The sequence below is a fragment of the Corapipo altera genome, unplaced genomic scaffold, assembly GCF_003945725.1.
Source record: "Corapipo altera isolate COAL_440 unplaced genomic scaffold, ASM394572v1 60935, whole genome shotgun sequence".
Taxonomy (NCBI): Eukaryota; Metazoa; Chordata; class Aves; order Passeriformes; family Pipridae; genus Corapipo; species Corapipo altera.
This window is the reverse complement of record NW_020885003.1, coordinates 446,047-517,759: the sequence shown is the minus strand read 5'-3', so window position 1 is coordinate 517,759 and position 71,713 is coordinate 446,047. Positions and strand designations below refer to the sequence as shown.

General features: G+C 39.1%; 3 protein-coding genes across 10 annotated transcripts in view; 2 read left to right on the top strand and 1 right to left on the bottom strand.

Annotated features, from left to right (window-relative positions):
- The window catches only part of APC (APC, WNT signaling pathway regulator), a 96,919-nt gene extending 67,532 nt beyond the window's left edge, over window positions 1-29,387 (top strand). For 5 of the 7 annotated variants that reach the window (XM_027667222.1, XM_027667223.1, XM_027667227.1 and 2 more), the window contains 9 exons: window positions 3,517-3,621; window positions 7,329-7,451; window positions 9,969-10,347; window positions 11,533-11,628; window positions 12,495-12,634; window positions 13,978-14,055; window positions 15,290-15,406; window positions 16,071-16,285; window positions 16,714-29,387. In XM_027667222.1, the coding sequence (XP_027523023.1) occupies window positions 3,517-3,621; window positions 7,329-7,451; window positions 9,969-10,347; window positions 11,533-11,628; window positions 12,495-12,634; window positions 13,978-14,055; window positions 15,290-15,406; window positions 16,071-16,285; window positions 16,714-23,263 (7,803 nt within the window). In that variant the 3' untranslated portion in view covers window positions 23,264-29,387. The remainder of the gene's footprint in view (window positions 1-3,516; window positions 3,622-7,328; window positions 7,452-9,968; window positions 10,348-11,532; window positions 11,629-12,494; window positions 12,635-13,977; window positions 14,056-15,289; window positions 15,407-16,070; window positions 16,286-16,713) is intronic. The other 2 variants (XM_027667228.1, XM_027667226.1) reach the window with 1 other exon arrangement.
- Window positions 29,388-37,368: 7,981 nt separating this feature from the next.
- On the top strand, window positions 37,369-42,163 carry SRP19 (signal recognition particle 19). 2 transcript variants are annotated; one of them, XM_027667230.1, is made up of 5 exons: window positions 37,369-37,488; window positions 38,740-38,815; window positions 39,794-39,865; window positions 40,674-40,785; window positions 41,831-42,163. In XM_027667230.1, exons 1-5 carry the CDS (start codon window positions 37,445-37,447, stop codon window positions 41,962-41,964), a joined length of 438 nt encoding a protein of 145 aa, XP_027523031.1. In that variant the 5' UTR covers window positions 37,369-37,444; the 3' UTR covers window positions 41,965-42,163. The 2 variants fall into 2 exon arrangements, with proteins under 2 accessions (XP_027523031.1, XP_027523030.1); XM_027667229.1 differs by having other exon boundaries at window positions 37,406-37,503.
- A 3,920-nt stretch (window positions 42,164-46,083) lies between these two features.
- REEP5 (receptor accessory protein 5) lies at window positions 46,084-65,569 on the bottom strand. The gene is made up of 5 exons (XM_027667219.1): window positions 65,357-65,569; window positions 65,192-65,285; window positions 55,102-55,240; window positions 50,036-50,204; window positions 46,084-48,626 (listed from the first exon to the last, which is right to left on the bottom strand). Exons 1-5 carry the CDS (start codon window positions 65,472-65,474, stop codon window positions 48,577-48,579), a joined length of 570 nt encoding a protein of 189 aa, XP_027523020.1. The 5' UTR covers window positions 65,475-65,569; the 3' UTR covers window positions 46,084-48,576.
- Between the last annotated feature and the right edge of the window lie 6,144 nt (window positions 65,570-71,713).

Sequence of the window (71,713 nt, the reverse complement as noted above, 5' to 3'; positions counted from 1 at the left end):
TCAGTTTATTTTTTCTTTGACTCAGCTGTAGCAAAGTATTTCAAATATATGCTTTCTTAATTTTACTTGTTGCATTGTTCTTTTTCTTATTATGTTACTTAACACATGTATGTATATTGTGTTTAATATGAAGTAATGGCAAAATAAGCATTTTCTGGTATCTAGAAAATAATAGGGTATCTGTAGTTTTCAACACACAGAAAAAGAAAAGGGTAGTTGAATACTGGGGGAAAAAAACAGTGTTTTATGCCTAAAATGGTCTTCTGACCTACTGAATGTACAGTGGACCGCTTTGGCAACTCATGTTGACAGAGTATTAGGTAAAACTATTTATAATCGGTTTTCTTAGCAAAAATAATCAAGGCCTACTGTGCTTGCAAATGTCATAATTAGCTAGAGTTTATAAATTTTCTACTTGTAAATACATGGAAGTTAATAACTGACGAGTGATAGTTATTGTTGACTTCAGAAATATTTAGAAAATTGTGGCAAAGACAGAGGGAGCGGCTCCTTATTCCTGTAGTACACAATATATTCACATGCAGTCTCCCACCATTTTTCTGCAAGAGCAAACAAATGTAATCTGTTAAACTGACTTGGTGGTGTGATGCCAGCCTTCAGAAATAGCAGGGGTTATAAACCCAGCTTATGCCTTCTCAAAAGTCAAGCTCTGAAACAGGTGGTGCTGTTTTACCCAGGGACCTATGTGCCATTCTCCACCTGCTATGCCTCATGTAGAGGTTACAGAGCCTGCTGCTCTGTAAATGCTCTGGATCTTTGCTGGTGTAGTTGGTAGGTTCTGTATTTTCATCCACAGGTCCTGTGTTGAAAGGTACTGTGAAAAGGTGACAAACTTTACGATGGTTATACTATCTTTCTAACCACTAATTGGCAGTCTATCAGATGAATATTTATTTACGGAAATGCTAGATCTGTACAAAAATCTGTTGTCATTATCCATATGTGTGGATACGTAATATTTTCATATAAATATATTTACTTAAACATACATTAATATATCTATAATAAATATCTATAAAAAATACTCAGTTTTCAATTAATAGCCTACTGTCTGCTACCTGTGTTGTCATTAACTCCTTTGAGCCAGTCTGCATGAAGAGAACAGCCTACTTTAAGTTAGTTCAGTAACTGAAGTGGTAAGAACTCTTTCACTGTGAACTTGCAGATCTCATGTTCAAGTGCATCTGTTAACTCATGTGACCTTAATGTGTGTGCATGTCATGAGCACGTATTGCACTTAAAGTTAGAGAACCCTGCTAGTAACTGCTAGAAATCACTTTCTGAATTAATTTACATGTTTTGTAGACTACTTTTTGTAATGGTGTATTTTTGAGAGTACTTGGGGGGAATGGGAAGCCAGCTCATTCACAAATAGCTTTTAGTAAATGAAATGTATGTGAGTAGGACGAGAAAGAGAGTGTCAAGGAGAGCAGAAACTTTTCTTGTCAGTGAATGAAATACCTGTGTGTATGTGCTGCAGATGCAGCAGAACTATTTAATACATGTACCCTCATCAACATACATATACCCTCATCAACACCCCAAAAAAATTACCCCAACCCCAGGGTTGTTTTTGGAAGAGTACTGTTATCCCCCTTTAGGTGACCCAGTGGGTAGAGCCCAGCTAATGAACCATTCAGCTTTTTACCTCTAGACATGTTTAATACTGCTTTTTACATGGGATTGAAAATGTCACCTCATGACTGGAAAATTCTGTCCTGAGTTATACTGGAGGCTTAGATCTAGTTTTTGTCAAACTCATAATTACACTTCATTCAAGATTGAAAATGTTGTGAGACAGGGATTCAGCCTATACTGTATTGTATTCAGCACATAGTACAACAAGGCCTGATCTTGGCTGGGACCTCCCCTCTAGTACTGGGAATCAAAGTTCTGTAGTTACTGTATGAGCACCAGTAGCAATATCATTTCTTACACAGTGACAAGGGATGGTGACCTTTAAAATTACAGATGAGATTTAAAAGAATAGTAGCTTATTGGGGGTTACTTGTTTTCCATAACTGAACATATAATGTTAAGAAATGTTCTACTCATAATTTTTTCCAATTTTCTCATTACTTCATGTAATATTATTGTGTTCTTTGACCTGCCTTATTCCTTGAGTTAAACTGTATAGATTTAATTTTTAAGTTATCGCTTCACATGTATTATAGTTAATTACTGGTTTCTGAAGTTCTGTTCAACATTACATATTTTCTGGGTTTGAGACTCTATAGGAACAAAACAGAGTTATTTATGCCAGTGATACTGTATGAGTTTGATCACTGGGTAACTGAAGATGTTTCAGTGTATGTACCTTGAAGAGCGGTATGTTTCTGCTAAAAGTCAAAGACAAATATCCTCTAATCAAGGTAAGGCAGACAATGCTCTATAGGCTGTTCTGCTAAAGACCGTTGCAGAGTCACATAGAAACTTCATGTAATATACCAAGTGTAGCTAAACAAGTTATTTGAGATTGTTTTGTCTGTTAAGGTAATAGCCTCTTAGTCTATAAAATGAGATTTGGCAACAAGACTAATACTTGAAAAATAATCCTGCTTTCAGTTTCAGTCTTCAACCAGTCTTCAATGTTCCATGGACATTCATGTCTTTCTGAAAATCTAAAATGTTTTAAACACATTAATAGATAATGTTGGATACTTCACATACTTTATAAGTGCTCAATTATTCATAGAATCATAGAATCAACTGGGTTGGAAAAGACCTCTGAGATAAGTCCAACCCATGGTTACTAGACCATGGCACTAAGTGCCACATTCTGTTTACTTCATTAGGAAACTATATTTAAAAGCCTGATTTTCTCTTTTGATCTCATGATCCTTGTCAGTAGCAGGGAAACCCAGGTTAATTTTCATGTAGATGTATAAAACTCCAGTTTGCTGAAGGAACTGAAACCTGTCTGTACCAGCTTAGCACATCAGTTAAATTTATTTTGACAGAATATTAGATGGGTCAGTATCAGGCTATATAAATTTTATTTCTGTCACAGTGGTAATTCCTGCACTATTTGTCCTTGGCATTTAGAAGGATTCTTACAGTACAGATATCGTTCTGTTCAAGCAGAAATTACTTGTCTTTGAATGCGAAGCTTAATTGAGCTGTGCTACCGTAGTCCCCAGTAAATGCAGGGATCATGTGGCAGAGCAGAGCAGACAGTTGTTTGCTCCAGTTCTGTTACATTTCCGATAGGGATGTGAGCACAGCTGGTGGAAAATGGTGCTCCTGTGTGTCACAGCGAATCCTTTGTCTTGCAGGGCTGTAATCCTCAGAGGACGGGCTCCACTTTCATCTTGCAGCCTTTCAAAGACGCTCAGTCTCGGCTGTTAATTTTTGAGGCTCAGGCTTGTGAAATGCAAAGTGCTTTTGGATGGCTTTGTGAGAGTGTAGGAGAGATGCTTTCACAGGCCAGAAAGCTTTGAATGATAAAGTGCACTTCATTTCAGTATGTAATTTCCTAAACTCTTGTATCTGCAGAGAGCACCTCAAAGCAAGCACGATGCAGGTTCCCATGATACGGAGAGACAGAATGAAGGTCAGGGAGCAGCAGAAATCAACGCAGCAGCTAGCAATACTGGTCAGGTAAATAGAGTATTTTGTGTGGGTTTAATGTAATCAAATATTTGAGGTATGTGTTGCTTAATGTGTTGGAATTACCTTACTATGTATGCCTACTCCTTTAAAAAATATGTGTATTTTCCTTTTTTCCATCTCTGTGTGGGAAATTTCTTGTATTTACTGGAAGGAAATTTTTTAATAAGGTAAAGTATAAATATTCAATAATGCAGGGAGTGTTTTTTCTTTGTTTAAATGATTAATGAGCCTAATGCTTTGAAGGAGATAACAAGAATGGCTATGGAGAATGTATTTTATTGTAGGTGAATTTTAATATTGAAAGTGTGATTTAATTATGGAAAATTGTTTAAATTTTCACTTTAGAATTTACCACTGAAATATCAGTGATTTTTAAAAAAAGAGAAGAACCAAATGGCAGGTTTATCATTAATGCTTCTTTAATACTGTTTTATCTAAAGCTTTGAAACCATAGTATCAATGAGATAATCTCCTGGAAATAGGCTGCAGGTTATTTAAATGCTTCTAAATAATCTTTCATTGCTTTCCTTTTATTAGAGAAATACATTAGTGGAATATTTTGAGGTGTACATTAAATTCTTGTCTTTTAAAAACAATATTCATCAATATTTATGACTTCTTTCTTTGGCTAAAAATACTTTTATTTATTTACCATGGTCATTCCCCTCATGATTTTCAGCTGTAACTGAGACATTCCCACTAGTAATTTGGGTTCTTAAAACTTCACAATATAGATTTAATAACTGAATTCATATGTAAAATATTTTTGCTAATCTAAGGAAGTGGAATTATGTAAATATTTCTGAAAGTATCTTGTAAAGAAGATTTGTCAGAAAGAACTGTGGTTTGGCTAGAATATTTCACTTCATTAAACAGTAAGCACAGCCTGTGATTTTGCTTTTGAAATACATTTGATCACCGTTTGGAATTAAATTCTATCATCCATATCTTATTGAGGCTCTGACTCTTAATTCTTATGACAGCTTTATTGTTTGGGAAGAAAAGAGTTCAGTGCTGCTTTGGGGCTGAAAGCATAATGTATTTAAATAATTGATGCATTGTTGGTGTACCATCCATATTCAGAGGATGAATTAGGAGTATTTCTGGACAGTGTATTTTACAGAGAAGGAAGGAAGAAGGGATTGTCATATCTTGGCAGACTTATGCAAGTGGAAGATTCATTCATACTTCACTTGAGACCTTATGTTGAGGATTTGTAAAATTCTGACTTTTGCCTTATAAAAATGTGTAAAACATGCATATTCCTTCCTCCTGGAGGTGGATAGAGCCAGGACACTCTATCTGTGTTAAAACAGCCATCTGGGGATTACTTGCTTTCAGTGCAAGTCCAGACAGAGAAAGGTTTAATGGATTGGGTGTAACATTTATTTCTGATAAACCAGCTCAGTATACTTCGAGCAGTCAGTATTCAATGGAGTGAAAAAAAAAAGTTTCAGCCAAATCGTTTGGTTCTAACTGGTAGCCAGTGTTAATTGAAACACTGCCAATTGAATCCAGGATTTTTCAGAATTCAGGTATATCCTTTTCTGCACCATCTTTCAGCTGTCTTCTCTTTTCCGTTACACTCATTACCTTTATGCCTAACTAAAATTATTTTCAAACCTTTGTTTTGCGAGATTCATAAAGGAATTGATTCCAGTTGTCCATCTTGTTAAGAAAATATGTCACAAACCAGGTAAAATTGCCAAATTGACAGGGTAGATAGCAAGCCTGGTAAAACAATGAGTTAAAGACCGAAAAGTATGAAAGGAGAAAACAAGATGAAGTAGAGAGGAGAGGATTTTGAAAGAGAAGGGTCCACACAGGAAAGGTTAGCGCAACATTTCCTTGTTATTTCCCATTTTCTTACATGAATGGCCACACCTTCCATTAGTTCTTTCACATTAGTTTTTAGGTGCCAATAAGAAATGCAGTTACACTTCATTGGGCATCCTCGCATCCTCCTCTGAGTAGCAAGGCCGCATGATGGCTCTGAAAGAATTAGTTGTCTGAATTGAAGTTGATACAGTTTGAGGGAAACAATAGAATAATTAGGCTATTTCTGTCTACACCGTGGTGCATTTTAGAAGGTAGTGCTCCAAACCTATGTCATTTTTATGATCTTGGATCATGCTAAGCTCAATAATGGAGAATTCTGGCATGTACATTTATTTTGAACCTGTAATCTTCTGAATGTAGTTTGAGGTCACGGTGATACAAAGGGATTGCTCTGTGTAAAAATCTGGGAATTCATTCCCATATTCTTAGCACTGCACGTTATTTAAGTGAATAATTGAGAAAATCCAATGTGATTTTCATTCTAAGCTTTCAGATTTTGATTTTTTCCTACAGTCAACAGAGAAAATAAAGGCTTGTTTACATAGGAAATATATATTGGAATAAATTGTGTGAATTTAAATAATTCCAGTTATACTTATGTAGCATAATACTACTGGAACCTGCATCAAATCTTCTGCATTCAAATGGGAGAGTGAAATGAGTATAATAATGTGTGTTTTCATTCTCCACTATAACTAGATTCTTTTCTGTCTATACAAACACTGCATTAAGTTATTCTTACCTTTTATTTATAGTCTCTTTCAACTTCACATTTAAGATGTTGAACAGTATGAACAGCCAATACTCAGAAGGGAATGTTCTTCTTTATGGTGCGCATAGAAAACACAGAAATTATTTCAAAGTGTCTTCCGTGGAGTTTTCTTCTGTGTTTTTGTGGGGTTTTTTTGAAAAAAAAAGTAATATTCATAGATCATATAGTTTGAAAACATTGTTTTGCACATAAGGGCAATAATTTCATAAACAGATCTTAGCTTTTTTAGAAGATCAAAGAAAGACTGGTGACTACCTGAGTAAAACACTGTTCTGATGCTAAATACTAAAAGTGTTCCCTAAACAAATATGTTTCTGAATTCCCCAAAGCAAATGAGAAGGGAGTGACATAGCAAGGGAAACTTCAGAGACAGGAAGCAGAGAAAGAGAAAGAAATAAAACAACAGCAAATAAAAGAAAAATAAAGATAATTAGTGGAAAAGATGGTGGGGAAAGGAAAAATGCAAATACACAAAACATATTAAGAGGGGACAAAGATGCTGATATATGAGTCTTGCTAATACATGTAGGAGCATACTGTTTACAATAATTTCTAGGACAATGGCATCAAGTAGTGTCAGCATTATTTTATAGTTTTTCATTAAGAAATTACTCAACCACTCACAATTTGCTTTTGATATTTACAAATTCAAACAGGGTCACTCCTTGTCCAGATGATTCTCTTGGTACTAGACAGTTCTTGCATATCCGGTTTTGTTCTGAAAAAGTACGGACCTATACACTACATAATAAGACATAAAAATTGAGGCTGTTTTTTTTCACTCTGTAAAAATTATTATTCAGGTTTGTTGCGAAGTCCACTCCTCACACATGGTGAAAATAGTAATTATAAATCAGTTCCATTAAAAGTACAATTCTATTGAGGCTAACTCTCAGGAAAAGTGGTTAATAAAAACAGATTTAACAGTGACTTCTTAAGTTATGTTGGGACAGAGAGGACCCAACTCAACAGAAGTTGACGTTTCATTACTGTCAGTGCAATTCATCCAGTGCTGAAACTGAATTAGGCGATTGTTTTTTTCCTCAGACTTTGTTTTATACTGAGTTGTTGTTTGAATTTGTAGGGTTCTGCTGCTCGAATGGACCACGAGACAGCCAGTGTTATGAGCTCTAGTAGTAACTATTCTGTTCCTCGCAGACTGACAAGTCATCTGGGTACCAAGGTAACCGAAGATTACAAACCACAGGTCGCTAATGCTACATTTTTACTAATACAATAACCTCATTGTTTCTGCTAGTAGTACTAATATTTAGCTGAAGGAGCTATACATACATAGTAATTTTATTAAGTTAAAATTTTAGGATACTTTTCAAATATATGCACAGAATTTTATTTTTTTTTTAACTTGTTGATGATCAATTAAGAGTTGTTACAGTAAGGAACAAATGATTCCTAGAAGTTACTGGAATATCTAAAAAACTTGTGATGCTGATTTATAGTCAGTGATGAAAATGAACCTTTTTCAGAGCACTTCTTCAAATACTTTTGCAGAGTACAAATCCACAAAAAAAATGCAGTTGCTGAGAAATAAAATGGACAAAAAAAATTACGTAAGCTCTTCACAGTGTCTGTCCACAAAAGCCTGCAGTCAGAAGTATATGAGGGGAAGAAAAAGGCAAATTCATGAACGACTAGATCTCATACTGCCTCTGGAATCAGCAGCAGTGTGGATACTATGGATGGTGTGCTGAGCCCAGTCTTCTAGGAAGCCAGACCTATTATCTTGACATAGTATTAATTACTTTGGACCTTAAAAAAAGCATTATAATGTTGTGATTTCAGTCCTGCATGTCCCAAATGGAGGCGATATCAGCTCATCTGTCTGCGAGTATTTTCACTGCAAACTGTAGGACTCCCCAAAGCTACAAACAGTGGGAAAGCCTTGAAGGCAGGGAGTGGGATTCAGTGTGGAAGGATACAGGCAAAGAAATGAGTTGAACAGTGTGCTGTAGGATAGGGAATGTTTAATATTAATGTCTGAGAAGAAGGGAAAGTGATTGAGATTCTAGAAAGAAGAATGGTTTTACAGATGCAGAAAGATGAGTCTGTAGGCACTGTGTTTATACAGAGACAGACAAACAGATTTTAGTTTTTCCTATAAAGTGTTTGTTGCACCTGGAAGCCTGATGTTCGTGACTTCTTCAGCTTTATTCTCGGTCAAAAACTTTTACCTTCCAAATGCAATTAACAATACATTGTAGCTGTCAGTTAAAATATCTGCCAAGATAGTTGCATAAAGCAGATTAAATTCACTCTCCTGTAAGAATCAAAGCGGTTTGTTTTAATGCTATATTTGATTTTTCCCAGACCAGGAAGATAGGGTCTCCAAATTGGGATACTACACTGTCACAAAATTGGCTCCTATTTCAGTGGGTTTTGCATGTGATCATACAGTTTCACAGATTCTGAGATTTCTGTTACCTCAGCAATCCTATAGTGTTTAGAGAAATACATGCTGCTTAGTCTACCTGCTGCTATTCATTTTTTTATAACTTGTGTACTCATCTTTAGGCACATTTGAATTGTCACTGAAGATACCAAATAAAATCATTCACGGGTAGGGTAACTAGTGCAAATGTCTTGTTTTTAGTAGAAAACTTAGGCTAATGGTCCAAAGTCTCAGTTCTTCCTTAATTAGTGTATTCTAAAGAAACATACATGCTGCAACTTCACAATTCCCTTTGACAGTTTCTTTATGTTGTGCTTTGGCTTTGAATGTTCCTGTTTATCTTGACTTTAGGAGTTTGGAGTTTCTAGGTAGTATCTAAGATAATTTTCTACATCCTGTTATTCTACTAAAAGTTGACTAGAACAATCAAATGCATTTCTTGATTGAAAGCTCTTACTGAAGAGTGAGAATACAAACTAAATAGTGCCTTGACCACAATATTATGTGACAGCCAAGGGAATCACTCAAAAATTGCTATTTTTAATGAGAAATTTGGTTACTCCAAGTTAAATGGGTAATGCTGGATTTTCATGGGTTAATTTATTTGGACAAATGCTCAGTATTTTATATACATTAAATAAGCATTTGTTTGCTTTATTGGTTTTTAATCCCTGTAGATTCAAAAGTATTAATTTAACTCTTAAGTGTTGCATTTGTTGTAAATAATCTGGTCCATATCAAGTCAGTCTCCTAACAAAAAATTATCAGTTAGTTTGAAGTATTTTAAAGGAAAACTTTAAATACAGTGGATGTCAGATTTTTTTAACAAAATGTAAACTAAAAATTTCTGTAATAATTCATATCCTTTGTCTACAGTAATTGTATTTAATACCACATAGCATAGTTTTTCACCAAAGAACATCTTTATAATAATGTGTGATTCATACAGAACATAGTTTTTTAAAGACAAATTTAATTTTAAAGAAATTTTGGTTTTCCCAAACTGAAACACTTTCATTAGTATTTTTGTTTAATCTTTTAGTACAATGGAAATCTGGAAGTTTTTGCTATTGGTTTTGTAGATTAATACAGTTACACACAACTACCACTCACTTCCAGCCACTTAACCACTAAGTGAAATTTATTAAGCTTATGAATGCTGAAGTAGTAATAGAGTTTAGTTCTTTTTAAATAGCACAATTTTTTCCACCATTAAATATGATTTTTTTGCTCATATGTACCATTCAAACTTCATTTTAATTTAATGTGTGTTTTTAAAACGTAACTGTATTTTTTAAATCATTTGACCTGCAGGTGGAAATGGTGTATTCATTGTTATCAATGCTTGGTACTCATGATAAAGATGACATGTCAAGAACATTGCTAGCAATGTCTAGCTCCCAGGACAGCTGCATAGCCATGCGTCAGTCTGGATGTCTTCCTCTCCTCATCCAGCTTTTACATGGCAACGATAAAGACTCTGTCTTGTTAGGAAACTCTCGTGGTAGTAAAGAGGCCCGTGCCAGAGCCAGTGCTGCACTGCATAACATCATTCACTCTCAGCCTGATGATAAGCGAGGCAGACGGGAAATCCGTGTGCTCCATCTTTTGGAGCAGATCCGTGCTTACTGTGAAACGTGTTGGGAATGGCAGGAGGCGCATGAACAAGGCATGGACCAGGACAAAAACCCAAGTAGGTTCTGCAGAACGTATAAAAACGTTTCAAGGATATATTGAAAAGAGTGAATTTACAGAAAGTACAACTTTAATCTGACTTCTTGTTGAATATATGCAAGTTTTATTATAATATATGTGTGTGAAGGTATGTTTTTTTTAAGTGGAATTAGTGTTAGGAAATAGTATGTATTACAGATATAATACCCTATTTATACACTTTTTATTTAAATCATAGACCTTGGTGTGCTTTCAAGGTAGTAATTCTAGTAGTTTATATTTGTAATCTGTAAATTAATACTTAATATGTACTCATTTAGTTTTACATTTTAATGGATAAACAATCCCAAATTGCTTTCGATGCAGATGTATTCAGGAGATAACACATTCCATTTGAGAGAGGGGCAGAGAGCACAAATTAAATAATTTCAATCTATTCAATATAATATTAGCCATTATTTATAATGTTGTGTGTAAGAAATAGTTAGGTTAAAAAATATGAAAAGCATGACATTGTAAATGGATAAGATTTTTCTCAGGGAACAGTTGGGATTAAAAAAAAAAAAGATTTAACCTTCTGGATTGCTCAGCTGCTTCTCTGAATTGAGGACATTCCGTTGGTGTCCATGGCAGATGTAGTACTGAAGTCAGGGGCTGCTTCCTGTATGCTGGAGTTCACCACAAGGACAGTTTAGCAGGAGTGGGACTCAGAACAAGATGTATCAATACCATTTCTGCATTACCTAGAATCTATCTCACAAAAACTTGAACTTAAAAACTTCTAGGTTATGAAACAAGGTGTTCAATTAACCATTCATAATGTCATATAACACCCAGAAAAACAGCTTCAGATTATGTGGCATATTATTTAATGCCACCAGAATATTTAACCATATTGATTTGCTTCATGAAGATTATTAGTTTTTAAGAGTAACAAGGTAATATTTTTGTACTGCAAGTTATATTTCTTACTCCACACATGTATCAGGATTCTCCCTGATTTGTGTTTCAACATCAAATACAGTATGCACTTTTCTTAGTATCATTCTTAACTAAATGTCTGTTCGTGGATTACTAGGAAGATACAAACCCTGAATAAAACTGCAGTTGATTTGTTTTTAAGATCAGATTCGCTTTAGAAAACTTACTATTAGATAAAATCACCTAGGAAATACTAACTAGGAAATACCTGTTTCTGAATCAGTGCCTGCTCCAGTCGATCATCAGATTTGTCCTGCAGTGTGTGTTCTGATGAAACTCTCATTTGATGAAGAACACAGGCATGCAATGAATGAGCTTGGTAAGATCAGATGTATTTCTCTGACTTCCTTTGAGAAGCTTCCTGGAAACTCTTAACATTCCTTGTGTTCCTCACTGGATATATGGCTTTATTTTTTTTTCTAGTAGTTTAAAGACATAATCAGGTCATTTGTGTCAGATGTAAGTGACAAATGCAGTTTAAATTAACCGCACCATTTCGTAATGGATAAATTATTATGCCAGTTACTGGGTTCTCTGGTATGAACTATGAATTTTTGAGGACTAGTATTATTATGGAAGTACTTGCAATTTTAGAAGTATTGGACTCATAATGGAGACTACTTCCCAGGGTGGGAGGTTTTTTGTCGGTGTTTTGGTGAGGTTTTTTTGTCCTGCATTGCTTCCTGCTTGACAACCTGAAGTTTTTAGTCCATTCTGAGTAAGTTTTGTGCATGCAATTTTCCTTAATTTGCCACTTATCATTATCAAGGAAAATGCTGTATGAATTCTTCTCAGAAAATAATATGCAGTGATAATAATTAAATGGATAATCTTTCAGATTTACTAGATAGACTTATATGTATCTGGTGCAAGTCTGTCAGGATTTTGGCTGGGTGGAATTAAAAGATGAGTGTGCTTCTTGCTTCTCATAATTCCTTCTGCTTCCATTTTGCCCTGAAATCCCAGTGTCATGCTGCCTTATCTTTTAGCTGCTGCTAAGTACAGGATTCAAGATCCAGAGGCAGCATTTAACAATTTATATACCTTTTTGAGCATTGTGGGTTTCAGATGTTTGAGATTTGTTCTGTACCTAAAAATGCAGTTTGTTCCTTGGTGTGTATGAACTGTACTTAAGATACTAGAGTAGAGATATTATTCCTTCTCTTAATTTTTTTTTTTCCAAAGGAGGTTTGCAGGCCATTGCTGAACTGTTGCAAGTGGATTGTGAAATGTATGGACTCACAAATGATCACTATAGTGTTACCTTGAGGAGGTATGCTGGAATGGCTCTGACAAACTTGACTTTTGGAGATGTGGCAAACAAGGTAAGGGCAGAATTGTAAACATGCAATAATTTCAGTTCACAGTTATGTTTGAATTACAGTTCTCAACGCAGGTAATAAATCTCCAGGACAGGATACTGAGTTTGAGCTCAAGGCAGAAGTTAAAAATACTTCTGTCATTCCATCTTGTTCCTGACAGCACCACAAACTGAATGTTGTATCACTCAAGTATAGTATTGGCTCTCATATAAAATTAAATAACTTTCAATTTGTCACTGAGAATAAGGATTTTATCTATTGGCTTGACTTTTCTATGAGCACTAGGTTAATATGACACCTAATTATTTCAGTGACTGCTTTTTTCTGAGGATATTGAACTAAAACTGCTAATTGAGTCAGATTTGCTAAAGTTGTCAGTTATTTAACAATGCTATAACTTCTGGTGAAATTTTTCAAACCTCTTCAGGCTGGAGCTTGCTTTTAAATATTTGGAGCATTTCTGGCTCATGCTGGGCACCACTTCATCTCCAGTTTCTGACAAGGACCTGTCTTTCAAAAGATAGAAAGATCCAATAAATCCTTGCCCTAGGTTTTGCTAAGCTATGGATCTTAAAATAACTTCATACTGAGAAGACTTATCTTTCTGCTCTAGAATGAAGATATTTCAGGAGTGAATGGAAGTAACAGGCTTCAGAGAACTTGGGTTTTGTTCCAAGTTTTAGACAAAAGTAAAGCATAAATCCTTGCTGCAAATTGCCTCATAAATATTGGCTCTTTACATCATCCAGTCACTAATTGCTACAGGCTACTGGGTTTATAGCATAAACTGAACTACTCTGAGTTGTAAATGCACACATTGTCCATCTGAGTAGTAGTACACTTCAGGTGCATATTGCTTGGAATAATTTTGTGAATTATCAGAAATTATTTCAAAGCCTTGCAGCTTCTTAGTTGTTACATTATGCTTAAAAAGTCATTCTTCAAATGTCAGAAATGTTGTTATGTCAGTTTTAAATACTCATTTTTCAAACTATGTTTATTTCAAAAGAAAAACTGTGACTGTGAGACTTGCTAGGCAGTAAGTATCTTATCTGGTGCATAGTAAAGAAGGCTTCTAAGGTAGTAAAGTTGCAGATCATGTCCTAGACCTGTGGTAAAAAATACAAGAATTTAGCACAATTTTATCACTTACGTATTGAAACTGATAGTTACATTAATTTTTAGTAGTTGTAAAACAAATATTTATTGTTGGCAACATCTCTTAGGAAGCTATTATTAAACTTCAGCTATAATTTGCTTAAAATATCAAAACATTGTGCAGAAGCAAGCCACCTAACCTGTCATTTAATACTGTTCACTTTCTTTTTTCTTCCAATTCGTAACAGGCTACGTTATGTTCCATGAAGGGCTGCATGAGAGCTCTTGTAGCCCAACTGAAATCTGAAAGTGAAGACTTACAGCAGGTAAAATTCTTTTGAGATTAAATACTTCTTTTGTTGTCTTGTTTGCTTTAACAATGATGCAACGTTTGTACTCATTTCATCAATTATGACGCACATTCTCCTTGTAAAAATCCTTACCTGTGTGGTCATGTTCTGGGGATTTTTTGGGTTTTGATTTTTTTATTGTAACATATAGGCTATAAAACTTACATTTTATGACCCTGATCTGTTAGTGGAAGTCCACTTTTAAAGTGGACTTTTTTTTACACTTTTAAAGGTAAGTTTGAGAGATCTTAATGCGTTCAGTGTGATACCTGAGCGTCTATTCTAATAGTTCCTGCTGCGTAAAGAAAACAGCTTGAAAATAAAGTCTTTAGGAAGTGCTTAGGGTGATCCTGAAAGTTGAGAGCACAGCAGTGTTCTTCATTGGTGTGGCACTTGTTTTAAGCCATTAAATATTAAATTATAATCAGTTTTAATTAATGCATATTGTAAACAAACTGGAATAGCTCTTTTAAAGGAAGCCCTTTTTTCCTTGCAGTCTGAGTGAATTATCAGATAAAAAGACCAATTTTAAGTAAAATTGACTTTACTTCTTAAAACACTGTTAACAAAAAATTCACTACAGGAGGAACTGACTAGTTAAGATTGAGAAAAATATTAGAATTACGATAAAAGTTATTGGTAAACTTTGATATTGGTATACTCTGGTATCCCTAGGCCAGGTCTTCTGGACTGACCTGCCTCAGTCCAAAGGGTGCAGATTTTATTCTGCTTACAAAAGGCACAGTGTATTTTAAAAAGACTTCAAAGAGCTTTATAAACATCAATCAAAGTAATCATACCATCTGTGAGACAGGAAGATGTTATTGTTCTATTTTCCAAGCAGAAAATACTATATAAATCTCCACTGAGATTACATAACTCTTATACAGACATAAGAGTAGAGAACAAATCTGAATTTTTTGGACAAGATTTTCAACTCATGTGGAGAGCAGGAAACCTGATTTCAGATCTCTGTTTTAGGTACCCACACACAAAAGCCAGTACCTCTGATCAAACTTCATACTGAAATGTTATAACAGTCTAGCAGACAACACAGCAGAAAGCAGATTTTAGCGAAGTTTGGTTCAGTAGCTTAACATGGCTACTGTTAATTAGTCCTAGCATTTAAAAAGTCCCAGGAGAAAAGTCTGATAGCCTGCTAAAGAAGTAGCTATCTTGAGATGCATTATTTTTCTTTCACATTTTGCAGGTCATTGCAAGTGTGTTGAGGAATTTGTCCTGGCGAGCAGATGTGAATAGTAAAAAGACACTCAGAGAAGTTGGAAGTGTGAAAGCATTGATGGAATGTGCTTTAGAAGTTAAGAAGGTATCCTCTATAAGTGATTGAGATAAATTTCTGAGAGATTGTATGTATTTTACACAAAACACAAATGCTGTCCTTCTTTTGATGAAAATGATTGGTCAAACATTTGATGTGGTTCAGGTAACTTGTTTTGAAGAAGAGCAGATTTGAGTTGATGTAGCAGCAGACCACAATGTAGCAATGGCATCTCAAAACTACTGCTGTTGATTTAATTTTACTTATGAGGGTTGACAGCTTTTGCTTTTCAGTTTCATGAGCTGTTCTGTTGAATAGCCTTTTTTATAATTTTGCCATTTAATAAAACCTCTTTTGAGTTAGTGAATAGATAACTGCCACTTCTGTAATTTTCTATATAGATTTTTGGTATCTGGAAGGAATTATATTCCATCCCAGAGTCTCCTGCCAGCTAGTCTTCAAGCCATTTCTATCATTGCAGCAGCAAAGAAGTATTGTGACACATATTTCTGAAACCTCTGGGGCAGAAAATATCAAAAACACAGCTGAAGGAAGGAACAAATTGAACAAAAAACTAGAAATCTACTTTACCACCCCAGAAAGCAGAAATTAGAACACACACAGCTCCTTGAAGCTAACTTAATGTATTTCTGAGAGCTTGTGGTCAACAGCTGAAAACTTCCCTCATTCTGTCATTTTGCTGTTTTCCTAGGAATCCACCCTGAAAAGTGTTCTGAGTGCCTTATGGAATCTGTCAGCACACTGTACTGGAAACAAAGCTGATATTTGTGCTGTCGATGGTGCTCTTGCATTTCTGGTCGGCACACTGACATACCGGAGCCAAACAAACACTTTAGCCATCATAGAAAGTGGAGGAGGAATATTAAGAAATGTTTCTAGCTTAATTGCTACTAATGAGGACCACAGGTAGGTATACTTCTGAAATTCTTCAGTGGTTCCACATGTGTATTTAATAGACATAGTTTCTATGACCGAGCCTTAATATGAATGCATGTATTAAGCATAGTAATTAAGCACAGTTAATTTTTAATACACTTAATAAGGCAGGCATTTCACTTACATAACAGGAATATGCAAACAGATTAATAGCTGCTGCTTGTTAATGATGAATGTACTAAAATAATGTACTAAAAGCTAACTATTCATGTTTGTAATAGAATTTGGTTAGCACTCAGATGAAAGCTAGTGGAAATATGAGGTAAATCTACACTGGAGAATTCATGATTATCCTTTCTAAGGGCAAGACTCACCTCTAGAATAATAGGTTTTTGTTTTGTCTCTTATCCTTTTGAAATGCCACTTACGGATGTTTGTTTTCAATTACTCAACACTAGGCAAATCTTGCGGGAGAACAGCTGCTTACAAACCTTGTTACAACACTTGAAGTCACACAGTTTGACAATAGTTAGTAATGCATGTGGGACCCTGTGGAATCTTTCTGCACGAAATGCAAAGGATCAGGAGGCGCTGTGGGACATGGGAGCCGTCAGCATGCTAAAAAATCTCATCCACTCAAAACACAAAATGATAGCCATGGGTAGTGCTGCAGCCCTGAGAAACCTCATGGCAAACAGGCCAGCCAAATATAAGGATGCCAACATTATGTCTCCAGGATCAAGCTTGCCATCTCTTCATGTCAGAAAACAAAAGGCACTGGAAGCAGAATTAGATGCTCAGCATTTATCAGAGACTTTTGACAACATTGATAATTTAAGCCCAAAAGCTTCTCACCGTAATAAGCAGAGACATAAGCAAAATATATACAGCGAGTATGTCCTGGATGCCAGTCGTGATGATGATGGTGTGTGCAGATCAGAGAGTTTTAATGCTGGTAATATGACTGTGCTTTCACCATATGTAAATACTGCAGTATTGCCTGGCTCCTCCTCTTCCAGTAGAGGAAACACAGAAAGTTCTCGTTCTGAGAAAGACCGAAGTGTTGACAGGGATCGAGCGGTAGGTTTAAATACCTATCATCCTGCTGCAGAGAGTACTGGAAACTCCTCTAAGAGATTAGGAATGCAGATTTCTACTGCTGCAGGTCAGATTGCCAAAGTTATGGAAGAAGTAACAAGCATGCACATTCCACAAGAAGACAGAAGTTCTGGTTCCACTTCTGAAATGCACAGTTTGACTGAAGACAGAAATGACCCAAGGAGATCAACCACTGCCCATACTCACTCAAATACATACTTCCCTAAGTCTGAGAATTCAAACAGGACATGTCCTGTGCCTTACACAAAAATGGAATACAAAAGAGCTTCGAATGATAGTTTAAATAGTGTCAGCAGCAGTGATGGCTATGGCAAAAGAGGCCAAATGAAACCTTCCATTGAATCCTTCTCTGAAGATGATGAAAGTAAATTCTGTAGTTATGGGCAATATCCTGCTGACTTGGCACACAAGATTCATAGTGCAAATCATATGGATGACAATGATGGAGAACTAGACACTCCTATTAATTATAGTCTTAAATACTCAGATGAACAGTTAAATTCTGGAAGGCAAAGCCCCTCTCAGAATGAAAGGTGGGCAAGGCCTAAGCATGTAATAGATGAGGAAATGAAACAAAATGAACAACGACAGTCAAGAAGCCAAAATGCAACCTATCCCGTGTATGCTGAAAGTGGAGATGATAAACACATGAAATATCAGTCACCTTTTGGACAGCAGGAGTGTGTTTCTTCCTTTAGATCAAGAGGATCCAGTGGTTCAGATCAGAACAGAGTAGGCCCAGCTCTTGGAATGAATCAGAAAGTGAACCAGTCCTTGTGCCAGGTTGATGACTATGATGATGACAAGCCAACCAACTATAGTGAACGTTACTCTGAGGAGGAACAACATGAAGAGGAAGACAGACCAACTAATTATAGCATAAAGTACAATGAAGAGGAGCATCATGTTGATCAACCTATTGATTATAGTTTAAAATACTCAACAGAAGTTCCACCGCCTTCTCAGAAGCCATCTTTTACTTTTCCAAAGACTTCTGTGCAACTCACTAAAACTGACCATATTCCCTCAAGCAGTGGGAGCACATCAGCTCCCTCAACTGGTTCAAAGAGACAGACCCAGCTGCACCCAAATTCTGCACAGAGCAGAAGTGGTCATGCACAGAAGACCTCCTGTAAGACTCCCTCTATTAACCAGGAAACTATACAAACTTACTGCGTGGAAGATACCCCAATATGCTTTTCAAGATGTAGCTCTTTGTCATCTTTATCGTCAGCTGAAGATGAAATAGGGCGGGATCAATCTGCACGTGGCACAGATGCAAATAACACACTACAGATCGCAGAACTAAAGGAAAACAGTGGGGCTCTTCCTACAGAAGGTGCAGTAAGTGAAATCACATCTACATCACAACACATCAGGACAAAATCAAGTAGACTTCAAACTTCTAGCTTGTCTCCTTCTGATTCTTCTAGACATAAAGCTGTTGAATTTTCTTCAGGTGCCAAATCTCCCTCAAAGAGTGGTGCACAAACTCCTAAAAGCCCGCCAGAACATTATGTACAGGAAACACCACTCATGTTCAGTAGATGTACCTCTGTAAGCTCCCTGGATAGTTTTGAAAGCCGTTCAATTGCCAGCTCAGTTCAAAGTGAGCCTTGCAGTGGAATAGTAAGTGGTATTATAAGTCCCAGTGACCTTCCAGACAGCCCTGGACAAACAATGCCTCCAAGCAGAAGTAAAACACCACCACCTGCTCAAGGGGTTCAAGTAAAAAGAGATGTACCTAAGGGAAAAGTACACAGTACAGAGAAGAGAGAGCCTGGTCCTAGACAGGCAGCTGTAAATGCAGCTGTTCAGAGAGTTCAGGTACTGCCAGATGCTGATACACTCTTACATTTTGCCACAGAAAGCACACCGGATGGGTTTTCCTGCTCTTCCAGCCTGAGTGCTCTGAGCTTAGATGAGCCATTTATACAGAAAGATGCAGAGTTGAGAATAATGCCTCCAGTTCATGAAAATGACCATGGAAATGAGACAGAACCTGAACAGTCAGATGATACAAAGGATAATGAAGAGAAGAAATCAGAGAAGCCCGCTGAAGCAGAAAAAGACATTCTGGATGATTCTGATGATGATATTGAAATACTGGAAGCATGTATTATTTCTGCAATGCCAACAAAGTCTTCACGTAAAGCCAAAAAGCCTTCTCAAGCATCTGCTCCAAAAATACCTCCTCCTGTAGCCAGAAAGCCCAGCCAGTTGCCAGTTTACAAACTTTTGCCTTCACAAAGCAGACTGCAATCGCAAAAGCATGTGAGTTTTACACCAGGAGATGATATGCCACGGGTGTACTGTGTTGAGGGGACACCAATAAACTTTTCTACAGCTACATCTCTGAGTGATCTCACAATAGAGTCGCCACCGAGTGAGTTGGCCAATGTAGACAGTGTGGGTGTGGGAGCAGAGTCAGGGGAGTTTGAAAAGCGGGACACCATTCCCACAGAAGGGAGAAGTACTGAAGATGCTCAGAGAGCAAAAAGCTCAGCTGTGGCTTCCACAGGTCTGGATGATGACAAAACAGAAGAGGGTGATATTCTGGCTGAGTGCATTAACTCAGCTATGCCAAAAGGAAAAAGTCACAAACCTTTCAGAGTGAAGAAGATAATGGATCAAATTCAACAAGCTTCTTCATCTCTAAGTAATAAAAACCAACCAGAAGGTGAGAAAAAGAAGCCAACATCACCAGTAAAGCCTGTTCCCCAAAATAACGAATACAGAGCACGCATAAGAAAAAGCACAGAGCCCAAAAGCAATGTTAGTAATGAAAGAGGCTACCCAGAGAACAGAGATGCAAAGAAACAGAACCTTAAAAATAATTCAAGAGACTTTCATGATAAATTGCCAAATAATGAAGAGCGTGTAAGAGGAAGCTTTGCATTTGATTCCCCTCATCATTACACACCTATTGAGGGAACTCCTTACTGTTTTTCACGGAATGATTCCCTGAGTTCTTTAGATTTTGATGATGATGATGTTGACCTTTCAAGAGAGAAGGCAGAGTTAAGAAAAGGAAAAGAAGCAAAGGAAACGGAAAATAAAGACTGCTCTAACCCAGAACAGTCTTCAAATCAGCAGCCAAGTAACAGGACTCAAGTTTGTCAGAAACATCCAATAGGCAGAAGCCAGCCTAAAGCTTTCTCTCAGTCAGGTAAAGATATTCCAGACAGAGGGGCAGCTACAGATGAGAAAATGCAGAATTTTGCTATTGAAAACACACCTGTTTGTTTTTCCCGCAATTCATCGCTTAGTTCCCTCAGTGACATTGATCAAGAAAACAATAACAACAAAGAAGGGGAACCTGCGAAACGTCCCGAGGCTCCTGATTCACAGATGGAATCCAACAGACCACAGACTTCTGGTTATGCACCTAAATCATTTCATGTTGAAGATACTCCTGTATGTTTCTCTAGAAACAGCTCTCTGAGTTCCCTTAGCATTGACTCAGAAGATGATCTTTTGCAGGAATGCATTAGTTCTGCTATGCCTAAAAAGAAAAAGCCCTCAAGAATGAAGGGTGAAAGCGAAAAGAATAATTCCCGAAATACTGGTGGCATACTGGCAGAAGATTTAACACTGGATTTGAGAGAGATACAGAGGCCAGATTCAGAACATGGTTTTTCACCTGATTCAGAGAACTTTGATTGGAAAGCTATACAAGAAGGTGCAAATTCTATAGTCAGTAGTTTGCATCAAGCTGCAGCTGCTGCATCACTGTCTAGACAAGCCTCATCAGACTCTGATTCTATCCTTTCATTAAAATCTGGTATTTCTCTAGGGTCACCATTTCATCTTACCCCAGACCAAGAAGAAAAGCCCTTCACTAGCAATAAGGGTCCAAGAATTATTAAGCCAGGAGAGAAGAGTACACTGGAGTCTAAAAAAGTAGAGTCAGAAAGCAGGGGAATCAAAGGAGGGAAGAAAGTGTATAAAAGCATGATCACAGGAAAAGCTCGCTCCAGTTCTGAAGTTTCAAGCCAGTTGAAGCAATCACAACAGACAAGCGTGCCTTCAATTTCACGTGGTAGAACAATGATCCATATTCCAGGAGTTCGAAATAGTTCTTCAAGTACTAGTCCTGTTTCCAAAAAAGGACCCCCACTCAAAAACATGAACTCCAAGAGTCCCAGTGAAGGCCAAAGTTTGACTAGTTCTCCAAGAGGAGCCAAGTCATCAGTGAAATCTGAGCCAGCTCCTGTAACAAGGCAGCCATCAGGATTGAATCAGAGTGGATCAAGTAAAGGACCATCTAGATCAGGGTCTAGAGACTCCACTCCTTCTAGACCTCAGCAGCAGCCATTAAGTAGACCTCTGCAATCTCCTGGGCGAAACTCCATTTCCCCGGGAAGAAATGGTATAAGTCCTCCCAACAAACTATCACAGTTGCCAAGAACATCATCTCCGAGCACAGCTTCAACTAAATCCTCAAGTTCAGGTAGAATGTCATACACACCACCAGGCAGGCAGATGAGCCAGCAAAACCTTACAAAGCAAACTGCCTTACCTAAGAGTACCAGTAGCATTCCACGAAGTGAGTCTGCTTCAAAAGGGTTAAACCAGGCTCTCAGCGCTGGTGGATCAAACAAAAAGACTGATCTATCCAGAATGTCATCCACAAAATCTAGTGGAAGTGAATCTGACAGGTCTGAGAGACCCGTTCTCGTTCGTCAGTCAACTTTTATTAAAGAGGCTCCAAGCCCAACTCTGAGACGGAAATTAGAAGAGTCAGCTTCATTTGAATCTCTGTCTCCTTCTAGGCCAGATTCTCCCACGAGGTCCCAACTACAGACCCCAGTTCTGAGTCCGTCTCTTCCTGATATGTCTTTATCCACTCATTCAACTGCCCAGACTGGTGGTTGGCGAAAATTAGCCCCTAATCAGAGCCCTTCTGTAGAATATGATGGGAGACCAGCCAAGCGTCACGACATAGCTCGTTCTCATTCCGAAAGTCCATCTAGACTGCTGATCAATAGATCAGGAACATGGAAGCGTGAGCACAGTAAGCATTCCTCATCCCTCCCTCGTGTAAGCACTTGGCGAAGAACTGGAAGTTCCTCCTCGATTCTCTCAGCTTCCTCAGAGTCCAGTGAAAAGGCAAAAAGTGAAGATGAGAAGCAACATGGAAGTTCTCTTCCTGGACACAAGCAGAGTAAAGAAAGCCAAGCACCAGCAAAAGGTACTTGGAGAAAAATAAAAGAAAATGAAATTCCTCAGATAATGAACGATCCTTCCTTGGGTGCCACAAATGGCTCCGAGTCCAAAACTCTCATCTACCAGATGGCACCAGCTGTCTCTAAGACAGAAGATGTATGGGTGAGGATAGAGGACTGCCCAATTAACAACCCTCGATCTGGAAGGTCCCCAACTGGAAATACTCCCCCCGTTATTGACAGCATTTCAGAGAAAGGGGGTGTGAATGGTAAAGATCCTAAAGAGATTCAAGAAAAGCAAACGCCAGGGAGTGCAGGTGTTCCTATTCGTACCGTTGGCTTAGAAAACCGTCTGAACTCTTTCTTTCAGATAGACAGTCCAGACAAGAAAGGCACTGAAACAAAGCCTTTGCAGAATAATCCTGTTCCTGCACCAGAAATTAGTGAAAGTACTGTAAATGAGCGCACACCATTCAGTTCCAGTAGCTCAAGCAAGCACAGCTCCCCCATCGGTGCTGTGGCAGCAAGGGTGACTCCCTTCAACTACAACCCAAGCCGCAGGAAGAGCAGCGTGGACAATAGTTCTGCTCGACCCTCACAGATTCCAACTCCAGTGAACAACAGCACCAAGAAACGTGACACCAAGTCTGAGAACACAGACTCCAGTGGAACCCAAAGCCCTAAACGTCACTCTGGGTCTTACCTGGTAACTTCTGTTTAAGTGCAACAAAAAATAAATAGAACTGTATTATATACAGCAGCTACTTAGAAACTTTGTTTCGAATGAAACAAGAAAAAATGGGGATTGATTTTTTTTCCTGTTGTTTTTATTTGTTGTAAATAGCTTTGATTCTTGTTAGATGGTCCTTGTTCTGGAAGCCATATTTGATAGTATACTTTGTCTTCACTGGTAATATTTTGCAGGAATACCCGATTGACAGTTTGGAATAAAATTGGTAACACAAGTATATTTGTATAGTATGTTTAACATGTATTAGCATCCCATCCCGTAATCCTTTGAATATTGCTTGTCATTAAAGTCATGGAATAGTGCAGATAGAGAAGATACAGTCATACTGCTTTATCAGTAATTTCTAGATTACACACCAACTAAACTACATCAGGGAAGAATTGGTATTATTTATGCAAAAAAAAAAAATACTCATTTTTAGTATTTGTGAGTCCATCTAACCCAATAATTAATCATGTGGCTGTGAAATTCACAGTAATATGGTTTCCGCTGAACAAGCTTTCCTAGCCTGCTTTTCTGCATGAATGGAACTGATGGTTCATTTTATGAAGTAATGATTAACATTTCTGTGGTCCCATAATGTGCATAGATAGTTATAGTGTAACAATTTACACTTTCTTTGTGCTCTGGAAAAAAAAAACAACAAAAAACCAAAAAAAACCCCCAAAACTGTGTAACTGTAAAACCTTGAACAAAATTATTTTCCCTGAATTAGATTTTATCTTAAAGTAGGTAGAATTTTTTTGCTATGCTGTAACTTGTTGTATATTCTGGTATTTGAGGTGAGATGGCTGCTCTTTTATTAATGAGACATGGGTCATGTCTCAACAGAGACTAAAATGAACATTTCAGAATAAATTATTACTATATGTAAGTTGTGTGTGTTACTTCTGCATTACATAAAAATACAGTATTTTATTTTGAGATGTCACCATATAATGTGTTGTATAATGCACTTACACTTAAGGCCTGATCCAGTAGAATTCTGCACCTCCAATATTTGTTCTTCCTTATCACTGACAAATGGCTGTTGTAGGATGCTTTTAACAGCTATGGGATCAGGCCCTAGGTCTTCTGTAATATATTTGTAATTGAGACAGTTTCACACATCTCAGGTGCATAACAAGGCTAAAGGCAGGGTATTTCCAGTAGCCAAGCAGTATAATTGTTCTCATGACTGCAAGCCTGAAACAATATTGTATCTATAAAAATAATATTTGTAAAACAAAAGTTTTTTTAATTGGGGATATAATGTAGAATGTGAAATAGTGACTATAAGATAAAATTTAATTCTGTTTGCTATCTTTATGCTTTTTGTTTAATTTATTTTTTAAGAATTATGAACAGAAAAATATCACAAGAATCCCATGGCAGCAAGAAATTTGTTATCTTAGCAGAAAAAGAATTATGCATAAACTGGGCATTTGCTGCCTCGAGTTTTTTTGATGCAAATATAGATACTGCTACAACAATGCTGAAAAAAACAGATTTGTGCTTTAAAAATACAGTCTGAATTTAGATGAAAATTGATTTAAATTACAAACATGAGAGAACAGAACATTAACCATTCTGTGCATTTTTGAAAAAACCATGAAATGGTTTGTCAGTTTTGTTGTATCTCAACTGGACTGTTCTAAAGTTAGCTTTCTAAATACTGGTTATTTAGAATTCAGAATGCCCTGATTTCAGGAAGCCCTGAAACAGAGCAATTTACCTTTATGGTAACTTTAACACAGTTGCAGAGTGTATCACTTCTGTGGCTTTTGTACTTCTGATATTGAAATGAGTCAGTTGAACTCACTGTAAGACATACGCTGATTTATGAACAGAATCAAGATACTATCAGCAGGCAGAAGTCAATTTATATAAAAGCCAATACCAAAAATACCTGTTGGGCAGAAGTGGTATCTTACTTGCACTTTTGTTCTTTGCTTCCTGTCAGATTTGTTTAGAGACATGCCGTGTTCTTGTATCACCCAGTGAACCTGTTAACAAGCAGCAGTCCTCGTGTTAGCATTTGAAATATTTTGCCTATAGTGTCTTCACAAAGTTTCTAAAAGGAATATTGGTGTCCTGTTAAAGATGAAATAGAGGCAGATTATGTGATGTGTTCAAAGTCAGGACTTCCTGTTGGAATAGAATACAGATATTTGAGTTTTAAATGAAAGACCACTTCTTTTGTAAATTATGTGATACTGTTTTTGTCATGGGCTTTTAACAACTAACACAAAAATACACCGCGTAATCCAGAATAGTTGTTTAACATCAGCGCTACCTATTTGTCCTGTCAATTTAAGAATTAAAGGTAAACTCAGTCTCAGTAAAGAAATTCTGATTTCAGTTCTGTAACTGAAAAATTACTGAAATCAGTTTTTTAATCAGAAGATAAGGTGAAACCATAAGTAATTGTATGCGTATCAAACACCAGAATGTCTTTGAAAATTGTAGTGGCTTCTTGAAATAGTCCTGGGGATACTTCATGATCATTATAATTGGGAAGTTTCTCTTAATATCCTCATAAGTAACCTATATTTGTAGCAAAGACAGGCTAGAGAAACTTTCCAACTATAAGGGTAGTGATACACTAAAATATGCTTCCCATGGGAGTTGTTAAATTTCCATTATAGAAGTTTTAAGGAGAGGTTTATGAAACATCTCATAGGGATGGACTGTAGTATATTTCGTATTGCCTGTGTGCAGAGATGGGCTTAAGGTGATCTTTTGAAATCTCTTCCAAATCTACATTTTCTCTGATTCTTTATCTAAAATACTTAGTATCCACTAAGAGCCTTTCAGAATATTTAAAGACATCCATGATGTTTGATTTATGATGGGGATATAAAGTTATATTCTAAGCTAAACTATAAAAACAGATCCCAGAAATATAAAATCGAAAACATGAAAAATGATTGCAATAAGTATATTTGGTCTTGGATTTTTTTTAATTAGTTCTAGATTCATGATAGTCAGATTTGATTTATGCTGCTAAAGATTTACTCTTGTTCTTGGTTTCATTTGTAAGAAGTTGTCACAGCAGGTAAGAGGACATTATTTATGTCAAGACAAAACAAAGAAAAGCAAGGAGCTAAGGAAACCAAGACTGAATTTACTGTTCTTCTGGGATGCACTGCCTTTCTTTCTACCAATTTTGGGTAGAACTTTTTGTGACTTGTGCTCAGACCTTTAGTTAGTCCTTGAATTAGTTTATCATATCCAGAACATACTAAACTTGTAATTAAAGATTAGTTTATATTGAAAAGTAACTCATAAAGCTCATTTCAGACTGTCTTATAGCTTTGTCCTCTTGATGTGAAAAGCAGAAATGTGACCTCCCCACAATTTGTAATTAGTCACTTTTTAAAATGTACCTCCATTTTAGTTTCTTGCAGTGTGCCATAGTTAAGGTTACTGCTCAGTTTCTGTGAAAGGTCTTCTGACTAAATATTGCAAACTTTAAAGAGGAACTAATCTATTTTTCATGTGCAGTTCTTTATCAAGAGTATTTTCCCCTTAAAGCTTAAAAATAATCCTGAAAACTCTATCAAATATGAGAGTTTAAAAATTGAAAGCCTTGCCACAGTTTCCTGATGAGATTGGAGTATTGTTTCAAGCAGGATGTGGCTGCAGAATACAAGTAGAGTTTATGCTACAAACTTCAGTAAGCCAAGTATTCTTCAACATAGACTAGTACCTTTGATGGCTGTGGGAAGTTGGCTGCTGTGTCTTCTTTGGTGAAAGAGGAGGGAAAGAAAAGGGATGGTTTTAGAGACAGTCATCATGTTGTCCCAGGGATGTACTTCCCTTTCATCGTTAGTAAATTGCATAAGCTGCACCAAAAAGAGAACAGCTTGTGCACAAATTAATGAGGTTTTATTTTGAAAGTATACCAGTATACCATGAAACTGCAAAACCTTTGTTTGATAATCTGACAACTGAATTATTTGATGGTTGCTTTGCAGTACTTCTTAGCTGCCCGACTCCCTTAACAGAAATGGGTATTACCAAGGAGATAAGTGTATTAGCTTCTTCATTCTTCTTAAGGATAATGATCCGTGCCATTTCTAGGATTGGAGGAATGGGATGTGCTGTTGAAAGAAGTTTCTTCTCCATTCCATGCTCTTGGCTGTGAATCATGGCTCTCATGTGACTTCTCAGGAGACTTGCTCACTTCCTACCTGCCCTTCTGATGAAGGCAGTAGAATTAGTGCTGTATTTAGTATGAATTTACTCATTGCAGAGTTGTACAAGTGCCACCTGAGCTAGCAGAAAAAAAAATAACTAGCTAGAGCTAGTTATTGAGGTTGGAATAGTTTCCTTTTTGGGTGGTCAGTGGGTTGGATTGAGCCATGGCAGGCAATTTTAAGCTAGTTGCAGAACTTCACCCTTTTTGACACAGCAAAAGCAAATTAAAGTTGGATTTATTTTTTTTTTAACTCTAAACTTCTGCCTAATGGCTCCTAGTGCTTTGCATTTAAATACCTGATGTTTGGATAAGTCCTTTATCCTGGACATTCTGACAACTGACTTCAGAAGTATTACATAAGTGTATAGATGTGGAAAAGAAGTATTTCTTCATCAAAAGTACCCAAAGAAAAGAAAGAGTCTACCATATGTAAACTTCAGGGAGACAATTATTAGATTTGCAATACTGAATTCAATGCAGTAATCCTTCCACTAAAAAGATTAATTGCAACTATTTGTTTTCTAGAGGGGGCGTGAAGAGGGAGAGAACATCTCCCTTCCTTGGTGAGGTCAGTATTACTTGTAGGGATGACCTGGAAAATGTTTAGGTGGACTCTCCTTACAAGCTCTTTAACAATCCTGTTGTTACTAGATGCCTCCCAAAATGTATTTTCTCATCTAGCTTTCATGAAATGGTATGAACAGCCATAAGAGCGTCACTAGCAATCGTATGTAGACTTACACCTTAACACAACTTCATGCATCTACTGTAATGCCTTGCAAAGTTGCATCCACCTGTCCAACAGCTTTGTTCTTGATGAGATGTGTGATTTGGTTGAAGCTGTGAATCAGAAGTGAAGTTAATGTGAAGCATGACCTTCTCCACACATTTAAATCTTCAAGGACCTTCTTAATACCAAATTACCCAAGTGTATTCACTCTCTGGTTCCACAGCCATCTCCTTTGCACTTTTACGTTTAACCAGAAGAGATGCCCACTTTTAATTTCATTTGAAATCATGTGTAGAAATAAGATTCCTGCAGCATAGTTTCCTATATGCAGAATAAGAGTTTGTATCTGTAAATGTGTTTATAGAGAATGTTACGTAGTTAAGGTTGAGTTTTTAGTCAGAATGGTAAGTTAACTGGTTACGTGTTGTGTTTGGTTATATATTGGAAGTGCAAGGGAATTTGGTGTGGTGCAGAAGAGCTTTAAGAGTTCACAACAGTAATTAATGCAGGTGTCAATTAACTTGTGATGCCAAGATGAATTTCCTGCTCTTGAGTTTCAGTTTACCAGAAGTGCTGTTTATTTACTCTAAGCCTGGGTAACGCCTCCCTAGTGTAGTTTTGCAAACTGCCTTTCTTGTGAAATTTCCACATAGTTACAGGCTTATGTACCTGTGAATTTCTGCCACTTCAGGATTTCAGGAAATTATTCAAATTTTGCTGTTTGTGGAAACATCCTTTGCTTGAGTGGCTGTGGAATGGCAATTAGGATTTCAGGAAGGTGTAGCAGGAGCTGGTTCACTCAGTAAAATGCACTTCTGTCCAGACCTCAAGCCATACATACAAACAGTATCTAATGCCCTACTTTGTGGTGGGATGTAACATACATAAAGCTTGTGCTGGTTCTCTGCAAGCAAATTGTCATCCTGTGAGATCAGATGCATTTTCCCACCTGTAAATGTTGTTTCTCTTGAACAAACTCAGCCCACAATTATATTTCCTTCAGTTTTGTTGTTTGCTTCTGCCTGGGATGCATTACTGTTTATATCCTAACTCTGTAATTAATTCTTTCTTCAATTATTCTAATGTATTTTGTTTCACAATATACTTATTCTGAATTTAGTCTTGCTATGCATAATTTATTTATTACTTGCAGTGTTATATAAAATTTCCTCCTGATTGCACCTTGTCAGAGTGGAATTGTTTTCTTGGCTATTACTGAAAGTTAGGTGTCTGTCTACTGTATTAGAAATAGGATTTCATTTAAAGGAAGTTGCTGCTAAGACACTTGAGTAATTCAGTATATCAGAACAAATGCTCTAAAAAATCCCATGCAGTTCCATTTTGGTGGTAGTCACATTTCAGATAAATGAGTGGAATGTGTGGTTTGCTACTTGAGCTCCCTGTTCTCTTCCATGTTTTATCTTAAAACAAGCTACACAAAACAAAATCTAGTTCCAACACAGCGTAACAAAAGTTTCACAAGAAGGCTTATTTCATTGCGACTCATAAGCACAGCAGAGACTCAGTTACTTACAAAGTCTTTCCTTTCCATAATGAATGAATTCTTTAGTCCCTGAGTAGACTATTAAGGGACCTAGGTTAATTAATTCCCAACACACATGCACATATATTTATATTTACATGCATATTTTGCACTTCACTTTGGCTTTGACAGAAGCATTTAAACTAAAAAAAAAGCATTTTTGCTGACGTACTAAGATCCTTTGTTTTCTGATAGTTGTACTACACTTTCATAACTGAGATGAGCTCTAATTTCAGGACTGATTAATTTGTATCTGAAGATATTCTAGGAAAAAAAGTGCTCTGAGGTGTTGGTTTATATGCAGAAAAGGAAATTCCCTTGCTAGAAATTAAAACTTTTTTTTTTAAGAATTTAAAAAAAAAATACAACCATAACTATCACCAGCAGTTTAAAGTCAGTATGGATCATGAAAACAAGGAGATTTTGACTGATAATTATATTTAATACAAATGAAGGTAGATTAAGCCTAATTCTCTCTGTCCTTTCTAACAATCCTCCACATTAAAAACCCATTGTTGGGGGGGAGAAAGACTTGTGCATCTTACCTAGACTGTTGGTAAGTTCATCTAATGTGATGGCACACATTTAGAGTGGAAGTAACTATGGAAGAGCGATGGAAGTAGATGTAAAAATTAAGCCATAATATGAATTATGAGAAATCTCCCAATTTTTATTATTTGTGGTAGTACCTTGTTATTATTATTTGTTATTATTCCATTGCGGGATGAGAAGGAGTTGGCATCCTTTTTTTCTTACTCCGTTAAGCAGTTGAACAACCATGATGGATTATTTGACACTTTTGAAGTGTTTAAATTGTCACTGTTTAACCACAGTCAGCAACTAAGCACTACCCAGCCACTCACCTGCTCCCCTACAGTCGGGTGGGGGAGACAATAAAAGTGAGAAACTCATGAGTTCAGACAAAGATAGTTTAATAAACAGTAAATAAATACAATAATAATTATTAATATTCATAATAATAATAATATAGACTATACAAGTGAAGCACAATACAATTGCTTATGACTTGCTGACTGATTCCTAGACAGTCCCTAAAGCAGTGGCCCCCCAGCAAGCTTTTCTACCACTTTATATGCTGAGCATGATGCCATATGGTCTGGAGTATCCCTTGGGCCACTTTGTCTCAGCTGTCCAGGCTGTGCCCTCTCCCAGCTTCTTGTGCCCCTCAGCCTCTTCCTGGCAGGGCATGAGAAACTGGAAGGTCCTTGACTTAGTAAAGGCACCACTTAGCAACAACGGAAACATAAGTGCATTATCAACATTCTCATACTAAATCCAAAACACAACACTGTACAAGCTACTGGGAAGAAAATTGGCTCTATCCCAACCAAACCCAGGGCATAAATCATTTGGAATTCTTAGAAGTGGAAATCTAGCTTAAGTAAAAGCTATGAATTCAGTGCAAATACTGTATTACTGTTTCACACACAGATGACTGATGGTTCCTTTTGGTCTTAGAAGCCGAGTGTACATAGCTGTGACTTTACACAGCTGTCAGCTGCTTTACAAGGCTAAAACAGAAGGACAAAGAATGACTGTCAAACTGAGGTCTGTACTTCAGAGATACAGGCTTTGCAATCAGAAGGAATGAGAGATGAGTACAAATCCATATTTTTCCACTTTGCCACTTCCCCTTTTGCCAGCTAATAGGGATTTGGGTAGAGTCTTGGCAATATGGTGCCCAATATTCCCCCAATATCTCAGTAAAATACTGTATGTTGTCTGCTGTACTTTCTACATTAATATATGCAAGTCAATGCTTGTGTCTAGGTGACATAATCCAAAAGACTTTCGGCTCTAAACACCATACAAGTCAGGATTGCTGTTTTCAAGGCCATTTGTCAGCTGCTCTTGTGGGGCAGCACTTAACACAGATTGAAACGTGTAAGCCAAATGTGGCTTTAAAAGATCCCACGTGCCTTAAAAAAAAGCTGATGATGCTATTTATAGGCTTCTACCATTGAGATGAACAAAAGTGATGCTTCTGCTGATTCATAAACAACACCATGTTGCTGATCACTGAAGGAGGGGTATGAGGTAGTGCCTCTTCTGAAAACAGTAGAAAACTGTCTCCTTACGTAGAAGACAGGATTTTGGATTTCAGTTAAAACTATGGATTTAAAATCAGAGAATCACAGAATGGCTTGTGTAGGGGGACCTTAAAGCTCACCTCGTTCCAAGCCCCCTGCTGTGGGCAGGGACACCACTTGCTTTGATGTATACAGCCTTTTAAAAGTTGCATATACCAAGAATAATGGTTAAGTCTGCATGTTGAAGTTTCAAGGTAAGTAAATACCAGTTTTATGAAAACTAAATGAAGGAGAGCATTATTTTCTCTCTATGCTTTGGAATGTTCACTGTTGGACAGACCTAGTTCACAGCTCTGTGTTCCTTCCAACTTGAGTCATATTTCATGAAGTATGTTTCTGTATTGAAAGTTGTTGGCTTTTCTTCCCAGTTCTTACATTTTACTTATAAGTATCTTTTTGGAATCCTCACTTACAAAGATGGTGGAGAAAATCCTTATCTTGTCTCATTCCCTTCAATGACCACTGAATGAAGAAAGAGTTCCCTTTACATCCCCTTTCTTTGTTCTGTGTTTTATCTGCAGTTCAATACAGAGCTTATTCTACTAATCTAACTAAAAATATAACCCCTCCTGAATGACTTCACTAATCCCATTACTATATAGGTATTTCTAGCATGGTTAGACTATGCAGTGTTGCCTCAGGTGAGAGAAAACTGAACATGTAAGTTAGGTCTGAATAAGTTGGGTCTGAATAAATACCTGTATGTGACACTTCCTGTAAAACACATGAACTGTGTCACCTCAAACCATCCAAATTTTCTTGGGCTCCCACTTCTAAATGCACGGCATCTGCGTTTTCCCCAGGTGAATGGCAGGAACGTGTATTACAATCACTTTGCATTTCTATTTCATGTTTGTACAGGTTTCTTGTTGCTGGGTGATCTTGTTTGGGGGTGGGGTTTTGGGGGGGTTTTATTGGGGTGGGTTTTGTTACTTTTCTTCCCCAGACACCATTAACAGTAAAAATAGAATCTAAATAAGGACACCTGACTTGCTGATGACATTGTATACAGTGAGGGAATTCTCTGCTTGAAATGTCTGTAGTGCAGTGCTCATTTCCTGCCCCTTCCCCTTTTGCTGCAGTTACAGCAGATGGGAATAACCTGACCAAGTTATACACAGCTTTCCAAGACCAGTATCCCTGCTGCTAACCAAAGGCATTATTTCCAATCTTGACATTTTGCTGCAGATGTGTACAATCCTTGTCCTCACCAGCAATTATCCCTTTTCTTCATCCTGCATTTAAGTGTTTAAAAGCTGTCAGGTTTTGAGTGCTTCACAGTTCCATTTCTTGAGGTCAGAGATAGCTGACATTCAGGAAGCACATGCAGCTACGGCGTGCCTGGGCTGGAATGCTGTGTGACCTACTTCTGTCTCTGAATTCCTCAGGCTGGAAATATGCAGAATTCGACTTTGAAATTTATTTCTTATGCCACTAGAAAAGAATACAGTGAATGGATGCCATATACTCAATGAAGTCGTTCTACAGAGATGATGGGGATTAAATTGACAGGTCTGCAACCAGTGCTTCATTTCCAGCGTGCTGGTTTTGAGATATTGTGAATTCTGCCACCTGTGAAGGAGACTGGTATGTAATAGTAGTATCTGCAGAGTGGTCAGTCATGTATGCCATATCATCAAATCTGTAATTCCAAAAACTCCATTTCTGACAAATTTTCAATTATTTTTCCATCTGAAAAAGATGCAGAAAATAATTTTTGTCTTTGCCACAAATACTGATACAGCCTGTGTATCTTCTGTTACAGAAATTTAAATGCTATTTCAAAATATAAGCCATTAATCCAGTATGTTGGTATTAAAAAGCTCTGTGAATTCATATTTAAAAAATGAAATGCAACTGTCAGATAAAACAACATTAAACAAATACACAAAACCTTTCTCAGTGTCCTGAATTAGGTGGACCAACTGAGAGCAGTCTTAATATGCAACAGTGGTACTGTGCCACTCACAAACTGCAGCTGTGTCACTGCCTTAAACAACATACTGTCAAAGCAGTGTTGCTCAAGGTGATGCACCAGAAATTGGTCTGCAAACTGATTGAGAAACTAAAATCATTACAGAAATCTAAGGGAGAAAAGAACACTCTGAAGAAGTAAATTTTAGTATTTTTTTCATTAGGTTTTAGCCTATTTTTCCTTTAATTGTATACAAAGCTGTGATATTACCAAATACATATTTCTTAGCATTTCTTTCTAAAAGATTAGATTAGATAGATTGCTCTTTGATTTAAACACTGCTAGAGCACTGTCCTTCAGAGATTTATGACTGTGCCTTTTTGGTGGATTCAAACCTACGTGTCCCAGAAGGAAAGGGCAGTGTATATTATTGGACAAACCTAAATGCCAATAAGCTTGCTTTGTAACATGGTTGATGATGACTGTGTTTCATATTATGGTCAGATCATTAACATGCCCTGCACAGAGACACAATGGCAGCTCTGACACTTTTTAGGTGGTAGGTATCTCAATAAAAAATTATTGAATTGACAAGTGTGTGCATGCAATGGAGATTTAAAAGAAAAATACAGGAAATCCATTACCAGGCTACTATTAACAAAATGAGAACATTTTGTTGCTAAACAACAAAAAATATAGAATCATAGAATCATAGAATAGATTGGGTTGGAAAAGACCTCCAAGATCATCAAGTCCAACCCCTGATCCAACTCCAATTACTATATCATGGCACTAAGGGCCACGTCCAATCTCTTTTTAAAAACCTCCAGGGATGGTGAATCCACCACCTCTCTGGGTAGGCCGTTCCAATGCCTGATAACCCTCTCTGTAAAGAATTTCTTCCTAACATCTAACCTAAACCTCCCCTGGCAGAGCTTGAGCCCATGTCCCCTTGTCCTATTGTTGGTTGCCTGGGAGAAGAGACCAACCCCCACCTGGCTATAACCTCCCTTCAGGTAGTTGAAGAGAGTGATGAGGTCGCCTCTAAGCCTTCTCTTCTCCAGGCTGAACAGCCCCAGCTCCCTCAGCCTCTCCTCATAGGACTTGTGCTCAAGTCCCTTCACCAGCCTCGTTGCTCTTCTCTGGACCCGCTCCAGCACCTCAATATCCTTCCTGAACTGAGGGGCCCAGAGCTGAACACAATACTCAAGGTGTGGCCTCACCAATGCAGAGTACAGGAGAAGGATCACTTCCCTGCTCCTGCTGGCCACACTGTTCTTGATGCAGGCCAGGATGCCATTGGCCTTCTTGGCCACCTTGGGCACACTGCTGGCTCATGTTCAGCCTCCTGTCGATCAGCACCCCCAGGTCCCTCTCTGTCTGGCTGCTCTCCAGCCACTCTGTCCCCAGCCTGTAGTGCTGCAGGGGGTTGTTGTGGCCAAAGTGCAGGACCCGGCACTTGGCCTTGTTGAACTTCATTCCACTGGAGTCAGCCCATCTCTCCAGTCTATCCAGATCCCTCTGCAGAGCCCTCCTGCCTTCCAGCAGGTCGACACTCCCTCCCAATTTGGTGTCATCAGCAAATTTGCTGATGATGGACTCAATCCCCTCATCTAAATCATCGATATCTACAATTATTTGTAATAGATTACCTCTTAGGAAGCTACACTTGACTCTGTATCAGCCAGCTTGATGGTAATCTGGAGATAACCCTCCAGAAATCTATCTGTAGCACTGGACAACTATCGCATCAAAAACTTCCTTTATAACTAATACACCTCATAACTTTTTTTTTTTAGCTAAGGAGCTTGTTGAGCTTGTGAGGTGCTGCCAAGTTGATGACTTGGTCCCAGACAGCTGCAGTCACCTTCTCAAAAGCTGCTTCTGCTTGGGCCACACAGTTTTATGTTCATATTTTTTGTAGTACTTTGTACAGTGTATTCACTTCTGACATACTGAGAGCAAATAGAGAAGACAACCAAACTGCTCATCAGTCAAAATGTTGAATAGACAAACTTCTTAATCGGGGCCAAATGCCTGATTTTCTGAATCTTCTTTTTGAAGCTTCTCCATCACTCTTAACTCAAACTCAAGCTTTCATGAATGGTACTTGTAATTCTTCCCTCGAAATACCACTGTGTTGCAGTGGGTCTCAGCACCCTCCTCTTCAAGATTTCATTGAAGGCAGCAGGATGTGTTGGTGGAGCAGAAAAAAAAAATGGCAAAAAATACCACCAGAGATAAATACTGAATAAATACCTTCAGTTCTTTGTTCTGGTACATAGCTGCTGCGTGAAGTTTAACTGGTGAGTGTAACACTGCACAAAATATGCCCTGTGAAATCCACAGAGTGACTGAATGGCTGAGGCTGACCTCTGGATGCCATCTGGTCCCAGCTCAAGCAGGACTACCTAGAGCCAGATGTCCAGCATCATTCCCATACAGCTTTTCAGTGTTTCCAAGGATGAAGACTCCATCACCTCCATCATCCTCACCTGTGCCAGTGCTTGGTCACCCTCATAGGGAAGAGGAGTTTACTGATGTTCAGAGGGAACCTCCTGTGTTGAGTCACCTCTGGTCCTGTCTCTGGGCCCCACTGGAAAGACCCTGGCTCTGTCCTCTTTGTACCTTCCCTCCAGGTGTTTATACACATTGGTGAGATCCCCCTGAGCCTTCCCTTCTCCAGGATGAGCTGCTCCAGTCCCTTCATCATCTTGGTGGCCCTATCCTGGACTCTCTCCATCGTGTTCATGTCTGTATTGTCTTGAGGAGCCCAGAGCTGGACTAGCACTCCAGGTGTGGCCTTACCAGTGCTGGGGGACAGGATCACCCCCCTGACCTGCTGGCAACATTTCTGGTAATGCAGCCCAGGAAACCATTGTTCTTCTTTGTCACAGGAGCACTTCACTAGCTCATGTTCAACTTGGGAGTCCACCAGGGCCTTTCCTGACAAGCTGCTTCCCAACTGGGCAGTCCCTAGCCTGTGCTGGTGCCCGGGGATGTTCCTCTCCAGGTGCAGGACTTTGCTCTTCTCCTTATTGAACTGCATGAGGTTCCTGTCAACCAGTTTCTCCAGCATGTCCGGGTCCCTCTGGATGTCAGCACAATCCTTTGGTGCATCAGCCCCTGCTCCCAATTTGGCCAGTGCAGCCAGCCTGTCACCCAGATCTTTAATGAAGATGTGAGACAGGATTGGACCCAGCAAGTAACTCCTTAATTTTTTTTATTAAGTTTTAGCCTACTTTTTAATTTTATTGCACACGAGGCTGTGCTAATCCCGAACAGGTATTTCTCCGCGTTACTTTCTGAGACATTGGATCAGATGGGTTGTTCTTGGGCTGAAGTACCTCCGGGGCGCTGTGAACGAAGGGAACCACGCGGCGGTTCAAGGGCCTCCAACCTCGTTTTGTGTCACCCACTGCCACCCTCTGGGCTAGTGTTATATTGATTATTCAGGGTGTTTCCCTACATCCCCGCGGTTCCTGCCCGCCATTCCCGGCCCCCTTCCCGACGCCATTCCCGGCGGAAGCCGCGCGCGCGGCCCCGGGCGGCGTGGACGTGGCGTCTCCTCACAGGCTGCCGCGCTTGACAGACAGCACCGCTGTCCAATGGAAGCTCAGGGACGGGCCCCTGGGGGAGGGCCCCGCGTGCGGGGGTGGTGCCTCTGTCATGGCCGCTGCCGCGGGCGCCGCGTCCCCGGCCGACAAGGAGAGGTACCGCGGGTTCGGGTGCGCTGGGCCAGGCTGTTTGCGGGTGTTTCTTTGCTTCTGTGTCATTCGGGGTGCAGAAAACGCGGGCGGAGCTGGGAGTGGTGGTGTAATTCCTGCGGAACAAGGGGTGGTGGTGGTTGGGATGGTGGTGGTACGTGTGTGGTTTGGGGAGTCGGTATCGGAACTGTAGTTCCCGTGCTGGACCCACAAGAACTAATCGGCTCATAAAGAGCAAATAGGGAGGGAAACACCACTGGAAAGAAAAAATAAGAAAATACCAAGAGTTGAGGTGATTTGGGCTGGTTTTAGAGGCAGCAAGGAGCGTTTCCTGAAAGGCAGCAACAGTCCTTGTCGTTCTCCAGCTATGTGAACATCAAAAGATTTACTCGCTTTTCCTTATGCTCTCATAGGTCCTTATCCAAATAAATGAAGGCGTTCTTCCACTTCTTGGTCTACCTAGCTGGCATTTTAATTTTCTAATAAGTGTAATTGAGGTTCTGTCAGTCTCATCCCCCGTATGTGCTTGACAGGTTTAAATCCACTGCAAAATCTTGATCAAGTTCCTAAGCACAGTTTTTCGGTGGCTTTATAAATTTGCCCCAAATCTGGGTTGATCTATGTATGAATAAACAAAAACAAAATAAAAATAACAACAACAAAACCAAAAACCAAAACAAAAATAAACACAACAAACCCCCAGAACCAACCAAACAAAAAATCAGACTAAAACAAAAACAAACAAACAAAAGAAAACAAACAAAAACCCAAACACCAAAAAGCAGACAGAAAGGCAAAACTATGGCAGAAAAAAAATCTGCCGCTTCCTTCTATCAGGAACTGAGTTAACTATTAGTGTATGAAAACCATTTCAGGAAACATTCTTTAATTCTTTTCGGGTAAAGATGTGTGTACCCTGCCAGGTTTCAGGGGTGTGAGAAATAGGTCAAAACATCCTGTTTCAGTCTCTTTTTATTTTTCTTGTAATAGGTAGTGCTGCCCTTTGTATGCACAGTGCCCCAAAAAGTGGTGTCATGCAAGGAGCATCTCAGCCAAATGGTCCTGCAGTGCCTGTGATAACTCCAAGTGGGATTTTACAACATTTTACAATCATTCTAGGGAAAATAAATGGTTGTTCTTATGGGAACTGCTGTGTTGTAGCCATGAGATTTATTTTTTGGTTTTAGTAGGAAAGTATTGCATTAATAACGAAGAAGCTGATGTCGTTTACTTAAACTGACTGTTTTCCCTTCCTAGATTCATCTGCATTTATCCAGCATATTTGAATAACAAGAAGACAATAGCAGAAGGAAGGAGGATTCCTATAGACAAAGTAATTTTGTGGGTGGTAGGGAAAAGGTGTTTTATTTTGCTATGCAGTACTGTGTAGAGAGCTAGAAAATATATCTCTGATCTTTCCAATCCCCCATGGCAAGTAGTTTTGTAACTGGAAATTACACTGTATTTGAAGATAACCTGCTACCAGCATGTGAGTATAGTAGAAGAGCACTGGGTTGAAGTGTCTGCTTTCATGTGAGCAGCACCTTGGGCAAACAGGTGAATGAGGAGCTTAATGCACTCAACTTCCCATACAAGTAGTTTGCCAAATTTGAAAGCAATGCAGAAAAGAATAGTTAGCTAATGATTGTTTTTCGGAGACTAACTATATATGTCTGTACTCTGTGTCCTGTCCTCTCTGTTGCTTTCAAAGTTAGAACTTGAAATGCATGTAAACTTGGTAGTTATTGTTGCTTATAATCTGTCCAGAAATAGTTTTTCATCATTTCACTGCTTTATAATAATTTTAAAATGCTAGGAATATAAAGGGCTTTTCTCACTGCTTAGGGTTGTGGGTTTTTCTGAGAACAGTTAAAACCAAAATCTTTCATGAACGTGCAAGTTACCAATCAAAAATCTAGAAACTTTCTGTTCTTTCCTCCTTCAGTCCTTACTGTGAGTTTGCTGTTGCTGATTCACAGCTTTTCGTATCTTTGTACATACAATAACTATTAATTAATTTAAGTTACTTTTCCTAAGCAATTCTTTTGCTTTCTTCTCTGTCTTAATTAATTCTGTTTCATCTGTTTTCTGTTTCCTGATGTCTTCTCTCTCTCTTTTTTTTTTAATGTTTTGTTGACCACAGAAGCACTGATAGATGACTTCTAGAGTAGATGTGTCAGTATTTGAAGAACCTTCTCTGTCCCCATCTGCTTTTTCTAGTTACAGAGTATAGGGTGGGAAACTAATAACTACTGTTATGTAGGCAGATCACTGTTGAAAACTAATTAATTGTACCACGTTGTTTCAACAGGCTGTTGAAAACCCCACATCTACAGAAATCCAAGATGTATGTGCAGCAGTTGGATTCAATGTGTTATTAGAGGTAATTTTCAAAAAGAATCCCCCCCCCCAAAAGACCCCAAAACAAACAAACTTGTGATATCTCTGTTCTTTCATTATATATTTTCTCATGGACAGGATAACTTGCAGTTGAGAAGTTTTGTTACTAGCTTTGCTTGCTTTGAATGATAACTGACCATAATGATGAAGTAAATGTTGGAAAACTGATGCAAGTTAGAAATATCTCAGATTTCTTAGATAATGTCACTTTTAAGCTTATGGAAAGATGAGTTCTGTTTTATTGTCCTTCTGAAAAGAATGTAATGGGTGCTTGAAAGTGTGTCAGAATAAAAACTAATTTTGGAAGCTGCAACTCTGCAAATTAAGGTTTTAAAAAGGCGTGATTTTAATGAAAAGTGGTTACCTTTGCAATGACTATGTTGTATAGGAATAGGATTCTGATGCTTGGAGTCTTCATAGCCCTTTGGAGTTACATTTTAGCCAGAGAATGTTAGTTTTTTATTGCAATACATGGGAATAGTTTGTTGTTCTTAGGCAATGAGTCTGGATTTCTAGAGAAGTAACTTCACAGATTGTTTCTTGAAGTAATTATTAATTTAAAACAGCGCTGAATTTTCTAAGTAGAATTGAGCTCCTCACCTAGGAGTGTTACTGGTATCCAAAAACCAGTAAAACCACTTTGCTTTTCAGAAGCAGTTGAACAGTGCACTGTGAAACAACCAGTACCACTGGAGAGACCTGTGATGTTTCATCAAGAATGAAGGCTATGACTCTGAAACAGCTCCATTTTCCACTGTTCATTATAATGAGTTTGTCCTTTTGCATGACAGAAAAATAAGATGTATCCTAGAGAGTGGAACAGAGACGTGCAGTACAGAGGTAGAGTACGAATCCAGCTCAAACAAGATGATGGCAACCCATGTTTACCTCAGTTTCCAACACGTGAGTATAGAGTACCTGGGTTTAGGCACTTCTTCAGTTAATAAACCAGGAAGACTTTGTTTATTTTATGTTATCAGTTTCTTTAATTATTTTTAACTATTATAAATAGTTATTTATAATTAAATACATATAATATTTAATTATAAATAACTCTACATTAAATCTCTTTGCCTGTGTAAGTCAGCTAAATCAAGTTGTACTGTGGGTACTGAGGAGAGTTTGTAAAATGTTGTTGCCCTTAATCCTGCAGTTTCTGCCACAGTGTCATAGCAGGGGACTATGGGGAATGTTGTGTGATTGCTCTGTGGAACAAAGCATCTATTCAGTTTTGGCTTACTGTTTTGTTAACATTTAAAACAGAGTATTTGGTGTTTAAATGGCTAAATTCCACCTTTTTTCTTAGGTTGCACAACCAGCTAGGCATCGGTGTGGATGCCAAATTGATAAAATACATACTGAGTTCAGTTGAGATTTCGTAAATTAATAATGAAACAGCTGCCCTTAACTAATTATTAGAAATAGTTCACCCTGAATGACAAATAATGCAGTATTTTGCATTTTTCCTGACAATGAATCCATGTGTGAAAGGGAAGCAGTACGTGTCTTAAGGAAAGAGCAAGACTACTACAGAATCTAGAGTAGCATAAGAGTGCTGGTAGTCTGAAGGAGATGATTTAAAAACCATATTCCTTCTGGAAGGCAGCAGTGCCTTTCTAAAAGTGCTTGTAGCTTTTGCCTGATCATTCTGTCCCAAATATTCTGGGCCAGTAAGAGGTGAGAGAAAGAGTAGCAGGAAGGTTGTAGATACATTGAAGATTGTCAGGTTATGTGCCTGTTCCAGTCTGTTGGGATATTTCTCAGTTCTGCACTTTCTTTTCCCCCTCCAATAGTTTTTCACAAGCTGCTTGGTACATAAAGGAAGGAAGCAGAACTCCTGGGCTTTATACCCAGTTTAAGTGAAATATGAAGTGGGGCTGAAGTTTCTAAGTTTGAAAATGCTGCATTAACGTGTGAGGCATACATTGATCTCTCTGTGTATTTTTAGGCAAGTCAGTGATGCTGTATGCTGCAGAAACCATTCCCAAACTGAAAACAAGAACTCAGAAGATGGGAGGTAGTGATCAAAGCCTTCAGCAAGGAGAGGGAGGCAAGAAAGGTAAAGGGAAGAAAAAGAAGTGAGCTCACACCTGGAATCACTGTAACATTGCATAGTTGTACCTACAACAAATGCAGATGGACATGTTGCTGCAGCTTTGAAGTGAGAGATACAAGCAAGAAATAAAGAGGGGAAGTTGAATAGAACTGCCTGCTTTATCAGAACTGGAATGCGTTTAGCTGCCTTGCATCTGTGTAACAATAAATCTGTTTTCACACACAACCTTCAAGTCCGGAGCTAAGCACCCACTTTTAAAAGTGGAAGAACATAATCAGGTGGGGTGGGTAGGAGAATTATTCCTTCCAGAAGAAATATGCAGCTTTTGATAAATAAATATTCTTATGCAGACCAGAAAACTGAAAACTGGTTGCCATAGTAAACCATGTATTTATGCTAGTGAAGCAGTTGTCTTAATTTTGTAGTATTCTGTATTAGGAAGAAATTCTCCACTATGAGCATAGTGAGGCACAGGTTGCCCATACACCTTGTGCATGCCCCATCTCTGGAAGTGTTCAAGGCCAGGCTGGATGAGGTTTAACCCCAGCTGGCAACTAAGTACCAAGCAGCCCCTCCCTCACTCCCTACCCCAGTTGGACAGAGGGGAGGATAATCAGGAAATAAAAAATTTATGGGTGTAGGTAAGAACAGTTTAATAATTTAAACAAAGCAAAATATAATTATTATGGTAATTAAAATATAATAAATTAATAAAAATTATTATTAATACAATTTTTAAAGGGTGGGGGAAAAATCAGAAAAGCAAGTGATGCACAGTACAATCAGTCACCACCTGCTGACCGATGCCCATCCCATCCCCCAAGAGTAATTAGTGCCTCCTGGCCAATTACCCTCTGTGGTATGGATGATCTTTGACCAGTTTGGGTCACCTGTCCTGGTTTCTTGCCACACCTCCTCACTGGCAGAGCATGAGGCACTGAAAAGTCCTTGACTTAAGGGAAGCACTGCTCAGAAACAAACTGTGTTACCAGTATTATCCTCACACTGAATCCAAAAGACAGCACTGTACCAGCTGCCGGGGAAAAAATTCAGTGTGTCACAGCTGAAACCAGGACAGTAGGCACACCTTATTCCATATAATTTATGTCATACCAGGTCCCACACTTCCCAATGTCCCATGGCTTACCTCCCTTTGGATTTATATACACAAACAGATAATATTCCCGTAGTCTATGGACAATCCCTGTGAAAGTCCATTGATTTCATTTAGTGTGTGACCTTGGACTCCATCTGTCAGAATAGTGTTTCAGGCAGGAAAGGTGGTGTGTGGTGGTGGGACTCAGTCACAGTCCATTCTCCATCATTGTGGTAATGGGAAATGGTGATGACCAAAAGGCGAGTCAGGTTCAGATCCCCAAATTCAACCTGTCACAGACGGGCACTGTGAGGTGCCCAGTGTGGTGATGGGCATGTAGCCACCACAGAAGGGGTAATTCATGGTGTTACACAGTAATTAACATCATACAGTGTAATTCATGGCTTTGAGACACACACTGGACTTTTCCATCCTCTTGGATAACCCACCAAGGGCACCAAGTTTAGGTTGGGCAGGGCCAGCCTGACTGGCAGATCAGACCTCTGAGTGTTGTATAACCAGATGGCCTTTGCTAAATATGCATCCCAATGTGTGAAGGGCCACCATTCACTGCTCTCAGTGTGGTCTCTAACCATCCACTGCATCCTTTGACCTTTCCAGAGCCTGGTGTATGATAGGGAATGTGATATTTCCACTCACTGCCATGCTCTTTGGCCCAAGTGTGTGGGGTTGTTTTGGAAATGAGCCCCATTGTCTGACTTGATTCTTTCTGGGGTGTTGTGTCTCCATAAGGCTTGTGTTCCAAGGCGCAGGATGATGTCCTGGGCAGTGTCCTGGAGCACAGAGGCTGTTTCCAGCCACTGTTTCCAGTGGTTGCTCCCACCACTTTGAGCGCATGGCACTTGCCTTGGTGGATTTGGGGGAGTGTGACGTGATCACACTGCCCAGCCTTCCCATATTTACATTTCAGTCATCACCCACCATACCAGAGAGGCTTTAACCACTTGGCTTAATCACACCATGTGTTTCACATCCATGAATAACCTGTGCAATAGTGTCCAAGGTGAAGTACACTCCTCCTAAGCCCACCCAAATATTTCATCGATGTAAGAGTAGCATATGTTCCTTAGGGAATTAAAAACAAGCATGGCAAGATAGTAAGTCAAGTTATTTTGCAGATCTGCCCTCTTCTTCAGCACCCTTCTCTCAATTTCACCCTTCAGTTCCTGCCCTTGGAACAGGGCAGATTCTTACAGGACATTCTGGGACAGAAAGTGCAGACAAGGCTTCTGTAAAAACGCAGAAATACTGCAACTTTTGGGCTCAATGGTATGACTTGAAAGAAAATAAATTGAGAGAAAAACTGGGTGATAATGGACACCTTTTTATTTCACCTGCCTAGCTTTTGACAGTTTTCTGTGAGCATTGCTTGTGCTGCATCATTACTAAAAAGGCACAGTGGCCCGTGGTTTCCTGTAGGTGGCAATATTAACAAAGGCATGCATCAATGAGTGGGATTTACTCTCCATCAAGACAGGAGGAATATGGATTTTGAACTAGTGTCCCTTCAGAAGATACTAGTCTAGTTATTTAAAAGTATACACTTGTTATTTCCCTACACAGTTTTCTGGATACCTAGACAAAGATTAAACATTTGAAATGGACATGTGAGCTCAGAATCCTTATAACATTCCAAGTAGGAACTGAGTAGCCTGCACTAGAGTGCTATTTCCTGTGAAACAGCATCTGTGTCTCTTTCTGTATCAAGGGTTGGGGGTTCTTTTAGGTGCAGTTTTTTGTTTGTTTTTCAGATGTGTCTGATTGAAATCTTTAAAGAATTCTTCTCCTGCAAAGACGCAGTAACGCAAAATATAATGTTTTGTGGAATTCCATACCCTCAGCAAAGGCATCAGCTACATGCCATTCCAAACTGTGCTGAATTCAAAGATGTTCATCTTCAATTATGTTTCCTTGACAGATCACGAGTTCATGTGGTCATCTGAGGATTTTTTTGCTCTAGAATCCCTTACGAGTTTATGTACCAGTAGGAAACCTAATTTGCAAAAAGTTGCACAACCAAGGACTTCCTTAGTGGTCTTACATTGTCATTCCTCAAGTACTGTTTCATTCCATCACGCTGGAATGTACAAATTCTCAAAAAGACAAAACTGATGTTCATGATATCTGCGAGATATGCATTTTACAGAAAATACTGACCTACAAAGATTTGTGGTTTTGTTTTTTTGCAAAAAATTCATTCTCCTTTTCATAAGAGGAACTGGTTGAATTTGAAATGGGGGTGGGAGGTGACTAGAGGAATTAGTTATAATAATTTTAGTTGATTCTCAGATTATTTAAGGAGTTGGTAAGACTGGAAAATTAGAAAAAGTTGTGAGGGTTTGACCTGACAAATATTAGACTACTTACAAGAATTTCTATGCTTTGTTAACTATCCTGCTTTGGTTTGAAGAATTTTCATTTTATTATCACTTGTGGTGATGTTATCATTGTGGGGTCTTTTATGTTTTTCTAACCTTATTTTTCTTTCTGCTGAGCTTGGAAAAGCAGAAGAAATGTCCTGCTTACCGTGGTAACAGAAAGAACTCTAACAACACCACTGCCCACCACCACAAATAGTGGTGCAGCATTGTTTGTTTAGGTCATTTATGGAACACTAAGAAACCAATGTGTGAGGAAGAAATGTCAAAATCCAGGTATTTTGCAATTTTTTCCTCTCTACATTTCTAAAGAACACTAAACTTTGACAATTCCTCAGGTAAGCCAGGCTATGAAGCCTAGAAAGAGGCAGCTGCACAGACAGATGCTTGTGGTGCTCAGTATTGGGAAGAGATCTGCATTCCAAACTCTTTTGATAAGGCCTGATGTTCAAAAACTGCTGCCTAAGGTTGCCATGAAGCAGAATTACTTCCTTTGGGCTTTTAGAGAGCTTTCTTCTAGTTCCACAGTAATGAATCTTGGGGGGGGTGGGGGAGAAGTGAATCCCCTGTAAAGAGCTTCTGCCTTCCTAAAGTAACCAGGTTTTCACTGTTGAGGTATAAGGCTCTTAAGAAATACTGAGGCATCATACTAGTCCCATAAGATTATCTTTATTTGTGTCCATTTTTATTTAGCACGTTACAACTTCAGCATAGACATGGAGTAGGTCTGTGTACTAACATTTGCACTTAAATGTTGTGAAGACACAAAGAAAAGCACTGATCTGCAGGGCCAGCCCAGTGGATTGCAGGAGTTAGTTGCAGGAAAGGATAACTTGCTGCAGAAATTCTGTCATTTCTACTTGCATCAAGACAAAAAACCAAGATCGAGTTCTGTTAACAACAGATTGTGTTTCTAATTCAAGTAGAAATCTGACAAAAGAGCACTAAATATACATGCTGGTAATATCAAGTTGTAAAGACAAGAAGTTTATTTAAAACCAGTTAAGTGTTGAGAGAGATGCAAGGGACTGTTTTAGCACTTACCTAACACTTATCTAGAACTTTTTATCCCCATAATAACAGTGGAAGAACTGCTGAGTAGTATAAGAAATGAAAAGTAAGTCCGGTCTCTACTACAGACCTCATTAGGCTTGTAAACTCCAAAATAGCTTTTAGATAAGTAAATTATGTAGTGCTTTGCACCAAAATCAAATAGACTATTAAGTATCTTAATTTCTTTTTATCTATTTACTTCTTATTTCAAGAGGTGAAACTAAATTCCAATGGCCACTTGATAGCTGATCATGTTTAAAACAGAGGAGTTGGATTTAGTGAGGCTTACAAAAAAGTTCAGTGGGTTTACAACAGAGGAAGATAAGACAAGAAATTAGACGAGTTAAATGGTGAGTCACTTCAGACTTTTTACATGTTTACATCTATAACTTTGCTGTAAACTTTATCGTCTTCAGCATATCCCCTCCTAACAAAAAGTTTTCTTGGAATGATTAGCTGTGATATCTTACATTTTTTCCTTCAAATGGCAAACAGCATGATGTCCTACAGAACATGAGGTACAGCAGGTCTCATGGTTCCCTATCCAAGTTGGAAGCCCTAAGGGCTGTTTTCCAGCTTAAAACTTAAAATGCTTTCTCTTAGGACACTTTTACATCCCTCCTTATAAAATATATCTCTCAAAGTTAAAACTGACCTGCTGCATTGCACTGTGTGCTTCACTGTTTTGCAGTTCTGGCTACACCAACTTGTTGCAGAAAGCCAAAAGTCTTCAGAAGTTTATTTTAAGATTGAATCTTTTGAATTCAAGGTCATGGACTGTAAATCACTTTTTCTCGCACTAAAAGCTTAAGCTTCCCTTCTGCATATTCTGTGAGTTAAGAACTGCTATATCACTACTGTAGGCTTTAAAGAAACACCAGAACGGAGATGAGAACAGGGAGATTTCAGTAACTCAGGCTGAATTTGTTGAAAAAAACCTGCACAGTGAAACAGTAAATGCAGATGTGAATCTAAAATATATATATATATATATATATATTCTTTTACACTGATTGTAAAAAATCCCCTTATTCTCTTAACAACTTTGGTTGCACTCTTACTGACTGGCCAGGAATATGTCAAGTAGCAACAAAAGCATCTGTATTCAGGAAGTTTTAGTGCTCATGAAAAGTTGTTCTTAGTACAGTCAGAAGAGACTGAAGATTTTCGTAAGCAGAAAAAGCTCAGGGGATTGTAGTCCATCCCATTAATGTATTTCTGAAGACTGACACCTAAGGCAGTTGACATTTTAATGAGAATTCAGGAAAAATTATTTTTAATGGTATCACTCCCTGGCAAAAAGTGGTTTGTATTTTTTTGAGTGTGATCTGAAAAGGAGTTCTATTAACAATTTTAGAGGACAACTTTATTTAGCAAGAATAGGCAAGGAGTTGTACTTTAGTCATCTTGTGCTAATCTTTGCAACTTAATGCATCCATTTCTAGCTAATTACTTTACACTAATATAAGCTTGATCACTTCAGTGAAGTTATTCTTTCCTATATTTAGTATTTATCCATTGAAGAATACACACGACTGTGCCAAATACTGTGTTACAACAAAACATGCAGTGGTGAATAATCTCTATAATCAGGTGCTTAGAACATGTAATTTCATAATTTACAGCTTTACTGGTGGGAAATACATCCATTACGCCACCTCTAACAATAATTCCCTGTATATTTGAGAAGATCCATTCAGATTAGTATTTTCCATATAAAACAGCTTTGTGCTACCAGATGTACCACAGTCAAAGTGTTAAGAGTCATTTCATAGACAAAGAGACAACTAAAGTGCAGAGCCTGAGGAATATATACTTTTTATTTACGTTACTGCAGAAAGAGATTACTGAAAGACTTCCTCTGCATGAAGATGAAGAAAATATTTTCATTAAGCTTCAGATGCTGCCCACTGCATTGCTTTTAAATAAAAATGCATACTCTCTATCAGACACAGCAAAGTAGTAAGTAAACTTACAACACATTCCTTTAATATATCAAAATGTTTCCAAGGCAATATTATTAAACTTATACCACAGTTCCCAGTAACATCAAGCTTCACAAAGGAGGCGGTAGGGAAACTTTATCCAGTTTAAGTGCTCTTCTTTTCTTCACCAAGTAAGTTCACTGTTGCTTTCTTGGCTACAGGAAAATAAAAGGAATTTTAATCACAGGCCTACAGACAAAGTGGGCTACCCACTGTTCTCAAGCTGCATTAATAAAATAATTTTCCTTTTAGGTCACAAAATATGAGTGCTGAAGGAGACACAACACAAAATAAAATCATAGCTTTTGTATACACATGCACACAGATATAGTGATGAAAATGACCAGAAAAAGATTTTAAAAAATAAAACATAAGCAAGGAACAGCAAAATAAACATCATAGACTGACTTAAAACTATGGTACTGACAAAACAGAGTTGCTTGTAGTGTTAAAGAAATAGAGCAAGAAATATACTATAATGATAAAACAGGGTTGGAATTAAGTCAGTGTATCTGTGTACATGCATATGCGTGCACATGATTTCTTGAAGAAAAAAAAAACTAAATGTGGAAATCTTTATAGAGAAAAAAAAAGGAAAAAGAATAAGTGATGAAATGAGGACAGGAAAATCCCATGTGCAATGTGGAAGAACAATAATTAAGACACATGCCTAACAATGACGACTCAGGAAGAGTCATGCAGTAAAATTTCCAAGCATGGTTGGGAAAGGCAGATCATTTAAACAGACAGGAAAACTGCTTAAGTTCAAAAGATGAAATGAGACTGCATGCATTGTTTGGTGGAAAGGAGACTTAAGGTGCTTTGAAATAGTATATAAATAGAATTCCTTTCCAATGAAATTAAAATAAACCTTTGTTTTACCTACTTAATACATTTCCTTTCCTTCTTATTATTGCTTCTATTATTATTATTAATAATAATAATATTATTAAACTATTATCAGGCATTTTAGAGTACAGGGGTTCACTATAGAATGCAAGGAAATAAAAGAAAAAATTTAACAACCTACAGGCTGTGATAATAATTATTCTAAACAAATAAAACCAAAGCAATTTCTTTAAGAGTGGGCTCAGTATCTTTTGATCTCCAGAGGAAGGAAAAGTACAAAAACATATAGATGGGAAAGCTTCATTTCCCCTTTTGCTGTTTATTGGAGTTAATTGCTTTACTATACAATTGGCAGCCCTTCTATACTACCAGGCATTTGAGGCAGTATTTTGGAAGATGTAAGAATGAAAGGTATCTTGTGAGCATGTTTGGAGCTGCCTCTAGGGAGAATATTTATAGTGGTATGTATGGTGGGAAGACACATAGACTATACCACTTTTTCCACTCATTCTAGCATAACTGCAATTCTAGCCAGCAAGATCCACTGCAATTCTCATTTCCTGGCACCTTCACTCAAGTTTACTTTCTCCATTATAACTTACATAGTCTTCTTACAAATTTTTCCCTCTAAACAACAAATATTAACTGTAAATAATAGAGTTGCCCAGGGAAATTACCCCTAGTTGATGTGACTAGCGAACGGTCTCCTGCTCACCCTCTTTAGTGATGGTGTCTGCAGTCTCTGCAGCCTTGTCTTTCAGGTCTTTAACAACACTGTCCAGTTGAGCTTCGTGCTTCAGGAAGAAAGGCCGGATAATCCGATGGTAGAGGAATTCTGCTCCATTGGAAGGACTTGGAGCCATACACCACAGGAGGAAGCCACACTGCAAGAGCAAGAACAACTGCCTAAGTGGCAGAAGCGAGTAAGAGACAAGGTGTCTCCATGACTGCCACAGAATTGAGCACATTCAGAACAGTGCACCACCTCCTTCTTTCTGCATGGTCACAGTTCAGTAAGTGTGCACACCAGTATAGTTACAGACAGGGAATCTTTACACTGGAATAATTTCATGGATAGTGATAGAATAAAGGAGGAGGGCTGTAGCAGTAAAGCTAATCTGGTATCAGGTATGCAGGTTTTTTTTTCTTTTTTAAGATAGAACTATAAAACCTGAACATTTCTAAAACGTGGTACAAACCCGCCAGAAGGTCTGGGTCCCTAAATCACTTAAATTTGACAAAACATATCCCTGTCCCCTCTGCCTCCCTGCTTTGAAAATGCAGTGGGGGAAAGAATAGGACTGTGTGTATCCCAGGAGCAGAGATATATCTAAGCTACACACAGTGCACAGACAAGGTTTAGTGCTTTTGGATTGCACAGTTTAGGTATAGCTTTTATAAACACCATCTGCTCTCTAGAAGAAAACAAACAAAACACCATAGTATGTGGGGTAAAGTTTCCGCATCTTACAAAGGGGATTGGAAAGACAGTTACTACATGTACTACAAATACCTGTCTTTACTACTGAAGCACTTCTATTTGGCTTCAGTTTCACTGCCATACACCACACAAAGACAGGTATGCAAAGCAAGAGCAAACATGTAAGGGACAGGAGTGCCATAGCTAAATTTGCTTGAGCTATGAAAATATATATAAAACTATTTTACAGGAAAAAACTGCAACAAATTAAGTACATTTTCTCAGCATTTGTACAGTTCTTTCAATGCATAAATAGTACAACATTATTCCATGTCAAAAACCTCTCCAGAAAATAAAGGTATAACAACTTTTCACAGACTATCTTATCCTAAACCACAAAACAAACCCACCCTCTGCCTCTGTCAAAATTGCTCTGTTTTCATGTCAGGCAGGATTCTGTGTTTGAGGATTTTCACACACTTCTGGGTGGAAAGGAAACAAAACACACAGTCTTCTTCAAGCAAGACTTCCAAATATTCTGGAATATCTCCCCTCTGTTTTTTCACAATAAGGGATATTGAGACTGAATGTTCTGTAGGTTCTGCTCTTCCCAACTGTAAAATTTTGGCTGTGTCTTCTCTGCAGTGCTGAACCAATTTACCATCCTTTTGGGTGAGCTTTAAGCTTTCTTCTTTAAACTATTGGATCATGGTGTCAGAATTTAATGACTTAAAGGAGTCTTTGCCCAGAAGATAAAGAAAGGTTTTTCAAAGTAAAGTGTCCCACCAGGCACATTTCAGTGAATTACAAGAAATAATTCAACATGCACCAGTTAAGTAAAAACTAATGAAGTATCGCTAAGTATGGTCAAAGAAAATAAAGGCAAAAAGCGATAGCATATCAATTTTCAAAAGCTTCTATTATTTGGAACTTAATATAACAGGAAAAATATATAGTACTGTCTTATGTTATCTTTCATTAAAAGCTGAGAAATATACTGATTTTATTTCCTGTATAAAGAATATCTGGTCAATTGCCAATAGTTATTCTACTTCTCCCAATACACAAAAATGTTAGTTCTCCATTGTTATAGAAGAAACCCTCAGATGTGAGTCCAACTTCCTCTGAAACTAAGAGAAATTGAAATTTCCCTTTTCTAGTCTAAGAATAAAATTAGTAACTTGATTTTACAGCTCTGTCCTAGTCTAGTCAAAAAAAAATCAATTACAGACTTGTTCTCAAATATCTATTACTTTTTAAATGTACCTCTGATTTGAAACAGATGCATGTACACATTTTCTAGAGGACACACAACGAAGTTGCAAATCTCAGTCTTTTCAAACCTTGAGAACGTTAGACTGCTAACTTAAGTTTATTTTCCCGTTGTGTCTCATGAAACTGAACTAATACAGGCTATTAAAAATAAGGAGGCTTGTAAGAAGGCCCAGAAAGCTCAGAGTGGTACAACTGTTAACTGGAAAAAACCCCCACAAAATATGTTCTTGGGTTTTGATAGTCTTCTGTCTGTAGAATCTTGGAGCTGGACATGGCCGTGCTTGCTGTGTTTCTCAGCAGCAGCTCTAGTGTCAAACCCAGCTGAATTCCATTTTGTGCTGCCAGGGTAAAAACAGCTGCCAGGAGTAGATCCAAGTGGGTTAGACTGAGCTCAAGTGATTGCCCAAGGAAGTCACTTTATTGCCTGAATTCCATTCCCTCCTCTGGCTGGTCGGGAGAATTGCAAAGAACGTATTTTGTGGGGTTTTTTCCAGTTAACAATTGTATTGCTCTGAGCTGAGCGCCTCATAGCAGAGGTTTTTGCACAATGCACCCAGCATGACGTGTCTGCTACTAATTTTGTTCAGAAATAGCATTCTAGTATTTTAAGACAAAACTGTTAGTGGATCATGGAGTCTCTCTCCTTCCTACCAGCAAGAATATTCCTGGGATGATAAACTGCTGCTTTTACTGGCTACTGTGCTTTAATACCTGAATGCCACAGAAATGTTTAAACTATTAACAGAAGTATTTAAAAACAAATCACATACACATGAAATCATTAGTTGCATGCATGTCCTCTGCTTCAGAGAAAAATAAACCCAAAACAGACCAATTAGGAGTGGGCATTACAAAAAAAAAAAAAAAAAAAAAAGAAGCCCACAAAATCCAAGAAATCTCCAAATAATTTTTAAGTGGAGAACAAAAGTATATACAAATATCATAACATATTTAAAGGAGTTCTTCAACATGCCTTTTTCCCACCTATAAAATCCAGTGTGCTGAAAACTTGAAGGTGTAAGGAAGGTATTTAGAAATACTGAGCAACTAAAACTCAGTCTGGAGTGGAAGCTGCAAGCTGTATCAAATGAATGTGAATATTCAAATTTACCACATTTTGAAAATGAAAGCAAGCTCAAAATTTTCATGAATGATGTATCTGGGCTTCTACTTCATGTAAGAGACATGGAGACATCCAAGCTGCACTACAAGAGTTCATGGATGGACTGAAATGTGGAAAACCCCTGCTTCCTCCTTTTCCCCATGTGGAGTAACTTCCATCCTTCCACCCAGTCAGCAATGCTTTCTGATTCTCAGCCAACACCTGGCTGCTTTTGTATAACAAAAGCAAACCTCTCCTACTAACCACTACTGAGGGTAAAAACTTGACTTTTATTGTGCCTTCTGCAGCTATGGTAATTACACAGAAAGCTGTGTAATTACATAATTGCTTCCTTGTGTTTGCTTTTACAGAACTGAGAAAAAGTACCTTTCTCTTAAATCAACAGTACATGTAAATGTGGCACTTCTTGTACGGTTTTTTATTTGCTGGGACAACCTGAATTTCAATTGTGTGCTCTTCAGAAAGAGAGCTGAGGTGGCAGGAAGAAATCATTGCCACACCTTTTACTGCCAAAAAGTTAGAAAAGAAGCTCTGAAAATGCCCTCTATGAGTTCAGATTTGTGAGTATACACCACTGAAGACAATAGGTTAAAGTCATAATCCTGGTAAACTCTAAAGGGGAGTTGGGGATGTGAAATAAGCAGGTGAGCAGTTAAGAACAGATTCTTCCAGTGCCATAAGCAATCCTTCTGGATCCTATTCAGATCAAAAGAACCTGTAGTTTGATCACTACTGGGCTTGGTCTTAAAATATTAAACCAGTAAAATTTTCATGTGTTACCCACACTAAACTTCAACATTAGCAGATTCTCTTAAAAACTTTTCCATTTTAAGCTTAATCATTTTGCAAACATATTTTCATTTTTTATTAAAGGAAAAATAAAGGGGGGGAAAGAGAGAACTAACTTCATGAGGCAGACCAGAATACTATTTGAAGCAGTAGTATAAATATGTGTTTCTTCTTAGGGAGCTAAGGAAATAAGTTTCAAATGATTGTCACAGTTGAGGTCTGTTAAAGATTCAAACATTGCAGAGGTGTAACCAAGCTGACCAAATCAATTTTTGCCTACAAAAGATGACATTTCCTGGAAAAAGCTTTAGGCATCATCAAGTATTACCATTAAAATTTTAAATGACCCCACTACAGTATCAGCCAAGCAAATCCTTTTCAAGAATTCAATGGGACTAAAAAAGGCTAACAAAACAAAAGAGAAGGAAGAGAACAGCCCACTGAACCAGGAAATAGGTAACAGTTCTTTAAGCTAAACAGTGGACTATCCAGCAAGCTAGAATATCTTCTACGCAACAGCATACATAGCAATCAGCTATCTCCTAGAATAATTTAACATGCTAAAGTTGATTGACACTTTAGTTCACAAACAAAGCACATTAACCAAATCATTGTCGGTAGTCAAACCACACTAACAAATGCACATTAGCAACTAGCTCCTCTGGTACCTACCAATTCCTTTCAGGAAATTGGGCTTAATTAAAAATTAAGTCTGTAGGACTCAAACTATTCTTGTGGTGCAGTTTCCTTCTTTTCTCCCACAGTACAGATGTTAATACCTCCTTTTGCTGCCTTTGTGATTTTACTCTCCACTTTTACTAATGTACTTAAAGCAAAGATAGAGCCACTCTGTGGGGTTTACCATGTGCTTTCATTTTGTCCAAATTCACCTGAACACCAAGAACTGTCTTTATGGGACAGTTACACTCTCTTTTTTTTGTAAAACACAGCAGACCTTTCCCTGCCACCCATCCCAATTTCCTCCTCTTGCCTCACAAAACCATTAGCTGTAAACAGATCACTTTCATATTACTAAATTACACATAACCAGCATCTAAAAATAAGGTGTGACCCTGGAATGATTCCAAATGAATCTGCTGTCATCTATCCATCCTTGGAGATGTTAAATCAAAGGTCTCATTTTTCAGGAGAGGGGTCACATGAACTAACATACCTTCATCATGTAGTAGAAAGGGAACCAGGACAGAAAAATATCAGAGAAGAATTCAGCTATACTGAAAACGCCATACACAACCCAGTAAGTCAGCCACTGTGTGTCATCATCTTTGTTGGGACTTTCAATGGCCTTGATTCTGCAAGGAAAAAAAAAAACCAAACAAGTGAGCAGAACAGTAGCATCTATAATGGTGAACTTCTTATGATTTGTGTAAATCCTCATAATTTAATTACTCTAAGAAAACTAGTTAGTATCTATCATACAGACAATGTGCCCAGATCTTCAAGCAGACAAGCTTCTCCCTATGTCACACTTCAAAAAGAAAAGATACTCAAGCTGTGTGAGTATGATCACAACACCTGCCTGGCCTTGCCTGTAACTAACAGGACCACCCTCCTTCTTAGACAGTCATAAAGGAGTGATTAATAGAGTTGTTGCCTTGAATGAAAAATCCTACAATAGCTTAAATTATCAAAATGGGGTAACCTTGCCTACAGAAGAGGTCTGTACAGTGTGCACCCTTCGGCACTGCACAACTTGAGGTCCTCAGCATCTACAGCGATACAAGACTGTCATCACTATTCTCTGTTTTTTTACAGAGTTAGCTTTAATAAATAGCATTTTAAATTTACTTATATGTACATACACTAGATTCCTCTTTGAAAAGGTAAACTTATCCATAAGATTTGCTCTAAGTCAATCTACATAAGGAGAGGAGATTGAGGACTACTTATCTCCATCACCAATTGTTTTGATCCAAAAACTAATTCCTACAGGACTCGCAAACTCTGATGTGGGCTACGGTATCAAGAAGAGAGTGAAGTAACTGCCAGTAAAGTATTGGGCTTCCTGCACAATGATTTAATGGAGTTTTGTTCTCCAGCTGCTAGGAGAATGCAGTTCAACTTTATACACTTCTGAAAACTGCGAGCTGAAAGATGTACTTATGCTTCTTCAGTAAAAGTAGTTAAGTGGAGACTCTGGGCACACTAAGTTCCAGATTAGCACCGTAAGACGTTTTAAAAGGAAGTGCTAGCAAATCTAAGCCTGATAATGTGAAGCTTAAGAGTATTAAAAAGCATTTGTCCTCTCCAGTCATGCCATAGGATTAAAATCTGTAGACTCATTTTAATGAATTTAGTTTCAATTCTTCTATCACTTATTCCTTTAATTTCAGATATTTTGTTGCTGAAGCAGCACCTACAGGATATATCAGAGGTGCAAAGTTTTCTGCTAGTTCCCTAAAAAAGGTTGAGAGTCAGGGAGGTTTACAAAACAGAGATCAGAGAGTTGGCTGTAAGTTCATTTCCTGGTTTATGAATTAAGAAACCTTGTAGATTCCGTCACTGTCTGGTTCTGTACATAACGGGGGAGGGAGGGGGAGCTGGGGGAAATCATTCATGTGACATGCCTTATGTTACGGCAACGCACTGGCAGAATCACCACTTGCAGAGGGAACTGGTACAGCTACTGGATTGAGTTACTTTGAAATGCAACAAGAGGATTTGATACTTAACTTATACATTATTTCTGCTCGGGCTTGTGGGTGGTCATCAGTGAGTGCCCTGCAGTGGGAAAAGCAGCAGCCCCTGCCATACCCCATCCTGCACAATAAGGTAATCTTACTGAGGTACAGCACCAGCACAACTGGAAGAACAGGTTTTCCTGTTAAGAAACACTCAGTGTTAGGCAACAGGAGTCCAAAGCACTCTGCTCCCAGTGCCAACTTCAGCTGCTTCTGCTCCCACTATAAACCACATCTTTTCTATGCCCACCCATCTCTGAAGTATTGTAATAACACCAGGTGAGAGGGCTGTACAAAAAAACCCCACCCTGAAACACCACAGGAATTAAGGAAGAGGGCTATTGATCTGTTTCCAAGGTGTGAAACTGTACTTCTGGAGGGAAAGAAAAAGTACAAGGACTAATAGGGATGTTAATGAGTGGTGGATAAAAGGAGCAGAGAAAGAAACTAATTGCAAAGTTTCTCAGTATTAAGGAAAATGTGCTGTAGAGATTCACCATGTGAGTTTCTTTAGTTCTGCTGACAACTTCTCCAATAGAGACATACAGGATAAGGCTTATTTTCCCACAATAAGCATGCTAGTTTGGTGTTTGGGAGAAAATGTTTTGCAGTGAAACTGCCAACAGTCTTGCTCTTTTCTAGTCACCATCTAAAGCCATACATGGATTTAAGGGAGCATTGTTTAATGCTCAGTAGTCACAAAAATCAGTTTTCATAAAAAGAAAAAGCTCAGAATCTCCAATTTTGTGGCAAAGGGCAGATGGCATATCACTGTGTTAATGGCCCACGCTCTTTATCTTCTCTCCTGTAGAAACAAATGGCCTTTTAGAGTTCCTAAATGCATGCCAAGGGCGTGCTCCCTGTGAATGTTCGCCATCTGCTGCTGTAGTTTCCTTAAGGGGATACATGAACAACATGCTTTTATTGTGACAGAGTCACAAGCAGCAGTACTACAAGTAGGCAAAACCCCATGTGATTTAGCCAGTTGATGCAGCTCTAAATCCACACGTGGTTGTTTTCTTGCGCACTGTAGGGAACTGCACATTTCCCCTCCTTGTAAAATGATCTGATCCAGGTAGGCACTAGGTCAGATGCAGACCCCTACCACACCCGCCAGGTAACAGTCACATCAGCTCAAGCTGCACCTGGTAGCTATGGCTCCAGTCCCAGTCAGAGAGAGAGGGAGGAAGGAAAAGTAGATACAGCAGAATGTCGGTGAATAAAAGTTTTAGCTGAAGTCAAGGAACAGTAAGTATTTTATAAATATTCTGCTTCTGAATGGAAAATATATCCCTCAGATGAGACTGTCAGTGGAAATCCAGTGTAATATGTCCCTGTTAATTTTTGCCCTTTTATTTATCTCCATCATTTGCTGCTTACACACTATTTCAAAAGTAAGTCACATAAAATAGTACTTGTCCAAGAGCAAGCACAGATATCTTATGCTGATATATTATGTAGAATATCTGACTATATACTGTAGAATATCTGAACAGATAGGGTGTTTTATCCATTTATAACTACACTCTTTTGAACATGAGAATCACACCATAATTAAACTTAGTTTTTTAAGTTATTCTACAGGTATTATCCTGGTGTAATGTCCTGTACAATTAACCTTAGGAGAGACACGATATACATTACTTCAAGCCAAGAACATTTTATTCTTCTCCGTTTTAAGCCACGAATCAATCAGCCTGATACTCAAAATGCAATCTCCACCAATGAGTGAAAAGATATAAGCAAGAGGCATTGACACTACATCCAGCTTTAGGATCACCTTTTTTTAAGCTATTTCTACATTGCAAAAGCAATTAAGTCAATCTCATTAGCACATAACATTAAGACTTCCTAACAAATGAAGGGCCATCCAAAGCCTATATAGCTTCAAATTTAAAAAGAAAGTGATACTGTCATTTTTTAAAAGTTTTGTCTAATGCTGATTTGACTAAATTCCATGTTGCTTATGTGCAGTAATTACATATCACTGAGGACTTTTTCATAGTGCTTACACACTAACTATAGAGGACTTAAAGCCCCAAACAACTGTTTACACTAGTTCTGCACACTGGAGGTAAGAGCAGTCACTAAGAACACCTTCCAGTATACCAGGTGGTAAATATCACAGCTCAGTTATTTTAAATATAAATGCCTGTCCAACAGGGAAAAGGGCCTGCCATGGGCCAGCACTGCAACTTGTGCAGACAGAGGGAGAGTCAAGAAAAGGTTATTTTTCAGCCAGATCTGTTCCCTGATAACCCCTCTAGCTAGTGGTGCCAAGGGGAAGAAAGAGCACGGACTGTCATATCCTAAAGAAGCCCAGGACTTCTAGTCACTATGTAGCTACAGTATCAGAGCATGGGAACGGTTCTGACCTTGTGCATCCTAGAATCAGTCAAACTCAGGGCTAGATCAAGTGTGGTTACTTTATCCTGTTACATGATAGTAACACAAACTAGTCTAATTTTAGTAAGTTGCCAAGTTCTTTCACTTAAAGCATCTGACTCATTTAAACAAAAAAAAAAAATCAACTTTTTTCCAAGAAGACAGTGTCACTCCTGAACTAGTTCTGGAATAACAAATCATTGCTTACAGCTCATTCATACACATAGTACTCACAGGTTAAGTTATGAATTTGGGTAGGGGGTTTTATCGAGCTGAGCCAAGACATGGGAGGCAGAATTAAAGAAATGCCAAACTGTAGCGCTATAGTCTCATTTGAAGTAATCACTCTTATCCCTGTAATTTACAAGGTGTACCTGATGACTTTTGTATAACGTCAGTCAACAAGCTTGAGACAAAAGATCAGCATCCCTTAAACCCAGTGCTCATGTTATAGTTAGGAATGACTGGACCATTTTCCTTCAGTTTTCTAATCAGAGCTATACTGAATAAGTAGTCAGGCATATTTATCACCCTTTTAGCCAAGCATAACCTTTTTTTTTTTTGCATTTAACTTAAAAAACCCTGAAACTACCTATACTTCTAGAGCTTATACTTACTGGTCTGCCCCACCTCTTTAGAGCAGGTTATATAATAATTTACTTCTAGATATCTACCCAGACACCCCCACAGAGTCAACAATCCACTGCACCACAGCCTGGTGCCTCCCTGTCATCCTCATTCCAGACTCCTCTTGGCAGGCTGCCTCCGCGACATCTCAGATCATTTCAGTGACATGAGTACCTGTGTATTTGGATTCACTTTATCATTTTGGCTTCTACATTTTCATCCATCAGCTAAAAGCCTTCTGTCTTCCATCTTTGCTCCTCCTCCTCACTGTCTGCCATAGCAGACCCATGCACTTACAGATATAGAAAAGATCTTCCTGCCAAAGGCACTTAACACAGCTGCTGCAGTTTAAGTCTACCATTCCCTTCTCTCAGAATTTTGTGTACCTAGCAGATGGCAGCAAGCAAATTAATGAAGGAGAGCAAGGGGAGGCTTCACTGTCCATGCAGTGAAGCATAATTAGAGTACACCAACAAACTATATGACAGTAATAGAAGTTTCTCTCTGTATTTCTTAAAAGGAAATAGACTAAGGTAGCAGAAGGACCACACATGATTTTGCCCACCAGTGAAGTCAGTCCCACAGTCTACATGTTAACTCAGCACAAAACTAGGTTCCTGGTAGAAAAAAAAAGAAGCAATACTTTTATTTCACTGTTTTCTGTTCATTCTTGGCCCCCTTTCTCCTGGAACAAGTATCTGCAGAGCCAACCATCGAGCCAGCTCCTCAGCTCTGACTCAAGCCAAACCCAGCTTCCCCAAAACACATTCCCACACACATGCTGGCTCTATTGCTGGGATTCAGATGTGTCAGTGCCTCAATTCAGAGTGGATCCATCAGTATAACAAACAACTTTAGATTTTTAACCTAAATTTAGATATGAAATAAAAATTCAAATCTTCCTACAGCTATCATAATATTAGACTCTCTGCACTTAACCACTTGCTATCTCTAGAAAAGAATGCAAATAATTTGTCCAAACAACAGCTAAGACGGCTATTATTTCAAACAAAGCACTCTAAAACCTAAAAGACAAAAAGCGAGCATTCTTTGAGGAACTGATTTGGCAGAATATTTGACAAAAACGTCAAATTATACTTTTTAGTGTCTGAAGCCCCATGAAAAGATTATCAGTCATGAAAGAAAACAGCACATGTGCAGGGGGATTTGGAAATTTTCTGCTTATATTTACATTGGGTATTGTGAATCTGGTTAGATATACCAGTTCTCTCAAATCACATTCATAAAGTAGCAGCAGAGCTTTACTTCTGAATTTTAGCACATCATGAATCATTTTTCATGGAGGAAAAAAGTAACCATTTGCCGCAAAACTTGTCAAGAGAAAGCAAATTTGCTGCCCTGGCTCTCAACAAACACAGGACTGATTATGTTTTCTAAATAACTGCAACCAAAGAAAAGCGATGTTCCTGTTTTAAAGGTATGAAAGAAGTAGAGGAACCAGGAGACAGACTCAAGAACCACAGCAATATTCAAATTAAGACTTGGCTTGAGTGTTTACACTTCTATACAACCAATGTAGACTGTTTCCTGCTTATAAAATGCCACAAACAACATTTACGTAGTAAAAACAGCTAAAGTGAAGTAACAGCATAAAATTAGCCAATGCAGAGAGAGGCATGATTGTACTACACTGCTTTTGTCCCTTGAAGACACTAGTAATAAGTTCAGACATTTCACTGCCCACAGCTATTTTCAACTTTGCAATTTTTAAACCAACCATGACAGCATTTACGAAATTTCCAAACCTTTGCACATATTTCTTAGTCATCAAAGGCTCCCTTCCTGCTCGCACTCCAATTTTTCTGAGGCAGTTAACCGCCACTAGCTATGGGTGGAGCTACATTTAAACATGCTAGCTCTGGAAAGTTTAGAGAAGCAGTGAAAACTCTGGCAGTGGTGTTTACCTACTTGCCAACACTCACTTTTTCCATCTACTAGCCAGATCATTGCCTTGTGCAGAAGTATTGCTTGCTAGAAGTATAAAAAGTTGCTTCTATCATTCCTGGTAAACTTTTCAATGCTGGTCTACTTTTCTACTTTTGGGGACCAAAACTTTTCAATTTTGTTCCACAAGAGCCTGCAAAACAAATATTAGATTTCAACTTAAAGGAATTATTGTGTTTCATCATACAGAACTTGCAGAAAATTTTCAGGAATGAAACGAGACACTGTCTGACTTACTGGGAAACAGCCAGAAAACTATGGATTAATTTTGCCTATGTTAAGAGACTCAGGTGGGCCCTTGCTGTGACATGCCACAGATTCTCATTGTATTGCTAAAGAAGAAACTCCTCTATGCATAAAAACACTTAAATCATGTACAAAGCAAAGCTGAAGGTGAACAAGGGGGAATGAGGAGGGAAACAGCTGTACCTGCCAGAAGCTGTATCGGGCATTAAGCAGGGAGTTGCCCCCTCCCCTTGCACTGGCTTTGTGCCACAGTGATGTGAAAGTGGGCAGCAGTGCAGCTACAGCTGTGCCCCTTCACACCACCTGCTGTCTAACCCAGCAGCCACAGCCTCCAGCTTTTCTCCACTGAATTCCTCATCTGCTGCATGGCACACACTGACAATGAATACAGAGAGTGACATAAACCAAAGAAAATAAACTGCAATTACACAAGGCCTGACAGGCAGGGACCTGCACACCCACAAAACTGTCCTGGTTTCACGTATGAACAGACGGAAATCTGAGCTGAGTTATCCTTCTCAGGGTTTGTTTTGTTTCCAGTATATTTTCTTTCAGGCAGGTGTAGAGATGAACAGTAAAACCACCATGACCAAGGTAACCCAGAACTGAGTTCCCAGTAAAACAGATTTGGAATATGCTAGTAGGTCAACCACCTAGAAGCCTGTGTGCCATTTTAAACAACAGTGAGGACAGGAGGTGATGTTTCTTGCAGAACACAGACATCTATCCCACTCCTTTAAAAGTATCTTTTCTCCTGAAGAGAAGCTGGACCCAGTACTTTGGCCCTGCCCATGGCAGGTGGGCTGGAACTAGATGATGGTTAAGGTTTCTTCCAACCAAAACCATTCTACGATTCATCATTTCCCAGATAAACAATTCAGTCACTGACAATGGAGAAATAATACACTGACCTACTCCCCAAGAGACTAAAGTAAGTTATCTGGGGAAAAGTAATCTGGTTTTTCTCTTTCAGTCCCTTTCTGAGACATTTCAGTCTTGGGTCCATTGTTGAAACACTTGTGTAAACATCAAACTAACACCTTGCACAATACATTCCATTCACAGCTCCTGACCTCTTCCAGAAGCCACAGCTTTTACAGCAAGAGCATTTGAGGGGGTGTGTGCAGCTGATGAAAACAGCTGAAAACTGTTTTCTGTCCAATGCTAGGAAGCAAAATCACCACTGTTAGTTCATATAGTAGGCTCTTCAGCTGCCTTTTCAAGGAGGAGAGGCAAAATAGGAGAGAGGAATAAGCAAACCACTGTGGCTAGCGCTCTTTATGCTTTGGGTCTCTATGCTTTATAAGCACAGGGGACAGCACCCTGACTGCAGTACATGATCCAGAGCAGCAAAAACAAAAGTAGGCAGAGCAAAATGTGGGAAAACGCCCCGTACCAGCTCTGGATTTGGGAGGGAAGGTTAAGCCCACCTGTGCTGTCAGCAGACTGCTCCATGGGCTGGAACCTGTCTGCAGGCTGCCACTGAAGGACACTGGCATGCAGCACATCACATGCATTTTAAATTAGATTTTCACTCAAGATTATAAGTTTCTCATAAAATTTCTCATATAATTTGGTCATAAATATTTCAGCACTAAAAAGGCAGCTGAAGGAAAAGCATTACCTGAGCATGAGCTGGAAAAAACAGAGCTGGCATTGTATCTACATGCACGTTATTCAGCATATTTTTTGTTTAAGTAAAATTTGTAGTCAATTATCCCATTATTCAAAAAAAAAAAAAGTTAAAAACCAAACATCCCACAGTACTAACATCTGGGAGGTAACTCTTCACATTAAGACATTTAAAACCACATTCCAACATGAAAAAGAGCAGACACTCTACAAAAGGATTTTTAAAAAATTTTCAGACTTGAAAGAAAAAAATTAGAAGAGAAACCCTATTAATTCATATTTAATTTGCTACTGTCTTGCTTCTGCAGTTCTAGGAGCTTGTTTTACCAATTTACTCACCATCACTGCATATTGGAAGATTTAAGATACAATCCCAAAACAGTTTCAAAAGAAATTTAAAAATTTAAATAGGATTTTCCAAAGTAATTACATAATTTGAAAAGGGACCTGAGTCAGACACAAAATATTACATAAACATAATTCCTACACAACTTTGTTGTGAAGGTTTTGAAGCTTTGTTGGCTGATATTTTCACATTCAGATTTTATTGAAAGAAATACTTTCTGACCAATATTTTTCACTAAAAATTACTTTTTAGAAAACAAAACTTCAGTTGCTCCAGAGTTCTTCGTTTGTGATCTCCTAAATCAGCAAACACTAGAAACTGTTGGTTGGTTTTAAGCATCACAACCATAGGATGTTTCAAGAATCTAAAACTAAGTCAATCTCTCATATCACTGAAAAAATAAGAGTGAAGGAACCAGGATTTGACATGTTTAGGATCCAATGGTAGAGAACATATTTTTAAAAGCTGATGACTGTATTTAAATAGTTACATAAAAGGCAAGCACTGTATTTCAACAATACAGAAGTACAGCTGGGAAGGACTTCCATTTTATGAGTGTATTAGGTTACACACAGAAGGTTTTATTTAGCACATTTCTGCAGGAGTTTGGAACATACTCCACTGTGGTCTTAACAGGAAAGATATTTTGCTCTAAGAACAATATAATGCATGTGAAAGGTTAACACGTTTTGTTTTGAAGACTATCTAAGGAGGCCTTTCTTCAAAAAATGAAGCATTTTAAGGTGTTTTACACTCGAGGAGTTACAGTCTTTTCCTTTCCCCCACCCCTCCATCAGCTAGGTGGGTTTGGAGTAAATAGCACGCCTTAATGCACCTCTAATCCCAGCCCGCTACATTACCCGGTACTTTGTATCTACAGATGTTGGCACTGCACCAGTGCCTTCCAGGACACCCGGGAGTGTCCTCAACTCTAAAACATCAGTGCGAGTTTTAGCGAACAGCGTTGCTACAGCTGGAGGATTCTCCCTCCTGTTACCAGCAGCCAGGTAAGACCCAGTTTACCGGAAGATCTATCTCACCCTGAAGATGAAAATGCTGTGAACCCCAACCCAAAATATAACGCGCTACGGGATCTGTTTATCAAGCGTGGAAACTACCCAGCGTCTCACATAGGTAATTTACGACGCAGCCCTCGCCATATGGAAGAAGTGGAAGAAGTCTCGTCCTTTACTCAGCACCTTGCACCTGGACATCCCAAGGGAAAGGGGGGAGCGGGAAAAACAATCCTTTGGAGCACGGCCCCGGGGATGCCACCCCGGCAGACTCGGCACCAGCCGCGAGGTATGCGATTTTTGATTTTGCAACACGCGGCAAAGAAGGGCAGGAGTCGCGACACTCACGACACGTAGGCGGGGTAGCCGAAGCCGATGATGTTGCAGAGCAGGGATGCGCCGTATCCCACTACCAGGTACACGGCCACGGCGCCGAGGATGCCTGAGGAGAGAGCAGAGAGCCGTCAGCTCCCGGCGGGGTGGAGCGGGGCGCGGGCAAGGCGCGGGGCTCACCGGTGGCGATGTAGGTGCGGCTGACGCCGGTCTTGGCCTCGATGCGCTCGAGCACGGCTGTCATGCAGTTCTTCTCGTGCAGGAAGCGGTCGAACCTCTGCCGCATCGCCGCGGCCATGGCTGTGGAGGTGGTGGTGGCGCCGCTCGCCCGCCCTCCGCCGCAGCCCCGCTGCTCCCTGCGGCCCAGCGCAGGCGCCGCCCCGGCCCCGGCCCCCGCCGCCCGTCCCTGTGGCGCCGCGCCCGGGGGCGGTGGCGAGCGCCGGGGAACCATCTTCCGCCGGCTGCGAGCCCGCTCCGAGCGCAAAATGGAGTCTGGGGGCGCCGCCCCGCCCGGGCAAAGCGGGACCCTGTGTCATTTCGGGGAGCCCCGGGCGCCCACCGTGCTGATGCGCCGGGGGAGGGGGGGATGAGGGGAACCGGGCTTGCTGCCTTCCTTGTACCGGCAGGGACCGATTTTTAATGTTAGACGTGGGGCCTGGAACATACATCCCTGCAAGGAATGTCCGCCTTGTTCGAGTGGTCAGGTACCGAGTGCCCTGTATGAAAGACGGCAAGGAGGAGGGCACGCACGCGGCCAGCAACAGCCCCCGAAAATTGCTCAATACGTTAAAAAAAAAAAAAAATACACACCCCTCCCCCAAAGTCCCAGTACATCACACCGTTGATTTCAGATGCGATTATCAAAACTCAGAAACGGATTTTATGCATCGACATGATGCCACCACCTTCGCACGGCTACCCTGAAAGGGAGGGTGTGTATGAGTGTGTGTGTGTGTGTGAGAGAGAGAGAGAGAGACTGATCTAAGGGCAGCAGCTCCCCGCTGTAACTGTACCCTGGAATTTATGGTGTGTGCGCAATGTTCTTGCCAACTAAATATAATTTACTGGCTGTGATGTAGTCCTGGAAACTTCCTCTGCTGGGCTGAGTCTTCCCAGCAACTCCTCTGCATCTGACTCAGCATTACAACTAGTGCTGAGGCTCTCCATGCCTTCTTCAAATCTGTATTAGCTCCTAAGTATGCCAAAAAATACTAATCAGTCTTCTAAAGATACTTTTTGTGTGTGTGTCTTATCTTCACCTAAGGAAAAAATAAATGTAAGCAGAGCATTGTGCTATGGAGCTGTCAGTGTCTTGGGAGAAGGCATCTTGCAAAGAATTTAAATTTAACTGCTGAAATACCTTTTATTCTTTCCAGCAACTGTCTTATTAAAGGCAGAGGTGAGGAGAAGAGGGAGAATAATATCTAGTCTAGAATCCCGTTATAGGGTTTGTCATGTAATTTTAACTTTTTTTTTTTTTGGTGATAAGTTTTCATCTTGTTTAATAGAATCATAAAATACAGTTAAAAGAGATCTCTGGAGGTTACATACTCTAGTCTTCTGCTCAAAGTATGGCTAATGCCAAAGCTAGACCCTGGTGTTCAGGGTTTGGACTGCTGGGGTCTGAAAATATTCACAGATGGAAAGTGGGCAGCCTCCTCAGACAGGCCCTCACTGTGCTCAACTGCAAGCAAAGAGATTTTTTTTTCCTCATGTATGGAATTGAAATTTCCCTTGATGTCACATGTGACTGTTTCATCTTGTCTTTTGCCCTGATTTTCTGTACTTCTGGGGGTCTAGTCCATGTTAACCTCCAAACAGACAGCTGAAGGTAGCAATCAATGTCCCCACCTAGCTTTCACCTCTGAGAACAAGCACAACAATCCCAGATCCCTGACCCTCCTATGCCACGTGTTCCAGGCCTCTTCTTTTCCTTTCTTTGTTTGGTGTATCCGCATGATATGTCTTGGGTTTTACAGAGAACAGGCGGACTGTTGGGACAGGTGTTACATAACATGAAGGGATCATCATGGCCAGGCTTCGCAAACGAAGATTTGGGAAGGGCTCTACCCACACTTGTTACAAGCACGCTGATGGCTAAAAAGGCCAATACGAGATAGACAAGCCTGATTGCAAAAGGCAAAGCAGAAAGACTCCTTAGGTGGTATATTCTGCAAGGCACAATTCTTTCTGTGTTGTCTTTTCTCAAGAGTGATCCTGTGTGCTTTCTCAAAAGCATCTGCAGCGTTATAGATGGTGTGTCTCCAGACCTCCTGATTGGAGGCCAGAGTGGACCAGTATGGCCAAGGCTGAGATATCAGGAAGGATATTGAGGTGCTGGAGCAGGTCCAGAGAAGAGCAACGAGGCTGGTGAAGGGACTTGAGCACAAGTCCTATGAGGAGAGGCTGAGAGAGCTGGGGTTGTTTAGTCTGGAGAAGAGAAGGCTTAGAGGTGACTTCATCACTCTCTTCAACTACCTGAAGGGAGGTTATAGCCAGGTGGGGGTTGGTCTCTTCTCCCAGGCAACCAACAATAGGACAAGGGGACATGGGCTCAAGCTCTGCCAGGGGAGGTTTAGGTTAGATGTTAGGAAGAAATTCTTTACAGAGAGGGTTATCAGGCATTGGAACAGCCTACCCAGAGAGGTGGTGGATTCACCATCCCTGGAGGTTTTTAAAAAGAGATTGGATGTGGCCCTTAGTGCCATGATATAGTAACTGGAGTTGGATCAGGGGTTGGACTTGATGATCTTGGAGGTCTTTTCCAACCCAATCTATTCTATGATTCTATGATTCTATGTTGTTTCAGGGAGTCCTTGTATCTTCTCTTTGGGGCTCCTTTCTTGCAGCAGCCGGTGGCAAGTTCACCATAGAGCATGATCTTAGGAAGGCAGTGGTCCTTCATCCTTGAGACGTGCCCTGCCCAACACAGCTGTGTTCTCAGCAACATGGCCTCAATACTTGTGACTGCTGCTTGTTCTAGAACAGATGTATTAGTCACATAATCTGACGAGAGGGTGTTTAGGATTGTATGGAGACAGAGTTGATGGAAGCATTCTAGGAGTTGCAGTAGATGACCCATGATTCGGATCCATATAAAAGAGTAGACAGCACAATGGCTCTGTAAACACTGATCTTTGTATTTTTCTTCAGGTGTTTATTTCGCCAAACTCTTTATGGACTTTTCCGAAAGCACTATATGCCTTTGCTTTTGCTGTTGTCTATCTCTCTGTCAGATGAAGGGATATGGTGCTTTTAAATTAATAAAGACTACTAACAGTGCCAGACATCCTTAAGAAATGGTCCTTATCAACAAGTGTGAGAAATTAATTCTTGGGTGCAAATAGGGCAAAATTCTATACCTGAGTTTAAAATACAGTAATATGATGTGTTAGCAACTTCACTGAGATTTCCTTTTGGTCGCATAAAAAGACGGTGCTGTGTAGCAATTCTCCGTTCATATAAGAATATTACAATATTCTCATGTGCCTCGGGGTTAAAAGTAAAATAAGGTAAACATCACCAAAGGTTGCAGAAAGCAGTGTGACTCTTATTTTGCTTATGGGTATGCTGGGATTTGGAAAAATTACAGGACCTGCTAAATTGTAAGTGAGCAATTCTCAAACTGAAGATTTATGGACTTGAATCATGTTTTGCAGGAGTGCAAGAAGCCCCATGGAAACTTACTCTGATCTTTTGGATTTTGTTTTCTCTTCTGTGCTTTCACTCTTTACACCTAATAAAGTCCCTCTAAAAATTCTAGGTCTTTTCCATTATACCTGTAAGACTGAAGGACTGAGGAGGAGACCAAGTAAGACACAAAACTATTATAGAAAAGGGAATTTAATAAAAATGTTAAAAACAACTAAATTCCTGCTGAGACTTAATAATAACTTGCTATTTTCTTTTTTGTTCTTTTATTCAAAACCAGACTCTTGTGGCATTAATAACTCCCCCAGCTGATCTGTGCTAGATAAATGTTTTCAGTGTACTAGGATGTGCTGCATAAATTCTTTTTAGCAGTAAAGTGCATAACTGTTTTGTTTATGATGCTCATGTTACAGAGCAAGAGCAAAATAGGTTGTTAGAAGAAACGAACTGGAAAGTCAAATAGAAACAAAGGGAGGGTACTGTGCTTAAAAAATAACAACACTCTTCCAGCACAATATGGAGAACATGCAATATTGGGTAGTTCTCTTTCTTGTTCCCAGAAAAACCTGAAAATAAGAACAAGGAAGGAACACTGTAACTTGAAAGAGCTAGCCTAGAGAGGAAGGCTAAAGGAGGATTGTGTGACCTGCTCAAGGAGCTTCTGCAGGAGAGGAGGAAAAGCAGAAAAGTGCAACAGGACTGTCCAGTGGAGGACCAGGAGGATGAGTGCCTTTCCACCTTGCAAGTTTTGAGATGACTGGTGTCCTAGACATCGGAACCAAAGCACATGCAGTACTAGCCCATTTGTCCAGGCTACTCAGCCTTTAGCTGTAGGTTATCATGAAATACCAGAGCTGGCATCTAAAGTCACAGGCTACGGGAGGAATTGCACCTTAGACCACATGCAGAATGACAGGCTGCCTGACAACCCAGTGAGGGTTGTGCTCTGAAACAAATTAATAGAAAACATTTTATTAGTGGGTTATTTCCTTTTCATTGTCCTCCATTCTTCATTTTCCCTTTTGGTACCCTAATTTTTTCTCTACCTTTATTTTCCAATTAATGCAAATTAGTATCTTTGCTTCTCCACTTTGATGTTTTAAGCTATTTAGTCTGATTTTAGCATCAGACTGCATAGGGACTTCTTTATCTGTCTTCAACACTGTATGTCCTTCCACCCTGTGGTCCACTGCTATCATCCACCCAGAGTTAAAGGTTAGCTTCTGGCTTTAGCACAGGTGTATACTTCATAGACTCATAGAATGGTTTAGGTTGGAAGGGACTAAAGATCAATCAGTTTCAACCCCCCTGTCATGGGCAGGGACACCTTCCACCAGATCAGGTTTCTCAAAGACCTATCCAGCCTGACCTTGGACACTTCCAGGGATGGGGCATCCACAGCTTCTCTGGTCAACCTGTTCCAGTGCCTCACCACCCTCACAGCAAAGAAATTTTTCCTAATGTGTAATCTAAACCTACTCTCAGTTTGAAACCATTCCCCCTTTTCCTGTCATTACATTCCTTTGCAAAAAGTCTTTCTCCATTTTTCCTGTAGCCCCCCCCCCCCCATTGGAAGGTGCTATAAGGCCTCCTTGGAACCTTCTCTTCTTCAGGCTGAACTGCCCCAGCTCGCTCAGTCTGTCTCCATAGGAAAGCTGTCTGAACCTCTGATTGTCCTCGTGGTCCTCTGGACTCACTCCAGCAGGTCACCATCCTTCCTATGCTTGGGGCCCCAGAGCTGGACTTCCTCCAACCATCTGCTTGGTGATCACACCCAAAGGATATCTATGTTACTTGGATCAACTGGTTAAGCCTGTTTGAGTTTAGTGTTGCCTTAAGTAAACTCTGTCTTGACTTTTAGCATGTGCTGTGCTTTACTGCATACTTGTCATGTATGTACAACAGTGTACACATCACTGCTGTTAAATTAATGATCACCTGCAAAGTCTTAAGGAAGAAATTATCTGAGTAAAGTAACACATTGTTAGGAAGAGCCTAATACAGATTTTATTGTACAGTCCCATCATTGCTCTCTACACATAAACTAACCACGTAATCACTGACTTACCTTTTTTCTATGTGTTTCCTATCTCCTCTTCAGGGTTCAGAGAACCTCTCCAGGATTTAGGTACCATACTTCATCCAAATCTTCTACTGAATACATCTTGTTAGTTATTGTAACATCTTGTGCATCACCACGTCTGGCCCTTTCTATGGTGCTTCTCATTTAATAAAAACCCTACCAGATTATTTTCAGGTCTTTGTGGTTCTCTCTCCTTAACAGTCAGGGAACTAAGATACACATGGATTTAAGCCCACATTTACATTAACTTTGTGTGGGCGATTTGCTATGACCTAAACCTCGCTTCAAAAGATTTTAACTATTTATGTTTCTCAGCATGAGTTATATAGTAATGGTTATATAGTATATCCAACATCTCTTGGGATATAGGTCTGTGTCAGCTCTTCCACTCATCTCTTTTCCCATGTAACACACAGAACAAAGCAGGTGAGTAGTGCTTGCAGTGTCTCCTGGTATGCAAATTTGACCCAAAATACCAACTTGCAGCAACTGAGGGTGCTGAGCTCCTATTGCTTATGGAAGTTAGTGCTTTTCTGTCCACTGCCCTGCTTAGTTATCCTTTGTTGGAGATTTTAGTGTAGAATCTGTTTATTGAAGGGCTGAGTGGAATGAAAGCCTTTTTCTGATGACTTAGGCAAGGTGAAGTCTGCAGTCTCTTGATTACAGATTCTCCAGGCTCTGTCTTTATTCTAATTAACATAAGCTGCAAACAAATGTTTATTGAGTTCTGGATTTTGTTAGTTCTTGGCATCTGAGAGTGTTGTCCTATTCATTGCAATCCTCCACTTTGGTCAGCTTCTCCA

What these genes read in the sequence shown, in the direction of transcription:
- SRP19 (XM_027667229.1), top strand. Translation starts at nt 37,445, where the DNA reads ATGGCCGCTGCCGCGGGCGCCGCGTCCCCGGCCGACAAGGAGAGGTAC. An exon ending in GAGAGGTACCGCGGGTTCGG is followed by an intron (nt 37,504 to 38,739) that starts GTGCGCTGGGCC and finishes TTCCCTTCCTAG; the next exon opens with ATTCATCTGCATTTATCCAG. An exon ending in GATTCAATGTGTTATTAGAG is followed by an intron (nt 39,866 to 40,673) that starts GTAATTTTCAAA and finishes TTTGCATGACAG; the next exon opens with AAAAATAAGATGTATCCTAG.
- REEP5 (XM_027667219.1), bottom strand. Translation starts at nt 65,474, where the DNA reads ATGGCCGCGGCGATGCGGCAGAGGTTCGACCGCTTCCTGCACGAGAAG. An exon ending in GGCTACCCCGCCTACGTGTC is followed by an intron (nt 55,241 to 65,191) that starts GTGAGTGTCGCG and finishes TTTTCCTTGCAG; the next exon opens with AATCAAGGCCATTGAAAGTC. An exon ending in CTTTCTACTACATGATGAAG is followed by an intron (nt 50,205 to 55,101) that starts GTATGTTAGTTC and finishes TTGCTCTTGCAG; the next exon opens with TGTGGCTTCCTCCTGTGGTG.